General features: G+C 42.0%; 3 protein-coding genes across 13 annotated transcripts; all 3 read right to left on the bottom strand.

Moving 5' to 3' along the window:
- Positions 1-7,921: 7,921 nt before the first annotated feature.
- Positions 7,922-13,821, bottom strand: LOC110534661 (uncharacterized). 2 transcript variants are annotated; one of them, XM_090187529.1, is made up of 3 exons: positions 13,332-13,821; positions 11,352-11,482; positions 7,922-9,450 (listed from the first exon to the last, which is right to left on the bottom strand). In XM_090187529.1, exons 2-3 carry the CDS (start codon positions 11,358-11,360, stop codon positions 8,299-8,301), a joined length of 1,161 nt encoding a protein of 386 aa, XP_090043655.1. In that variant the 5' UTR covers positions 11,361-11,482; positions 13,332-13,821; the 3' UTR covers positions 7,922-8,298. The 2 variants fall into 2 exon arrangements, with proteins under 2 accessions (XP_090043655.1, XP_021475262.2); XM_021619587.3 differs by lacking the exon at positions 13,332-13,821 and adding an exon at positions 11,871-12,543.
- Positions 13,822-15,891: 2,070 nt separating this feature from the next.
- On the bottom strand, positions 15,892-61,597 carry LOC110534728 (uncharacterized). 9 transcript variants are annotated; one of them, XM_090187446.1, is made up of 8 exons: positions 57,017-57,438; positions 54,135-54,259; positions 53,820-53,954; position 53,380; positions 46,796-46,830; positions 30,878-31,042; positions 30,355-30,466; positions 22,117-26,249 (listed from the first exon to the last, which is right to left on the bottom strand). In XM_090187446.1, the coding sequence occupies exons 1-8, from the start codon at positions 57,297-57,299 to the stop codon at positions 25,285-25,287; spliced, it is 1,821 nt and encodes a 606-aa protein (XP_090043572.1). In that variant the 5' UTR covers positions 57,300-57,438; the 3' UTR covers positions 22,117-25,284. The 9 variants fall into 9 exon arrangements, with proteins under 9 accessions (XP_090043570.1, XP_090043567.1, XP_090043568.1 ...); XM_090187444.1 differs by lacking the exons at position 53,380; positions 53,820-53,954 and adding an exon at positions 15,892-20,084 and having other exon boundaries at positions 26,122-26,249; positions 30,878-31,039; positions 46,796-46,978; positions 54,135-54,265; XM_090187441.1 differs by lacking the exons at position 53,380; positions 53,820-53,954; positions 54,135-54,259; positions 57,017-57,438 and adding exons at positions 15,892-20,084; positions 47,179-47,309; positions 49,535-50,065 and having other exon boundaries at positions 26,122-26,249; positions 46,796-46,978.
- A 383-nt stretch (positions 61,598-61,980) lies between these two features.
- Positions 61,981-64,856, bottom strand: LOC110534720 (uncharacterized). Of its 2 annotated transcripts, XM_021619654.3 has the most exons (4): positions 64,173-64,854; positions 63,729-63,859; positions 63,383-63,541; positions 61,981-63,129 (listed from the first exon to the last, which is right to left on the bottom strand). In XM_021619654.3, the coding sequence occupies exons 1-4, from the start codon at positions 64,444-64,446 to the stop codon at positions 63,097-63,099; spliced, it is 597 nt and encodes a 198-aa protein (XP_021475329.2). In that variant the 5' UTR covers positions 64,447-64,854; the 3' UTR covers positions 61,981-63,096. The 2 variants fall into 2 exon arrangements, with proteins under 2 accessions (XP_021475329.2, XP_090043649.1); XM_090187523.1 differs by having other exon boundaries at positions 61,981-63,541; positions 64,173-64,856.
- Between the last annotated feature and the right edge of the window lie 7,045 nt (positions 64,857-71,901).

Raw genomic sequence — 71,901 nt, 5'->3', positions numbered from 1 at the left:
TAAATTCAATTGATTGTACATGATTTGGAAAGGCAAATACCTGTTTATATAAGCAAAAACCAAACCTTGAGGTTGAAGGAATTGTCCGTAGAGCTCCGAGACAGGGTTGTATCGAGGCACAGATCCGGGGAAGGGTACCAAAACATTTTTGCAGCATTGAAGATCCCCAAGAACACAGTGGCCTCCATCATTCTTAAATGGAAGAAGTTTGGAACCACTAAGACTCTTCCTAGAGCTGTCCGCCCGGCAAAACTGAGCATTCGGAGGATTAGGGCCATGGTCAGGGAGGTGACCAAGAATCCGATGGTCACTCTGACAGAGCTCAAGAGTTTCTCTGTGGAGATGGGAGAATCTTCCAGAAGGACAACCATCTCTGCAGCACTCCACCAATCAGGTCTTCATTGTGGCCAGGTGGCACATTAGAGCCCGCTCTGAGTTTGCGAGAAGGCACCTAAAGGACTCTCAGACCATGAGAATCAAGATTCTCCGGTATGATGAAACCAAAATTGAACTCTTTGGCCTAAATGCCAAGCTTCATGTCTGAAGGAACCCTGGCACCATCAGTGAAGCATGGTGGTGGCAGCATCACGCTGTAGGGATGTTTTTCAGCGGCAGGGACTGGAAGACTAGTCAGGATTGAGGGGAAAGATGAACGGAGCAGAGTACAGAAAGATCCGTGATGAAAACCTGCTCCAAAGCGCTCAGGACCTCAGACTGGGGTGAAAGTTCACCTTCCAACAGGACAACGACCCTAAGCACACAGCCAAGACAACGCAGGTGTGGCTTCCGGACAAGTCTCTGAATGTCTTTGAGTGGCCCAGCCAGAGCCCGGACTCGAACCCGATCGAACATCTATGGAGAGACCTGAAAATAGCTGTGCAGTGACGCTCCCCATCCAACCTGACATAGCTTGAGAGGATATGCAGAACAGAATGGGACAAACTCTCCAAATACAGGTGTTTCAAGCTTTGAACGGCATACCTAAAACAACTTGAGGCTGTAATCACTGACAAAAGTGCTTTAAAGTTATGAGTAAAGGGTCTGAATACTTATTTAAATGTGATATTTACTGTTTTTGCTTGTCATTATGGGGTATTGTGTGTAGATTGTTGAGGAAAAAAATGTATTTCATCCATGTTAGAATAAGGTTGTAACGTAACACAATTTGGAAAAAGTCAAGGGATCTGAATACTTTGCGAATGCACAGTAAATCATTTTTTTTTTGTAAATCTAGTAACCTCAACTTGATCAAATACATTTTAGAACACTTTGGAAAAGGTTCAACATTACACACATCTTCACTATTTCATGTAAAGGGACAGTTGTCACCCCTCATCAGTGAAACATTTTTACAGACACCATCACACCAACCATCACCATATCATCTACTCTGCCTCATCATACTCATTCCCTCCTCAGTTCACCTCATCCAGTTCCCTACTACATCCAAAACCAACATACAGTGCCTTGCGAAAGTATTCGGCCCCCTTGAACTTTGCGACCTTTTGCCACATTTCAGGCTTCAAACATAAAGATATAAAACTGTATTTTTTTGTGAAGAATCAACAACAAGTGGGACACAATCATAAAGTGGAACGACATTTATTGGATATTTCAAACTTTTTTAACAAATCAAAAACTGAAAAATTGGGGGTGCAAAATTATTCAGCCCCTTTACTTTCAGTGCAGCAAACTCTCTCCAGAAGTTCAGTGAGGATCTCTGAATGATCCAATGTTGACCTAAATGACTAATGATGATAAATACAATCCACCTGTGTGTAATCAAGTCTCCGTATAAATGCACCTGCACTGTGATAGTCTCAGAGGTCCATTAAAAGCGCAGAGAGCATCATGAAGAACAAGGAACACACCAGGCAGGTCCGAGATACTGTTGTGAAGAAGTTTAAAGCCGGATTTGGATACAAAAAGATTTCCCAAGCTTTAAACATCCCAAGGAGCACTGTGCAAGCGATAATATTGAAATGGAAGGAGTATCAGACCACTGCAAATCTACCAAGACCTGGCCGTCCCTCTAAACTTTCAGCTCATACAAGGAGAAGACTGATCAGAGATGCAGCCAAGAGGCCCATGATCACTCTGGATGAACTGCAGAGATCTACAGCTGAGGTGGGAGACTCTGTCCATAGGACAACAATCAGTCGTATATTGCACAAATCTGGCCTTTATGGAAGAGTGGCAAGAAGAAAGCCATTTCTTAAAGATATCCATAAAAAGTGTCGTTTAAAGTTTGCCACAAGCCACCTGGGAGACACACCAAACATGTGGAAGAAGGTGCTCTGGTCAGATGAAACCAAAATTGAACTTTTTGGCAACAATGCAAAACGTTATGTTTGGCGTAAAAGCAACACAGCTGAACACACCATCCCCACTGTCAAACATGGTGGTGGCAGCATCATGGTTTGGGCCTGCTTTTCTTCAGCAGGGACAGGGAAGATGGTTAAAATTGATGGGAAGATGGATGGAGCCAAATACAGGACCAGTCTGGAAGAAAACCTGATGGAGTCTGCAAAAGACCTGAGACTGGGACGGAGATGTGTCTTCCAACAAGACAATGATCCAAAACATAAAGCAAAATCTACAATGGAATGGTTCAAAAATAAACATATCCAGGTGTTAGAATGGCCAAGTCAAAGTCCAGACCTGAATCCAATCGAGAATCTGTGGAAAGAACTGAAAACTGCTGTTCACAAATGCTCTCCATCCAACCTCACTGAGCTCGAGCTGTTTTGCAAGGAGGAATGGGAAAAAATGTCAGTCTCTTGATGTGCAAAACTGATAGAGACATACCCCAAGCGACTTACAGCTGTAATCGCAGCAAAAGGTGGCGCTACAAAGTATTAACTTAAGGGGGCTGAATAATTTTGCACGCCCAATTTTTCAGTTTTTGATTTGTTAAAAAAGTTTGAAATATCCAATAAATGTCGTTCCACTTCATGATTGTGTCCCACTTGTTGTTGATTCTTCACAAAAAAATACAGTTTTATATCTTTATGTTTGAAGCCTGAAATGTGGCAAAAGGTCGCAAAGTTCAAGGGGGCCAAATACTTTCTCAAGGCACTGTAATTAACTACAAACAAACTAAATAGTACTATGTATCACTACACACTGAGCGTACAAAAAATGAAGAACGCCTCTTTCCATGACAGACTGACAAGGTGAAAGCTATGATCCCTTATTGATGTCACTTGTTAAATCAATTTCAAATCAGTGTAGATGAAGAGGAGGAGATGTAAAAACAACAAAAAAAATATTTTTAAGCCTTGAGACAATGTAGACATGGATTGTGTATGTGTGAATGGGCAAGACAAAATATTGAAGTGCCTTTGAACATGGTATGGTAGTAGGTGCCAGGCTCATATATTTAAGTGTGTCAAAAACTGCAAAGCTGCTGGGTTTTTCATGCTCAACAGTTTCCTGTGTGTATCAAGAATGGTCCACCACCCAAAAGACAACTTGACACAATTGTGAAAAGCATTGGAGTCCCCTCCAATACTTTTGACATCTTGTAGAGTCAATGCCCCAACGAATTGAGGCTTTTCCGGGGGCAAAAGGGGGTGCAACGCAATAATAGAAAGATGTTCCTAATGTTTTGTACATTCAGTGTACATGGCTTGTGTGCATTTTCTGCTGGAGTATTCTGAGGTAGCTCCTCTCTGAGAACCTCTTCCGGCAGTGCATACAGGCAAACAACATCTTCAGGTGCACTCTTCAACTGGTGCTGGTGGGAGAACCTCTTCTCACACTTGGAGAAGCTGTATGATTTCTTCCGTGTGGACCCTCTGGCACCTCTTCAGCTCGTACGAGTGGGAGAAATTGGCCCGGCACACGTGTACTTTCTCCCCCGTGAGCTTTCCCACAGAACGGACAAGGGAAGTGCTTTTCTTTGCCACCGGATCTACTAATATAATTATTACTCCTGCCCTTTGTCAATGGGCTTCTGTAGCCATTTAGTGTTGAGGCACAGGCGTTGTCCGAGGTCTGGTTTAACATTAGGAGAGTGTGAGGAGGACGAAGGCCAGGGAGTGTCTGTGTTGGCGCAGTGTCCAGTTGATAGATCCTATAGAAGGCAGGCTGAAGGCAGCACCTGTTAGGGGGTTAACCTGAGGTGCCATCAGTCTCTCTGAATCACAACTATAGGAGCAGGACGGAGCATTATTAGCCGAGTTGGTCTGTTCTCTCCCGCAGCATTCAGACACCTCCCTGTCCCCCGCGGACCAAATCTACGCCACACCCTGGTCTCAGTCAATCTGTTGTCATGGAGACTAAGCTTGGTTGTTTAATATTCTACTGTCTGTTTCTGGGCATGGTTAACGGTGTTGTTCCCCAGCCCAGAGTTAAGGGAGCTGTCCCATCCACAGACCTCAACTATGTCGCCTCTGGTCCTGGCTTGCTTGGTGATGTTGTCCCCTGGGCCCTTGGCTGCACCCATCTGGGTTCCAAAATGGCCACCCAGTCTCCTCTGTTAGCCTCCAGCCAACCGCCTGCAGGAAGAAGTTACAAAATAGACTTTACAAACATGGCAGTGGTAACTCTAGATATGGAGTTCTTTTGTCAATTACCTGGTCAAGTTCATACATTATGTGTGTTTTTGTATGTAAACATACAGTAAGGTGCTGTATCTTATATGTATTTATCCCTTACCTTGCTCCCCCATCTTTAGTCCACTCAGCAGATCAGTGTTCGCTGGTCTGTCTTCTCCTGTCTCCTCTTTGACCAGCAGCAGATCAGGCTTCCCATCCTCCATGTCTACTGACTGTAAGAGATACAGAGTGAGAGGATGTTGGATCAATAAATCTGATATGAGCAACCTGCTATGGAGCATCTTCTGATTGGGCAAAGAGGGATTGCTATGAGTACTATACAAACATGTTTGTTGATTTGATTACTTGCCACTCTTTAATGGTTTGATAATTCAAAGACATGGTCTAACACGTAAGACGGAATTAATCAAGACCTGGGCCCATATCCACAAAGAGTCTCAGAGTAGATGTGCTGAACGAGGTTCAGATCCCCATCTGTCTATACAGAGGTATTCATTATGATCTAAAAAGGCTAAACTGATGCTAGTTCAGCACTCCTACTCCGAGATGCATTGTGGATACAGGCCTTGACCTAATACCATATAGACAGTTCACAGTGGGCTCACCTCAGTGAGACTGTGTGTGGTCCTGTGCTGCTCAGCTGGTTCATCTGTGGTTTCAGGTGGTGGTGTAGTCTGGTTGTCCTCCATGACCATGGTCCCCTCAGGGTTCCCCAGACCCTCCTCCTTCACTAGCAGCACCTCTGGACCCTCCTCCTCCTGGAAGAGATTACACAGACATACAGGTACTTCAACATGGAGTGTTTACCCATCCCCACTACATTTGAGTCCCATACTGCAGTTACATAATGACTTCATTGTGAAATCCATCACGGTGGACATAAGTACGTTGTGGGTAAAAATAAGTTAGCTATGATCAGTCAAGTAATCACCAGACAAACCTGACTAAACTGTTTTGATGTGTACAGTAGGTGTTTGTTAGTGTGTGTGTGTAAGTATATTTATTACGTTTATATTGGTTATAAAGCGCTGTCATGTTCATGCAGAATAGGGTGAGATCAGATGTGATGTATAATTATAATAATAATAATAAATATAGCTTTGAGCAGCAATTAACAGGGTTCACAGGTAGGACACAAGATCAGTTGGATAAAAAAAAAGCAAGTACTCTATCATGTAGGAACTATCTTCCTTTATGTGATATCAGTGAAAGTATTACCATGTTAATTGCTCAAAACCACAAGTGAAGTTAAGTCTAGTGCGGTTAGTTAGTCATCTTTTTTAAATGCAGCAAGTAATCATCCTTAACATAATTACTTAATGTATGGAGTTTATATACACATTTTTGGGTCAATTTGACTAATGGTTTATGTTAAGGTATTTTCAGCGTTATTTTCACGTTATTTCACAGTCTTATTTAAATTATGCAGACAAACAAAGTCCACTCGATAAATATTTTTGTTCTAGTATCATATGGTGCCACTGGTGCCAATGACACCTACAGTGCCACCAATTAGTCTGGTGTAGCCGTCTAAAGGTGATACTATATTCACACAGCTTCTAAAGACATATACATAAAGGTTTACATATCAAATTTCACGGCCCCATGTCTGCCAGTTCAGTTCTTATAGTCCTGGTGTGATATGGTACCATCTAGTGGTGTCAAGTGTCCCGACTTTGAATGCCGCAACTAATCATTCTTAAATTCATAAGAGGCTAATTCATTGATTCGTGAGAAGATGATTGCAGATGATTTGCATTACATTTGCAAAGAACGGGTGGTTAATAGTTTCCTTGTTCTTTGAGATACCGAGTTCAGTATGGTTCATCTTAGGGACGTCCATGATGGCAATGACAAGTCAAGTTGATAGGCCACTGTGGAGTGGATTTACAGTAGTTTTTAAAATGGACATGTAAAAACTGCCACTACCTTAGTTTGAGAAAAGCTAAGTTAAGACATGTACCATGGGCCTACATTCATCATTTGGTGTCATTTGGACCTATAGTTCATGAGAAGAAATATTTGTTTGTGTGCATATTTTAAGATGTTAGCGTATGTGCCAATATGCATCTGCTGGTATAGTGTGGCCATCTTTGAATGCACTAACATTATTTTCTCAAACTCTTTAAGTACTATTGTGATGAGCCCAAAGACCAAATTTGGAGTGAATCTGATTTTTAGTCCATGAGAAGTACATTTTCTATGATTAATTTAAAGTGGCAGCGTAGCCTAGTGGTTAGAGTATTGGACTTATAACCGAAAGGTTGCAAGTTTGAATCCCTGAGCTGACAAGGTACAAATCTGTCATTCTGCTCCCTGAGCTGACAAGGCAGTTAATCCACTGTTCCTAGGCTGTCATTGAAAATAAGAATTTGTTCTTAACAGACTTGCCTAAAAAGTTAAAGGTAAAAAAAATATATAACTTTTTGGGTGACCCAACCAAATTTACATAGAAATGTGAGTTATAGGTCACTCCTTGAAAGCAAGTCTCAGAAGCAGTAGATATGTTCTGTGTGCGCTATTTCTATGCTTAAGTTGAGTTTTTGGGTAATTTACTTTTGTACAACAAATCAAGTCGTATGTCACATGCGCCGAATACAACAGGTGTAGTAGACCTTACAGTGAAATGCTTACTTACAAGCCCTTAACCAACAATGCAGCTTTTAGAAAATACCACAAAAGAGATAAGAATAACAAATAATTAAAGAACAGCAGTAGCGGGGCTATATACAGGGGGTACCGCTACAGAGTCTATGTCAATGTGCGGGGGCACCAGTGTCGAGGTAATATGTACACGTAGATAGAATTATTAAAGTGAGTAGCAGCAGCTTCAAACAGCTGAAAAACAATATTTTTGGTTATTGAAAAGATGGTGAAAATGATTCTCTACATTGCTTGTTTTTGCTCATTTTGTGAGAAACTGAAATTAGGCAAACTATTAGAATTTCAGCAACCAGTAAACGGCAGTGCAATTTCTGCATATTGCACCTTTAATTAAGCAGTTTTTAATTTATCAATAACTCAGCCATCTCTTAACCAATCCCTTAACTTAGTTTGATAAAAGCTAAAGTAAAACTCCTCAAAATCTATCATATTCGTTTCATTAGCCCACGGTTGATATAGTCCCAAAATGTTTTGCATGTCAGCAATCAAGTTTTAAAGCTGTATAACTTTCAAAAGACAGAATACAGCTGTTATGATACATCCTTTAATAAGAGACGTAATTTGTTAATAAAAGAACATAAATAAGAATTCAGAGAACAACTTTGCTGTGAACTCCTAATAATGTATTAAACATTTATAGCGCATTTCATTACAGACAGAATATGTATACTAACGCAAGACTCCATGAGAAGAAAAAAGTCCCATTTTGCGTTTATTAAAGTTTTAAAATACACCATATGAAAAAAAAAATAACAACACAGGTCTTAACTACAAATTTGCATGATAAAATGCATAGATTCTCATTAAAAGTGTTCTGGGAAAAATTAAGTCGTTTTTGAAAGGAAATGGGCATTTGAACATCATATAGCCTACACAGTACCAAACACAATATGTAACATACTGTTTTGGATTATATACCACAAAATATCTGGATGCAATATTCTACCCAGGAATATTCAATTCTGAAATGTATTACTCTCAATAGTCCAAATGCATCTGGGGATGCTTTCTGCTGACAACAATAAAAATGTATCTTTGTCTTTAATGCAGGGTTTGATTGAAAAGTCAGAAGCTATCGAGTGGAATGGTTTTTCTGCTGGTGTATCCTGAGATAGCTCCTCTCTGAGAACCTCTTCCCGCATTGTGTACATGAGAATGGCCTTTCTCCCGTGTGGACCTTCAGGTGCATCTTAAGGTGGTCCTGGCGGGAGAACCTCTTCTCACACTGGGGGCAGTTGTAGGGTTTCTCCCCTGTGTGGACCCTCTGGTGCCTCTTTAGGGTGCCAGCCTCAGTGAAGCGCATGTGACAATGGGTACAGCTGTAGGGTTTCTCCCCTGTGTGGACCCTCTGGTGGATCTCCACCTTCTGGGGGCTGCTGAAGCCTTTGTTACAGAACATGCAGAGGAACCTCTTCTCTTTACTACCGCCTGACGTGGCTCCCCCTCTCCGAGCCTGGTCTCTAGCCATGTCGTTTGAGTTCAATACCTGATCGAAAAACACGTGGCCGTGAGAATCAGAAGGCCCCATTGAAGTTGACACTGGGTCATGATCCTTGAGTGTGTATAAAGGGGAGTGGGTCACAACATTTGCATTTGTCTCTAAGCTGTCCCTGTAATTTAAGAAATCTCTGCCCTGTGAGTGTTCATCTCCTAGGTGACTATCTGCATTCCATGTGGGAGGAGCGTCGCCCTCCACTTTCACAATCACCTCGTCTACCACTATAACTTCCTCTTTCTTATCTAGGCACCCTTCAGAGTATACACTACCACTATACTGGTTCCTGTCCCCTTTAGAAAGATCAGTCTCTAAACCGAAGAGCATGTTGCCAGTGTCCATCTCTGTAGCGTAAGAACAAGACGGATCATTGCCAGTCTCTATCGGTTGACTTGGGTTGGGATGAGAATGAACCGGCCTCGAGCTCGGGTTACCGTGAAGTAAATACTCTGAGCCGGGAGCAGGTGAACAGCCCAGTCTCTCTGTGTGTAAAATCCTTTGTTTAACAGTTAAAGACTCTCTGTCTGTCTCTGACTTGAGGACAGCATTCAGCATTCCACTGACGTCCATGATGCTATGGCAGGTCCTGGGCTGCGCTGGGGCAGTGGTGTGGTCCTCCATGGCTACAGGGGACACTCCAGTCTCGATGTCTCTGCTGTGCCGTGGGTCCTCCTCTCCTCTACGCCTCTCCTGCTTGACTCCAGGACCTGCAGACTCTGCATCTGCAGACTGACACAAGAAGAGAAAGGAGGTTATTATCGGTACATGAATTGGATAACAATGTCATATGGAAGTCTCACAAGCTCCCCGATGGCAGATAAATAAGGATGTACAGTGCATTATTATCCATTCATGCTATCGCATTTCTGTCTTTCTCCCCTCCATAGCCTACTTTCCTTGCCAATTCACCATCTTATAGCCTACTTTCAGAAAGCTTACGGTAGGCCTATGTTTTTAAATACGTTTTAATGAAAGGTGAAATATTTGTTCGTGTCTAACATATGCTGGTAGCATTGATCGGCGGGTCCCTTTACAGGTGTGTTTTCACCGATCCTCAGTATAGGCCTATCTGTCCATCAGAATGTTTCCTAAAGTAGCCTGTCTGGACTTAATTTCTTTAATAAGAATCAAACCCTCCTGTAATGATTGAATCTGTAAAATATACACTACCATTCAAAAGTTTGGGGTCACTTAGAAATGTCATTGTTTTTGAAAGAAATGCTATTTTTTGTCCATTAAAATAACATCAAATTGATCAGAAACACAATGTAGACATTGTTAATGCTGTAAATAACTATTGTAGCTGGAAACAGCTGATCTTTAGTGGAGTATCTACATAGGCGTACGGAGGCCCATCATCAGCAACCATCACTCCTGTGTCCAATGGCACAGTGTGTTAGCTAAGTTTATCATTTAAAAAAAAAGCTGATTGATCATTAGAAAACGCTTTTGCAATTATGTTAGCACAGCTGTAAACTGTTTTATTGATTAAAGAAGCAATAAAACTGGCCTCCTTTAGACTAGTTGAGTATTTGGAGCATCAGCATTTGTGGGTTCAATTACAGGCTCAAAATGGCCAGAAACAAAGTACTTTCTTCTGAAACTCGTCAGTCTATTCTTGTCCTGAGAAATGAAGGCTATTCCATGCGAGAAATTGCAAAGAAACTGAAGATATTGTAAAACGCTGTGTACTACTCCCTTCACAGAACAGCGCAAACTGGCTCTAACCAGAATAGAAAGAGTGGTGGGCCCCGGTGCACAACTGAGCAAGAGGACAAGTACATTAGAGTGTCTAGTTTGAGAAACAGACGCCTTACAAGTCCTCAACTGGCAGCTTCATTAAATAGTACCCTCAAAACACTCGTTTCAATGTCAACAGTGAAGAGGCGACTCTGGGATGCTGATCTTCTAGGCAGAGTTCCTCTGTCCAGTGTTCGTGTTCTTTTGCCCATCTTAATGACTTAATCTTTTATTTTTTTGGTCAGTCTGAGATATGGCTTTTTCTTTGCAACTCCTGGAATCACCTCTTCACTGTTGACATTGAGACTGGTGTTTTACAGGTACTATTCAATGAAGCTGCCAGTCGAGGACTTGTAAGGCGTCTGTTTCTCAAACTAGACACTAATGTACTTGTCCTCTTGCTCCGTTGTGCACCGGGGCCTGCCACTCCTCTTTCTAAAATCTGCCATGTCCAGCTACAACAGTCATTTACAACATCACCAAATGTCTACACTATATTTCTGATCAACTTGACGTTATTTTAATGGACAAAAAGATGCACTTTTCTTTCAAAAACAAGGGCATTTCAAAGTGACCCCAAACTTTTGAACGGTAGTGTATATTTTCAGTAGCTTAGGCTTCATAATTTCTCTAATTACAACGTCCTCTCTGAAGAACATATTCAAATACCACTGCCATCACATGACCGACCGCAGCAGCAGGGTTTGCCACGTTATGCAAATATTTAGGCAAAACTAGACTAATCGAGGTAATAACTTGAATAACAATAATGAAATACTACTGATGATAAAGTATAATGGTAATACCCCTCCAATCACTTATGTTTTCAACCGTGTACAATGGCCTGGCTAATTAGATAACCTCAAATTCAAAGACCGTCACAGCCCTACCTCTATCATGATAATGTGCTGTGGTGAGGTTCCACTCCCCTCATTAACAGTGATTAGTTGGTCATCTCTCCATGTATTGTGTCCTACGGGCTTCACAACACTCCTGTTGCCTCCAGTGAGATGTCCTTCACCTGAGAGTGTGATTGGGGGAAAAGAGATGGTTAGGTACTGTCAATGCTCAACGCTATATTGTACACTATTAACAATTTTTTACTCTGCCTATAATTGACAAGGATGTAAGGTAACACTTCAAATAACTTGTTGATATACTATTTATAGACAGACGTTACATGCATCATGTTTTTATTAGGTAAATAGTAACTCAATAATCTGGTTAGAATATTGTGTCTGTGCGCAAGAAAGCTAAGTAAACAGGGGATTTAGTGCATACTATCCAAAACTTGACCAAGACCCAATTCTGGGTAACGCATCTTAACACATGTGCAGAAGGGAACGGGGCGACGTGTAATGACCAATATATGAACGGCGAATGACAGCGCAGCCTCCCACAAAATGTACCTCTTGCCGTTACACTGTACTGGTCAAGGATCTTGACACTACTGGGACGACTGGCGAGGACGCGGTCCCGTGCCACCTTCAGTTCCAGTAGCTGTAGTTTCCTCCGCAATGTCCTGTTTTCTTTCTGGCTTTGAGTTATTTCCAAACGAAACACTGCATAGTCGTCGTCTACGAGTTTGCAGATTTCTGCAACGAATGCATTCGATAGCACCTCAACGATGGAGGCTATTTGAGTATGAAAACCCATACAGTTAGCCATTGTTAGCTGCTAGCTAGCGTTACCTAGATAACATTAATAAAGTCCAGTCTACAACGCAAAGTAAAGACGACCTGGGGTAAGTATGCGATGCTGTCCAATTAAATGAGTCATTGAGTTAAGGGGTGTTGATAAACGTCTAAATAACAAAACGCTAACGTGGAAACTGTTTTGTTACTATTCGTTTCCTTTTACACTGAAGAGAAGGGTGTTATTCTTCTTCTACGGTATGACGTTCCACAAAGAAATGTTAGAGGTGTGTGCATTCGAGATACTTGGGAGCATTCCGCCATTCGATTGTACGTGGGTCCAATCCGAATCACATCCCTACACATACTCCGTAACCTGACGTAGTAGGCATAGAGCCACTGATTATCCATTATATTGACCGGATAGTCAAGTGGCCGCACTAACAATGTAAATGAATGACTTCAAAAATGGAAGTCAGTTTGGAGGAGGCAAGACCATGACTTGGTCATGATTCAGGAAGATGTTATTCTTGTTGTTATTCACTAGGGATGTCTTAAGATAATTCAATAAAAAATAAAAAATGTCATTTTGGTATAGAACTTTGGAATTTTTGTTTGTGTATAAAGTATTTGGCAACAAGAATTTTAAAAAATCACAATCAATTTCAATGGTCTTGTTATCTTTGCAATAGTAACATATTATATATCCTTTATGTCAAAAACATGGCTAGTGTTCATAATGGTAAATAAGTATTGTGCAAGGTTCTCTCAAAATGATGACACAAATGTACATTCAAAGACCAAGTGAGTCATACAATTGCACTAGAATTGTTTATTTTTTTAAAATTATTTTATATTTTTTTAATATTTTCTTGTTAATACCTGTGTTTTGTTTTGTTAGACATGTTTAATGTAGCAATGTAAGTTGCTGATTTTTGTATTATGAATAAAAATGTATTCAATAAAACCTGCCTATTTCCTTATGTAATGTCACGATTCCAAAGCTATACGATATTACAGAGAACAAGTTAGTATCTCACATCTTGGAAAATATTATAATGTTGTACTAATTGTTGATGAAATTCATGCTATAATGTTGGGTTCTTCTTCTGTGGATTTTATATTGCGGTTGGCAACCAACTTTAAGGTGCCTTACAAGAGACAGGGAAGCTCTAAATCCTACCCAATAGTCTTGTCTCCTTAAGGAAACGAAATACATAATGAAATACTACATACCCTGAAGATTTCCACAGCAGTTGACTTAATCTTGGCTCTTGAACCACACTGCTCCTCAAATCTAACAGTCCTCCCTTTCCCTCCCATATTTCTGGCACTGCTTCTGCTTTACTGATTGACAATGCCATTAAGAACTTGGTACCTGTCTGACCATATACAAGCACTGCAAAACCTCATACACTATATCCTGTCTGGTCCGAGACACAAATGACTAATGTTGGGTTGTGGAGCAAGCTTCCAATTGACTCCCATTCACTCGCCCAGAATGCACCACGTGGCCAATTGAAGACTCGTTGGAAACGTACACAATGGGCGCTAAAATGATTCCAATGTAGTTTCCCATCTCCTCAAAAGTATCTCTGGCGGAGTCCCCACATCTGTTTTTCAGGAGACACAGAAGTTATGTTGAAAATACTATATCCCTGAAAACCGGAAACATTCGCTTTTGTCCCAAGTATGGGAAACTGCAGCCCAATATGGCGACCGGAGTATGTGCGAGTGGGTGTGTCGAAAGCAGTGAGTGTATGGAAAATCAGCTAATTGGGCAGATTTGTTGCCACTCAAGACCGTTTGGCGTTGTTGATTGGGCTGCACAAGATAAACCGGCGCTATTATCGACATCAGACTTGAAGTGCTTTCTACTAGGTAGCACAGTCGTGTGGCCGGCGGTAGCTAATGTTACTATTTTTCTCTCACAAGATTTTATTTTTAGTAGGATAGCAGCCCACACAAGAAATAATCATCTAGATGTCACCTTGATACACACAGTGCATTCGGAAAGTATTCAGACCCCTTGACTTTTTCCACATTTTGTTACCTTATTAGCCTTATTCTAAAATATATTACATTTAAAAAAATCCTGGTCAATCTACACACAATACCCCATAATGACAAAGCAAACAGTGTTTTAGACATTTTTGCAAATCTATTAAAAACAGGTTTTGCAGTGCTTGTATATGGTCAGACAGATAGGGGTATTTGTGGTGATGTTCTGGGTACCAAGTTCTTAACTGATACCTTATTTACATACGTATTCAGACCCTTTGCTATGAGACTCAAAATTGAGCTCAGTTGCATCCTGTTTCCATTGATCCTCCTTGAGATGTTTCTACAACTTGACTTGACTTCCCCCTTTGGCAATTCAATAGATTGGACATGATTTGGAAAGGGCTACACCTGTCTATATAAGGTCCCACAGTTGACAGTGCATGTCAGAGAAAAACCATGTCATGAGGTCAAAGGAATTGTCCATAAAGCTCAGAGACAGGATTGTGTTGAGGCACAGATCTGGGGAAGGGTACCAAAACATTCCTGCAGCATTGAACGTCCCTAAGAACACAGTGGCCTCCATCATTCTTAAATGGAACAGGGTTTGGCACCACCAAGACTCTTCCTCAAGCTGGCAGCCGGCCAAACTGAGCAATCGGGGAGAAGGGCCTTGGTCAGGGAGGTGACTAAGAACCCAATGGTCACTCTGACAGAGCTCTAGAGTTGATCTGTGGCGATGGGACAACCTTCCAGAAGGACACCCTTCCAGAAGGACAACCTTCTCTGCAGCACTCCACCAATCAGGCCTTTATGGTAGAGTGGCCAGACGGAAGCCACTCCTCAGTAAAAGTCACATGACAGTCCAATTGGATTTTGCCAAAAGGCACCAAAAGGACTATGACCATGAGAAACCGGAGAATGCTTTGGCCTGAATGCCAAGCGTCACGTCTGGAGGAAACCTGGCATCATCCCTACGGTGAAGCATGGTGGTGGCAGCATCATGCTGTGGGGATGTTTTTCAGCGGCAGGGACTGGTTGTCTAGTCAGGATTGGGGGAAAGATGAACAGAGTGAAGTACAGAGAGATCCTTGACGAAAACCTGCTCCAGAGCGCTCAGGACAGACTGGGGCGAAGGTTCACCTTCCAACAGGACAACAACCCTAAGCACACAGCCAAGACAATGCAGCAGTGGCTTTGGAACAAGTCTGTGTTCTTGAGTGGCCCAGCCAGAGCCCGGACTTGAACCCCATCGAACATCTCTGGAGAGACCTGAAAATAGCTGTGCACCGATGCTCCCCAACTACTCCCTTCACAGGACAAATTGGCTCTAACCAGAATAGAAAGAGGAGTGGGAGGCTCCAGTGCACAACTGAGCAAGAGGACAAGTACATTAGTGTCTAGTTTGAGAAACAGACGCCTTATACAAGTCCTCAACTAGCAGCTTCATTAAATAGTACCCGCAAAACTCCAGTCTCAATGTCAATAGTGAAAAAAAGTGTATAAGTGTATAAATGAAGAGGCGACTGAGATGCTGGCCTTCTAGGCAGAGTTGCAAAGATAAAGCCATATCTCAGACTGGCCAATAAAAACAAAAGATTAAGATGGGCAAAATAACAGACACTGGACAGGGGAACTCTGTGTAAAGCAGAGCCCTTGACCAGTGGGCGCTACTTGACCTCTCTGTCTCCAACAGATGATGTGTGATTGGATACTTCAAACAAATAATCTGTCCCCAAGCAAATCCCATAGTGACACATTGAAACATCAAAACAGCAAGAACTTGAACATGAACTTTTCTCATTAAAAATGTATTTAGGTAAATATAAAGTAGTTGAATGAAAGTAATAAAAAGGAATTTGTGAATATCATTTAGCCTACACAGTACAAACACTGGATCCTACCCAGGAATATTCAACATCTTATTTGCAGGTGGATGGCAACAATTCCAAATGATATTTTCTGCTGACAACAATGTTCAAAAGGCACTCGCACATCTGAGCAATCTTATTTGCAGGTGCATGGCAACAATTGAACAAGATGAAGGAAAAAGGAAACCGCACACTGCTCTTGACAGTATCACTGATATTTAATAAGCTTACGTATCGGCCTCACGGCCTTCGTCAGAGCTTTTGTGATTTTTATAAATTTGCACCCTTATGTAGACCTGGCCACACCCACATCCGTTCCACACATCGAAGGGGGTTGGAAGCAAACAAATAAGTGCTACCAAATATATCAATATGCATTTCATAAATATTACAGAAGTGTATAAATAAGATGTATGAAACACATCTGTAAAACCACAATGAAGACATAGCAAGTTTTCATTAGTCATTGTACGAAAAACAGAGTAATCTTACTTATGCACATTCATGTTCAAATTCACAACATAACATACATAGGCATTTAATCATTAAGTCCTTTAGGAAATAATGTCTGGAGGGTGAAATCCAAAAACATTCTCTTTTACTCAGAGTATTATTAATATCCCCTCCCCTGTCTGATATCGTAACTTTCTCTATGCCACAAAATCTAAAAAGGTAGAAATGTCATGCTTCAAGTCATTGAAATGTACAGCGACTGGATAATCCATGTCGTTTCTCCTGATTGAACTTTAATGTTCACCAATTCTCTGTTTGAGAGAGCGGGAGGTTTTACCGAAATAGCAGAGCCCACATGTACATTAAATAATGTAAATAACATGGGTGGTGGAACACGTAATAATGTCATTTATTTGGAACCGTTTTCCTGTGTGTGGGTGGCAGAAATATTCACATAGTCACACAATATTCACACTTCATCATATTGTTGCACTGTGCGCATCCTCTGCATTTATAGCTACCATTTGGTAGAGGGCGTAAAAGAGCCTGGCTGATTTTCTTTGGGCTGGCAGTTGGCATGAACCAATTTATCGCGTAAATTGCGACCTCTCCTATACACAATAAGTGGTGGATTTTTAAATTCAGCCGGCAAAACTGGGTAAAAATATGCCAGTGTTTCTTGACCACACCTCCCACTTTTCGCGAATTCAAAGTATATGTAGTTGTGAACATTACGGAGTGTTCTTTAGCGGGTATTTTTTGTAACAGTTCATCTCGTGTTTTTTCCAATGCCAAATTATGAGCTTCATCCACACATTGTGACGAATAGCCTCCTCTTAGAAACCTAATGCGCATCTCCGCTGCTTTTTCTAGATAATCCTCTGTGGAGTGGCATATACGGCGCAGTCTAAAACATTGGCTTCTTGGAAGTCCTCTTAAAAAGAGTGGCTCAGGGTGGAATGGCTCAGGGTGGAAGCTGTCCCCCTGCAATAGAGTATTTCTGTCCGTTTCTCTTTCTATACAGAGTTGTAAACAGGGTTCCATTTGATTTCTCAATCCACATATCGAGATAATGAACACGTTGAATGTCACGTTCAATAGTGAATTTGAGATTGGGGTCAATGTCATTGAGTAGTGCCATAAAATCTGACAGCTCTTTTTCAGATCCTTCCCATAAACAAAATAAACTTGCTATGTCTTCATTGTGGTTTTACAGACGTGTTCAATACGTCTTATTTATACACTTTTGTAATATTTATGAAATGCATATTGTTATATTTGGTAGCACTTATTTGTTTTTCCTTTGCCTCCAACCCTATTCGATGTGTGGAACGGATGTGGGTGTGTCCAGGTCTACATAAGGGTGCATATTGTTTTTAAATCACAAAAGCTCTGACGAAGGCCGATACGTAAGCTTATTAAATATCAGTGATACTGTCAAGAGCAGTGTGCGGTTTCCTTTTTCCTAATGCAGGGTTTGATCTAAACATCAGAAGCTATCAAGTGGAATGGTTACTTTCTATGACAGAGTGGAATGGTTTTTCTGCTGGTGTATCTTGAGGTAGCTCCTCTCTGAGTACCTCTTCCCGCTGTGTGTACAGGTGAACAGCCTCTGCCCGTGTGGACCACGGGGGTGACAATACACGAAATACAAACATAGATCAATTAAAACCATCCCACTTATTTAGTCACTCACAGTCCAATCCAAATCAAATCCATACACAGGTTCAGGGGCCTGTGAGGGCAGTACCTTAATGTACAGGATTCCTTGTACATCCTTAGCTACAGATTGTTACACCAGATGTGATTCATCCGAATCCTTTTGGTATCCATTAATGGGTGTTACAGGATAGGTACTGTTTGGAGTAGCACAGATCATTTTCTTCGTCCTCAATTCGTGTCCCATAAAATGTCTGTGTCCAGTTGCAAGGGGTCCGTTTGAATTGAGATAAATGCTCTGTTATTAAAATAAATACTGTTTTTTTGCTCCACGAAGTATCCAACAATGTGTACGCCGCCATCTTGTCTATTTCAAGTCTTCTCTCATTGATTGAGACACATGTCATTTCTCGACACACAAAAAAAAATAAAAAATAAGCCCACATCTTGTGATCTTGTGACTTGTCACTGACGCCACTTCAAATGGATCTCCCAGGTTCCATTGGTCCAAAACCCTCACTCCGATCAAAAAACAGTCTAAGAATGTCCTATTGTCCACCACTACTTTACTTCTCTTGTTTCCTTTCTTTTTCTCCAGTGAAACCCACTCATTCTCACTGTCATCTTCACTCGCCAGCAGTTTCAAACAAAACATCAGTTTCCGCCATTGTGTCAGAGTCATCTCTTCCCCTTTCCACCTACCTCCGTTTACTCTGAAGAAAATGTATCTTATTGGTTTGCGTCATACCTCAAAGGGTATGTTAAAGGTATGCTTGCTGTTCTTTGAAATACGGTACTTCTTATGACAATACACATCAGATATCCTATGATCAGTATCTTTCAAGCTGAGAGCAGACTTGTTTAGAAAGAAGTGTTAGCTAGAACAGAATAGAAAATAATACGACTACATCACCTCCAGTAAGGTAAATATTCAACTCTTCTAGTTCTAGCCTAGGTTTACAATTTCTCTAAAAACAAGGTATTTACTAGCCTGTTTCAAATGACAAGTTAACAAAAGGGTTAATGAAGGGTAAGTGGTAATATGTCAGCTAAAGAATGGTTCCCAGATATCCCCTGTGTACATCAAGCCACAGTGCTACGATTTCTCCCCATTGTGGACACTCCTATGTCTGATCAGGTTAGTCAGGAAGGAGAAGCTCTTGTAACATAGTTTGCACTTGAAGGGCCTCTCCTTGGTGTGAACAGTCTGGTGCATCTTCACATAGTACGCTTCAGCGAAGCACTTCCCACACGTGGGACAGGCATACGGCTTGTTGGCATCAGTCCTAACGCTCGGCCCCCCACGTTGTGACCCAATGACACCAGAGAAGGTAGAAGCAAGAGTATTTGAGCTCCGTCCTTGACCTCTAGCCATTGTTTGGGTGTTGTTAGAATTTTCTGCTATGTTATAGGCTAGGTACCTCTCGTGGTGAACGCCCATCCTGACCTTGTCTGTATTTATGGGGTAACCATGAGGTAGCTGAGGAAGGCTAGACCCAGGTCCAGGCTTTCTATGAACCCAATCATCAGGAATTAGATGATATCCTGAAGGAGAAGACAGACTTGCTGATAGACTACCACCAGATGGGTCTCCCACCACTCTCTCTGAAGGCTGAAGCCCAGGGTGACCTGCTCTGTTCATCATGGATACTGTGGTGTTTGTATCATAGGAACAGGAGGGTCTATCTCCATCAGCCCCAGGCCCTGCTTCATCCCTGCACTGAGTCTGTGAAGAGAAGGGTCTGGGCTGCAGACTGGATCCTTGGTCTCTCTGATGACCACCAGGACTGAGGTTATTCAATCCACCTGTCCACTGGTTGTGTTCTGTGTGGTGGTGGAGTCTCTGTCCTTTGTGGTTCGGTCCCGGTTCTGACTCGGGAAGTAAGAGCGAAGGCTCCTGATCCAGGGTTCCGATCCGGTGCCAGAGTTTGTGACCAGCTGTTTCAGAGGTCCAGTCTCTCCCACCAGCAACACTGGATATCAGCAGGTCCTCATGGACTGCAGACTGTAAACACAACATTCAGAGAAGAGCATATAAAGATCTATATAAGAAAGTCTTTACTGTACACACGGAAACATTACATATTATAAAATGCAAACCATAGTCAAGCCCATCTCTAACACTCTGATTTAAGTAAACTACATGACCAAAAGTATTTGGACACCTGCTCATCGAACATCTCATTCCGAAATCATGGGCATTAATATGGAGTTGGTCCCCCCGTTGCTGCTATAACAGCCTCCACTCTTCTGGGAAGGCTTTCCACTAGATGTTGGAACATTGCTGCGGGGACTTGCTTCCATTCAGCCACAAGAGCATTCGTGAGGTCGGGCACTGATGTTGGGTGATTAGGCCTGGCTCAAAGTCAACGTTCCAATTCATCCCAAAGGTGCATAAGTATTTAGACCCTATACTCAGTACTTTGTTGAAGCACCTTTGATAGCTATTACAGCCTTAAGTCTTCTTGGGTATGAAGCTATAAGCTTGGCACACCGGTAACTCGGGGAGTTTCTCCCATTCTTCTCTGCAGATCCTCTCAAGCTCTGTCAGGTTGGATGGGGAGCATCACTGCACAGCTATTTTCAAGTCTCTTCAGAGATGTTCGATGGGGTTCAAGTCTGGGCTCTGGATAGGCCACTCAAGGACATTCAAAGACATGTCCCGAAGCCACTCCTGTGTTGTCTTGGCACTGTGCTTAGGGTTGTTGTCCTGTTGGATGGTGAACCTTCGCCCCAGTCTGAGGTCCTGAGCAGGTTTTCATCAAGGATCTTTCTGTACTTTGCTCCGTTCATATTTCCCTCGATCCTGACTAGTCTTCCAATCCCTGCCGCTGAAAAACATCTGCCACCAATCAACGAGTCTCCATGGTTATGGATAAACTTTACATCAACGGGCAATTGTATCGGGACTCTAGAGTAACTCCCTGGCAATTTGAATTTAATGTTCAAATCTGAGTTTGTGTTGTAGTGTATCATAACAACTTCAACTATAATGAATACATGATCTATTGATCTGCACTTGACAAGGAAACTTTTACATATAGCTCAGGTTAATGTAGCCTTCCTAACAAAATACATGAGGTTTGTAACTTGGTCAACATAAATAATATTCCTATTTTGTCTCAGACCGAAACGCATTTAGATGCATCTGTAAATGATGGGCAAATTAACATTAATTGATATAGTCTACTGAGAAGAGACAGGAATAGGAATGGTGGAGGTGTAGCACTGTACATTCAGAATCATATACCTTTTAAGAGGAGGGATGACCTTAATGTATGTCAAGTAGAGGCACTATGGGCTCAAGTACATGTGCCTCACCAGGCAGTCATATTGGAAGGATGTGTGTCCTATCTGGATGACTTATGCACTGGGTTTGACCAGGCCACAAATAGCAACAGAGATGTATTTATCTTGGGTGATTTTAATATAAATTGGAAGGATCATAATAATTCGAATATAACTAAATTGATGAGATATGCCGAGAACTGTGGTATGAAACAAATGGTTAATGATACTACTAGATCATCAACTAAGTTGGGTCATCGTTCAGACACATGCATTGATCTGATCTTCTGTAATATACCAATGCAATGCTTAAAAGCCAGATCAATGCCAGTGGGCTGGACAGACCACAATATTGTGACCATAACCATGAACACCAAGGTTCCAAAGAAACCCCCTAGGATTGTGGTCCAAGATACATTTTCAAACATTTCCTCATGGGCTATTTCAAAATGATTTGGCTGCTATACACTGGGTTCTGATTTATCTAGAGGATGATTTAAATCACGCTACAGAATGTTTTATTGATTTGCTCACTGAGGTAATGGACCATCATGCCCCAGTAAGAAAGAGTACAGTTGGGGCACGTCCATCTCCATGGAATGATGATGAACTGGGTGAGGCTTTTTCTCAAAGAAATATGGTAAAGATCTTAGCAGCCAAATCAGAACTAGAAATTGATGAACAGAATTATAGAACATTATGTAATTATGCAGTTAAATTGAATCGTAAGAAAAAAAACGTTATCTTACAAAAATGCTTTTATTGATTGTAAAAATGATTCTAAAAAAGGTATGGAATACAGTTAAGGGCCTACTTGGTACATCCATCTCATCATGCCCATCTAGTGTGGAGGTTGGCGGGAGAACAATAACAAAACCAGCTGATGTTGCCAATCATTTTGCAGATTTGTTTACAAAGAAAATGAATTTACTGAGCAATAATGTAGACATACATTCTTCCAAACAAGCTATTGTCCAATGGATTGATGATCATATTATGAGCAACAAGACCTGCTCTTTTAGTCTACAAATGGTGTCAGTAGAGGAGGTGTTAAACCTATTGAAGTCATTACCCGATGGTAAATCTACAGGTTATGATCTTATGGACAATTTTTTTACTTCGCTATGCTGCTCCCCAGATTGCAGCTCCACTGAAATATATATTTAATTGGTCACTGGAAAAGGGGATGTTTGCAAATGTATAGAAGCATGCGAAACTGTCCTATCCCGAAAGACAGTAAAGAACCCATTACTCCTGCCAATAGGACCAATTAGTCTACTCCCTATACTCAGTAAGATATTGGAGGGTATTGTGAGTAGACAAATATGGGAGTACATAAAATAATGATCTGATTACAGCCAATCAGCATGCTTATCACAAAAACCATTCCACTACCACTGCATTGGTTGACATGACTGACCAGTGGCTCAACGCTGTGGATAATGGCAGGTTTGTGGGTGTACTATTTTTAGATTTTAGTGCAGCATTTGATTTAGCGGATCATTAAATAATTGACCAAATTAATGCATTATGGTGTTAAGAAGGTAGCATTGAATTGGGTACAGTCATATCTGACAGGAAACAGTCCATCTATATCAATTGTTCATTTTCTTCCCCTCATGCTTTAAACTGTGGAATACCACAGGGCAGTTGCCTTGGGCCACTTCTTTATTTAATATATACCAACGACCTTCCTTATGCCTTATCTGTAATGCAAGCTACGATATTTGCAGATGATACTACAATTTATACAGCAAGACAATCGGTTCAACAGGTACAGCAAGCTTTACAAGGAGATTTGGAGAATATCAGAGAGTGGGTTTGCCGGAACAAACTTGTTTTAAACACCAAGGAAACCAAAGTTATGTTGGTCTGTTCCACTAAGAAAAGGCCAACACAGCATGGGATACAATTAAGTATGGGGGGAGTACAAATTGAGGAAGTGGCAGAAACCAAACTACTGGGAGTGCAGCTAGACAACTGCTTGTCATGGTTGCCTCAACTCATCTATGTAAAAAAAAAAATCTAAACAGCATGCATGATCAGAAGGATAGCTAAATATTTACCAGGAAAGATTCTTAAGAATATAACACAAGCATTAATTGAGAGTCAGGTGAACTACTGTTCTGTGGTCTGGGGAAATGCATCATAAAGTGAAATTAGGAGGCTGCAGATTGCACAGAACAAAGCAGCAAGGATTGTTTTCAGGTGGGGATATGGTTCTATTGTAGTCATGAGCAATGCTCTTGGTTGGTCATCAATCAACAAGATAATTGAAAAAAACGTGCATAATTTATTTCATAATATACACCATTTAAAACGTGCAAACTCTATTCACAACGGTATTCAGTTGTTAAGAGACAGACATTCAGTAAATACTAGGAATAGATTGTCCACCATCTATGTTATCCAGACAGAAAAGAGAAATAGGCTAAATAACATTTCAATTTAGAGCAATAAAGAAATTGAAAATTTAACTGAGCAAACCAGAAACCTCTCAATATATACAATTAAACAATACTTTAAAACCATTTAAATATAATAGAATTGTTGCATTGGACTAAAGTAGAGGAAGAATCAATATCTTTTTAGACTGAGTATTTATCGGGTAAATATGTTAGTGTATTATGTCTATTTGTAAGTGTTTAAATGTGAAAATATGTTTGTATTCTAAATTGGATTTTAATGTTTAAGGACTCTTGGAAGATTAGTCCAAATGAGGACTGAAAGAGATCAGAGGAACTCTGGAGCTCGGTCAGAGTGACCATCGAGTTCTTGGCCCTTCTCCCCGGATTGCTCAGTTTGGCCGGGCGGACAGCTCTAGGAAGAGGCTTGATGGTTCCAAACTCTTTCCATTTTAGAAAATGTTTTGGTACCCTTCCCCAGATCTGTGCCTCGACACAATCCTGTCTGAGCTCTACGGACAATTCCTTTGACCTCATGGCATGGTTTTTGCTCTGACATGCACTGTCAACTGTGGGACCTTATATAGACAGGTGTGTGCCTTTCCAAATCATGTCTAATCAATTGAATTTACCATAGGTGGACTCAAATCAAGTTGTAGAAACATCTCAAGGACGATCAATGGAAACAGGATGCAGCTGAGCTCAATTCCGAATCTCATAGCAAAGGGTCTGAGTACTTATGTAAATAAAGTATCTGTTCTTTATTTTTAATAAATTAGCAAACATTTCTAAAAACCTGTTTTTGCTTTGTCATTATGGGGTAGTGTATAGATTGAAGAGATTAAAAAAAAAATCAATTTTAGAATAAGACTAACATCACAAAAGGGAAAGTGTCTGAATACTTTCCGAATATATAGTGTACCTAACAATATGGAGCCATTGGAGTGAATTATAAAAAAATTCCATGTGTTGATTTAAGAATTAAGTATAATGTTTAGGTTCGACTGAGATAAGGGGCACTCTGTCCCCCGCAATGATTCAAAATGTCAGTCACCACCAGAGTCAGTTTTGTATTTCATTTCAACATGGGCATATACTCAAACATAAAGTACAGTACTTCTTTTATGCAAAACGATACGTGACAAGTAGAATAACTTCATTACCTTTTCCTTAAATCTGGTAGACTCGCTTTGATCAAATACATTTTAGAAGACATTGGAAAAGGTTCAACATCACATCACACATCTTTATGACAAGTAAACATGAATTAAGGCACTATCATTATTTCACTATAAAATACCAATATCAACCTAAAGGGACAAGGTTGTCCCTTTTCATCAGTGAAGCATTTTTACAGACACCACCATCACACCAACCACCACCATATCATCTACTCTGCCTCATCATACTCATTCTTTCCTCAGTTCACCTCATCCAGTTCCTTATAAATCCACAACCAAAATAATTAACTACAAACAAACTAGCTAGTACTACATTACATGTTACAATACTCTATACATGGGCCGTGTGCATTTTCTGCTGGTGTATCCTGAGGTAGCTCCTCTCTGAGAACCTCTTCCCGCAGTGTGTACAGGCAAACGGCCCCTCTCCCGTGTGGATCTTCAAGTGTATCTTCAAGCGGTGCTGGTGGGAGAACCGTTTCTGACACTGCGGGCACGGGTATGGTTTCTCCCCTGTGTGGACTCTCTGGTGCCTCTTCAGGCTAGACAAATGGGAGAAGCTGTCCCGGCACAAGTGGCAGCTGAATGGTTTCTCCCCCGTGTGCATCCTCTGGTGGATCTTCACCTGATTGGGGAAACTGAAGGCTTTCCCACAGAACGAACACATGAAGCGCTTCTCTTTGGCGATGCCACCTTTACTGATTCCGTCTCTACTACTGTCACGTGTCAATGGGCTTGTGTAGCCATTTAGTGTTGAGGCACTGGCATTGTCTGAGGTCTGGTTTAACATTAGAGGAGTGTGAGGAGGATGAAGGCCAGGAAGTGTCTGTGTTGTCACAGGGTCCATGTTCCAGTTGATAGATCCTACAGAAGGCAGGCTGAAGGCAGCACCTGTTAGGGTGTTAACCTGAGGCGTCATCAGTCTCTCTGAATAAGAACTATAGGAGCAGGACGGAGCATCGCTAGCCGAGTCGGTGTCTGTTCTCTCTAGCCGCATACGGTCACCCCTCTGCCCCTGCAGACCAAATCTACGCCTTGCCCTGGACTCAGCCAGACTGTTGTCATGGAGACTAAATTCAGATGTTTTGTGTTCGACTGTCTGTTTCTGGTTGTGGTTAACAATGTTGTTCCCCAGCCCAGAGTTGAGGACTCTGTCCCATCCACTGACCTCCACTATGTCACCTCTGGTCCTGGCCTGCTCAGTGATGTTGTCCCCTGGGCCCTTGGCTGCACCAGTCTGGGTCTGGGAATCCAAGATGGCTTCCCAGTCTCCTCTGTTAGCCTCCAGCCAACCACCTGCAGGAAGAGGATAGAAAATAGACAGAAAAAAAATGTCATAAAACTCGACATATGGAGATTTTTTGTCAATTACCTGGTCAAGTTCCTACATTATAACATGTGTGTTTTGTTTGTAAACATAAGTTGCATTGATTTAATTTTATGAATGAAGAAAAATAAGAACAAATAGCCAGGCACATCACTATTCCCATTGAAGATCTATTACTGTAAGAAATAGTGACGTGCATTCAGAGTAGGCAGTGCCTTGTCATCTTCCCAAATGTGTAGTGATCTGGTACAAAATGCCCAAGTAGGCCAGGGAGAAAGGCAGCCTCACTGTGTCCCTTTTTCCCACCCTTCAAACTCAATGCAAGGCACTGACATGACTTGCGCGTCTGTTTTTTCTGCCTTATACTGCCAGCTAACGGACCTCAAAAGGCAGGCAGAGAGCTTCGCTGCCTTTCATGTGTCAATATGTCCCATTCATTTTCATTGCACTCAAATAATAAATAAGTATTGGAATGAAAAAAGTAATGGGTTAGGCAGGAGTATAGACAGAGCTTGCTCCTGCCTGTGGACGTCACGTCATCTGCCGCCTTTTTGGCGGTTATGTTAGTTTTACTGCTAGCTAAAGTAAGCTGATCAGGATGACTAACACTTTGCATCTGAAACAGTTTTCAAAGTTGGATTTTCTTGCGAAACAAGGGATGGAAGATCAAAACCTGAGCTTAGGGACCTACATCAAAGGAAGTGACAGAAAATAAATATTTTCAATCTTAGTGGTATCAACGGAAAGACTGGCTCTGACTGTGGCAGCGAAGCTAGCAGCCGACTCTACTGCCTGCTGTTCTCCGCCAGCGACAGCATGTGGACAGAGCTGGTTACTGCGACTTCCAACAACTTGCCTTTAGCACTCAACAAGCATGACAAATCTTTCTCACATCCAAAGCCAGATACGGTAGCTCTTAAGACATTTGGCAGCTCACATATAGATCTGGCATTGAATAAACAACAGAAATGGAATATCAACATGCAAAGTTTTAGAATGGGTGGCCAGTAATAAACTGTTCCTGAACACCTCTAAAACTAAGAGCATTGTATTGGGTACAAACATTCCGTAAGATCTCAGCTGAATCGTGTAATGAATGGTGTGGCTGTTGAGCATGTTGAGGAGACTAAATAACTTGTTTTTTTCTTCGATTGTAAACTGCCATTTTTTTCAAAAGTTTGCTAAGAGCTGGCAGCAAGCTTATATGTCTGCTGTTAGAACCAGTAAAGGCAGCGTTACCACTCTTGGGTAGCGTAATTACTTTGGCTTCCCTACAGGCATGAGGACAAAGATTAAAGATGTAGCTATAGAGTCAGCTAACCATCCTCAGTGGCTTTCCATCTAAGCTGATCGAGAACAAATTTTCCACCTCTGATAGCACTGGAACAGCCGCTACAAGACTGATAGTTTCTATGAGCAATTCGAGCTGAAAGGCAATGAACTGGGCCTGGCAGATAGAGGAACTCGTAGTAAACAGACGATCAGTGTAGAGAGGGGGCAAATCTACTACATATACTGGACAATATCAATGTTCAGACGAGAGCCAGGGTTGACCACTTTAGTGAACTTCCTTTCCTTGGTTAAGTGTTATACTCTGTATTTCTCCACTCTCAATGATGAGGTCAACAGCAACTATTTTACAAAGATATTTGATATGCCTTTGAGATACAGAGCGAGGGAAATGTGCATTAGCCGTTGCGAGTGCATAGGCCTCGTCGGACGGTTGGCTACAACTGCAATGTTTTTTGGGACCTTTAATGTACTTTTAGATTCATACATGGCTACTATGAGTGGGTATTATGTTTAGAGTTAGTGATCTAGCTAATGTGTTCGGTTTCCACATACTCAGGTGGTGAATTAGCCCCAAATTAGTCTATGATATTATAGCACAGAAAATTGCTAATTAATCTCTATTGAAAAAAATATATGACAATTCTGGAGCCCTATCTTACATTTTTTTTTTGTACCTTTTCGCCCCAATTTCATGACATCCAATTGGTAATTACAGTCTTATCCCATCGCTGCAACTCCGGTACGGACTCGGAGGCGGCGAATGTTGAGAGCCATGCGTCCTCCGAAACACAACCCTGCCAAGCCACACAGCTTCTTGAACACACTGCTCGCTTAACCCGGAAGCCAGTCGCATTAATGTGTCGGAGGAAACACCCTGCAACTGGCGACAACAATAGCATAAGTGTCGACCCAAAATGCATGACAATCACTGATTGCACATTAAAATATATTTTTTTAACTTATTTAGTGAATACCATCTCAGTAGTCTATTAGACGTTTTAATAAAGCCCTCTGTGAATGACTTTATATTATAGGCCTACTCATTTTTTATATTGCGTGATGCGGCAAAAATAAATGGGTGCAACTAAATCCTGGCCTGGTGCCACCAATTGAAAAACCAGGGGGAAATGTTAGTCTGGAGCCCTGCTACAAGGGGAATGTCACCCATATGGAAGAGTTTTCATATGGACAGACCTCACCGCACGTCATTTGCACAGAGCCTTCAAAAAGTATTCACAACCCTTGACTTTTCCCACATTTTGTTGTGTTACAGCCTGGATTTACAATTTACAATTTACAACTGGCCTACACACAATACCCCATAATGTCAAAGTGGAATTATGTTTTTAGAAATGTTTACAAATTTATTTAAAAAATGAAAAGATGAGTCAATAAGTATTCAACCCCTTTGTTATGGCAAGCCTAAATAAGTTAAGGTATAAAAATGTGCTTAACAAGGCACATAATCAATTGCATGGACTCACTCTGTGTGCAATACCTGTGTTTAACAGGATTTTTGAATTACTACCTCATCTCTGTACCCCACACATACAGATAATTGTAAGGTCCCTCAGCAAAGCAGTGAATTTCAAACACCGATTCAACCACAAAGACCAGGGAGGTTTTTCAATGCCTTGCAAAGGGCACCTATTGGTAGATGGGTACAATTTTTAAAAAGCAGACATTGAATATCCCTTTGAGCATGGTGAACTTATTAATAACACTTTGGATGGTGTATCAATACACCCAGTCACACCCAGATACAGGCATCCTTCCAAACTCAGTTGCCGGAGAGGAAACCGCTCAGGGATTTCACCATGAGGCCAAATGTGACTTTAAAACAGTTAGAGTTTAATGGCTGTGATAGGAGAAAACTGAGGATGGACCAACATTGTAGTTACTTCACAATACTAACCAAAATTACAGAGCGAAAAGGAGGAACGCTGTACAGAACAGAAAATATTCAAAAACATGCATCCTGTTTGCAATAAGGCACTACAGTAAAACATGTGATAAATAAATTAAATAAATGTATGTCCTGAATACAAAGTGTTATGTTCGGGGCAAGTTGAACACATCACTGAGTACTACTCTTCATATTTCCAAGCATGGTGGTGGCTGCCACTGCATCAGGTTATGGCTATGCTTGTCATCTGCAAGGACTATGGAGTTTTTGGGGGGAGATAAAAATAAACAGAGCTAAGCACAGGCAAAATTCTAGAGGAAAACCTGATTCAATCTGCTTTCCAACAGACATTGGGAGAGAAATTCACCTTTCAGCAGGACAATAACCTAAAACACAAGGCCAAATATATACTGGAGTTACTTACCAAGACAACATTGAATGTTCCTGAGTGGCCTAGTTACAGTTGTGACTTAAATGAGCTTGACAATCTATGGCAAGACTTGAAAATGGCTGTCTAGAAATGATCAACAACCAACTTGACAGAGCTTGAAGAACTGTAAAAATAATAATGTGCAAATATTGTACAATCGAGATGTGCAAAACTTTGAGACTTACTCAGAAAGACTCACAGCTGTAATTACTACCAAAGGTGATTCTAACATGTATTGACTCAGGGGTGTGAATAAATTTGCTAAAATGTCTAAAAACATGTTTTCACTTTATCGTTAAGGGGTATTGTGTGTAGATGGGTGAAAAAAAAAATATTGAATCCATTTTGAATTCAGGCTGCAACACACACGCAATGTGGAATAAGTCAAGGGGTATGAATACTTTCTGAAGGCACTGTATGTAGGCTATTTGCATTTCTCCCTTACCTTGCTCCCCCATCTTTAGTCCACTCAGCAAGTCAATGCTCTCTGGTCCGTCTTCTATTGTCTCCTCTTTGACCAGCAGCAGATCAGGTTTCCCATCCTCCATGTCTACTGACTGTAAGATATACAGAGTGAGAGGATGTTGGATTGAAAGCTGATATGAGCACCCTGCTATGGAACATCTTCTGATTGGGCAATGAGGGATTGCTATGAGTACTATGCAAACATGTTAGTTGATGTGATACTATGCAAATGTGTTAGTTGATTTGATTACTCGACACTAATGGTTTGATAATTCAAATGCATGGTTCCACACTTAAAACAAAAGTAATCAAGACCTGGGCCCGTATCCACAAAGAGGCTGAGTAGAAGTGCTGATCTTGGATCTTTCCATATAATCTTACCTATTATGATCTAAAATGCTAAATGCTAAACTGATCCTAGATCAGCACTCCTGCTCTGAGAGGCTTTGTGTATACAGGCCCTGACCTAATATCATTCAGACAGTAGTTCACAGTGGGCTCACCTTGGTGAGACTGTATGTGGTCCTGTGCTGCTCAGCTGGTTCCTCTGTGGGTTCAGGTGGTGGTGTAGTCTGGTTGTCCTCTACGACCATGGTCCCCTCTGGGTTCCCCAGACCCTCCTCACAGCCCTCCTCCTTCACCAGCAGCACCTCTGGACCCTCCTCCTCCTGGAAGAGAGGTAATAAATATTACACACACACACAGATATTAAACTAGGGCTGGGAATTTCCAGGGATGTCACAATACGATATTATCACGATACTTAGGTGCTATGTATTGCGATATGTAACTGTATTGATTTTTACCCATCACTATAATAAACACACTTTCAACATGGAATGTTTACCCACCCCTCAGAGAAAGATTTAACAAGGAATGTCTCTCTTCTAAAAAAGATAGGTTTCAAAATTATTTCAATACTCCAGCACCCTACTCCTGCGAGGATAACGACACAGCCTTTTTCCAAAATGTTTTATGAGTTGGAGAACACATTGGGAGGCATATGAGATCATTCCTCCATGCATAATCTTTCCAGGTCCTTGATATCCTTTGTCTGTGCTTATGGACTGCCCTCTTCAATTCAAAAACAGGTTTTCAATGAGGTTCAAGACCATTGCAAAATGTACATTTTGTGGTCAATTTACCATTTCGATGTGGATTTTGATATGTGCTCGGGGTTAGCTTCAGGCAAGCAGGTTTTTGGCTAAAATGTCCTGGTAGTAAAGTGATGCCATTGACCTTAAGATCCCCAGGACCAGTGGAAGCAAAATAGTCGCATAACATTAAATATCTTTCTTGGCAGGCTTAATCAAAACCTTCCCAAGAAGGTACCCACTATCAATCGCTATGGAAAGATACCACTCTCGGGCGAGAGCGGGGGAGGATGACCGATGTACAGGACAGACGACTGTTATGACCACTCATGAAGGACAACCGACAACGGAACAGCTAAACAATTTATTTCGGGTCTACAGATGTGTAAAGATTTTCAAAAACGAGAGGGGTCTGAAGATCTATCAGGCAAGGGGTGGCAATCGGAACATCACTGATGCACCAGGGGAGACAGAGAACCAACAGGAAAGGGAAGGCACACAACATACAAGACAATATGTACAGAACAACACAGGAGAGACCAGCCTGTGAAATCAATCAATAACAAAGTCATTTTTACATCAGCAGTTATCACAAAGTGCTATACAGATACCCAGCCTAAAACCCCAATCAATGCAGAAGCACAGTAGCTAGGAAAAACTGCCTAGGAAGGCTGGAACCTACAGTGCCTTGCGAAAGTATTCGGCCCCCTTGAACTTTGCGACCTTTTGCCACATTTCAGGCTTCAAACATAAAGATATAAAACTGTATTTTTTTTGTGAAGAATCAACAACAAGTGGGACACAATCATGAAGTGGAACGGCATTTAATGGATATTTCAAACTTTTTTAACAAATCAAAAACGGAAAAATTGGGCGTGCAAAATTATTCAGCCCCTTCACTTTCAGTGCAGCAAACTCTCTCCAGAAGTTCAGTGAGGTTCTCTGAATGATCCAATGTTGACCTAAATGACTAATGATGATAAATACAATCCACCTGTGTGTAATCAAGTCTCCGTATAAATGCACCTGCACTGTGATAGTCTCAGAGGTCCATTAAAAGCGCAGAGAGCATCATGAAGAACAAGGAACACACCAGGCAGGTCCGAGATACTGTTGTGAAGAAGTTTAAAGCCGGATTTGGATACAAAAAGATTTCCCAAGCTTTAAACATCCCAAGGAGCACTGTGCAAGCGATAATATTGAAATGGAAGGAGTATCAGACCACTGCAAATCTACCAAGACCTGGCCGTCCCTCTAAACTTTCAGCTCATACAAGGAGAAGACTGATCAGAGATGCAGCCAAGAGGCCCATGATCACTCTGGATGAACTGCAGAGATCTACAGCTGAGGTGGAAGACTCTGTCCATAGGACAACAATCAGTCGTATATTGCACAAATCTGGCCTTTATGGAAGAGTGGCAAGAAGAAAGCCATTTCTTAAAGATATCCATAAAAAAGTGTTGTTTAAAGTTTGCCACAAGCCACCTGGGAGACACACCAAACATGTGGAAGAAGGTGTTCTGGTCAGATGAAACCAAAATTTAACTTTTTGGCAACAATGCAAAACGTTATGTTTGGCGTAAAAGCAACACAGCTGAACACACCATCCCCACTGTCAAACATGGTGGTGGCAGCATCATGGTTTGGGCCTGCTTTTCTTCAGCAGGGACAGGGAAGATGGTTAAAATTGATGGGAAGATGGATGGAGCCAAATACAGGACCATTCTGGACGAAAACCTGATGGAGTCTGCAAAAGACCTGAGACTGGGACGGAGATTTGTCTTCCAACAAGACAATGATCCAAAACATAAAGCAAAATCTACAATGGAATGGTTCAAAAATAAACATATCCAGGTGTTAGAATGGCCAAGTCAAAGTCCAGACCTGAATCCAATCGAGAATCTGTGGAAAGAACTGAAAACTGCTGTTCACAAATGCTCTCCATCCAACCTCACTGAGCTCGAGCTGTTTTGCAAGGAGGAATGGGAAAAAAATTCAGTCTCTCGATGTGCAAAACTGATAGAGACATACCCCAAGCGACTTACAGCTGTAATCGCATTAAAAGGTGGCCCTACAAAGTATTAACTTAAGGGGGCTGAATAATTTTGCACGCCCAATTTTTCAGTTTTTGATTTGTTAAAAAAGTTTGAAATATCCAATAAATGTCATTCCACTTCATGATTGTGTCCCACTTGTTGTTGATTCTTCACAAAAAAATACAGTTTTATATCTTTATGTTTGAAGCCCGAAATGTGGCAAAAGGTCGCAAAGTTCAAGGGGGCCGAATACTTTCGCAAGGCACTGTAGGAAGAAACCTAGAGGAACTAGGCTTCGAGGGGTAGCCAGTCCTCTTCTGGCTGTGCTGGGTGGAGATTATAAGAGCACATGATCATTAAGGCCCTATCGGTCTTAAGATGGCCTAATGTGTCAGCAAAGAAGGAATGGGACATGTTCGACCAAGACGTGGATCAAGTGCTGGAGGTAACACTCGCAGGAGATGTAGGGAATAATATCTGAGCAATGTCAAGTATCATCAAGAGCATAGGGGCTGACAGCTTTGGGAAAAAGAGGAAATTCAAGACGAACATCAAGCCAAGAGAAAACCGATGTCTGAAGAATATAACAACCCTAAGACGCGACCTGCAGAGGCTGAATGAGGCTTTTCACCAAGTAAGGGAGGGAGCGAAACCAGCACTGAAGGAGATCTGAGACAATCTGAGAGAGCGTATTAAGACCTTGTGCTGAGGTGAATACCATCGCAGGGACAGAAGGAGGCAGATGAAGGAGAGGACAGACTTTGCCCTTCCAGTATCTATCAAAACCCCTGGGGGACAAAAGTTCAGGAGAGCTCAAAGCAACAAAGGAAGAGGTGGAGGAGCACATTCGTGGAGTCAACAGCGACCCCCCCAGGCATGAAAATGAGCTGTAAGAGATGGCAAAACTCAAACCAATGAAGCCACCATCCCCTTCGAGGTGTTGGAACCCAGCTGGCAGGAGATTACTTTTTCAAGAAGGCCAGGAGAAGATCAGCACCAAGGCCTAATAGTATTCTGTACAAGGCTGCTGAAAGTGGGATGGAGGAAAAACTCTTGCAGAAAGTTGGCTAGTTGCTGAGGTCTGTTTCATTCCAAAAGAAGTTAACTCCACAAACATCAAGCAATTCCAAACCATCAAGCAATTCCAAACCATCAAGCAATTCTGAAACCATCTCACTCCTCAATGTGAAAGCTAAAATCTTCTAAAAGCTGCCTTGAACACACAAGCTTCATCTCAAAGATCAAGGACGCAAAGCGTAACCAAGGACACAAGCGTAACCTGTGGCTAGACCTAACCAATGCCTACAGAACCATACCCCACAATCTGGTGGAAACCACACTCAAGACCATCTACCTGCAAGATTCCAGAAGCTCCTCCAACGCTATTTCGACAACTTCAAGATGCGCTTCACAAGTGGAAAGGCTGGAGGTAGGTATTGTGGCCGGGTGTACTCTCAATCATTTTGTTTTCTTCAGCAATGAACCTCCTGGTTAAATCAGCAGAGAAGCTCAGACAGGGTGCAGTACCGGCAAGCGGCGTCCAGCAGGCTCCAATCAGAGCATTCGTGGATGATCTGAAAATGAAGTCTGTTCCAGAAGGCTGATGGATTTTGGAGGATCTGGAAGAGCTCATCAAATGGGCCAGAATGAAGTTCAAGTCTGCAAAGTCAAGAAGCCTAGTCCTGAAAAAGCAACAATTCAAGATCAGAGACCATTCCCAGCATCAGAGAGAAGCCTGTGAAGAACCTGGGAAAGTGGTACAGGGCCAATTTCAATGACAAATATTGTGTGATTTGTTCTTTCAAGCAGACACGTGGATGACATCTCTGGGGAAGAGCGGTCTAACAGGCAAGTTTAAGGCATAGGGCTACCAACACTGGGTACTTCCCAAACTCCTCTGGCCACTTCTTGTCTATGAAGTAGCTCTTTCAACAGTGGAGGCACTAGAAAATTAAATTAACCACTTCCTCAGGAGATGGCTGGCGGTCACAAGAATCTTCTGCTCCATCGGACTGTACAGCACAGGCAGCAAGCTGTGGCTGCCAATTACATCTGTGGTAGAGGAGTACAAGGCAACAAAAGCACGTCAGGCTATGATGCTGTGAGACAGCTAGGATGAAAGAAAGAGATAAATAGTGGTGGAATGTATAGCAGATGTTTTACGGGCTCCTGACCAATTCTGTTATTTGGTGTGATTTTTTGCACTGATAAAAATGTTTTACATAATGTTTTCGCCATCGGATTCTTTGATTTATTCACCCTGGACCAGGCTCTAATCCCCAACACTGGGAAGAGAAAGTGACCGCAATATAGAGGCCAACGTGCAGGCACCCTGATGAAACTACGGTAGCGAATAAATAAACTGCCTCTACCCTCTGTTCTATTGGTGAATGTACAATCAATATCAGCGGGACATGAAAAACTGTAATATCCTATGTTTCTCGTAAACTTGGCTGAATAAGGAAATGGATAATATACATCTAGCTGGTTTGTCTATGCATCGGCAGGACAGAACGGCAGCTCAAGGGGGGTGGTGTTTCCTTGTTAACAACAGCTGGTGCACAATCTCTAATATTAAGGAAGTCTCAAGGTTCTGCCCGCCTGAGTTAGAATACCTTATGACAAGCTGTAGATCATGCTATTTACCAAGAAAGTTGTCAATTCACCACCACAAACTGATGCTAGCACTACGGCCGCAATCAACAAGCTGTATAGGGCCATAAGAAAACAAGAAAATGTTCATCCAGAGGCAGCACTCCTAGTGGCCGGTGATTTTACTGCAGGAAAACTGAAATCTGTCTTACCTCATTTCGAGCTTACAAAGCTCTCCCTCGCCAAATCTGACTAACTATCCTCCTGAATCCTGCCTACAAGCAAAAACTCAAACAGGAAGTACCAGTGGATACTAAGCTACAGGACTGTTTTGCTAGCAAAGACTGGAATACGTTCTGGGACTCATCCGATGGCATTGAGAAGTTTACCACATCAGTCATGAGCTTCATTAATAAGTGCATCGACGACATCATCCTCACAGTGACCGTACGTATGTACGTACATATCCCCACCAGAAGCCATGGATTACAGGCAACATCTGCACCGAGTTAATGGCTAAAGTTGACGCTTTCAAGGAGCGGGACACTAACCAAGACGCTTATAAGAAATCCTGCTATGTCCGTCGAACCATCAAAAAGGCAAAGGGCTTTTTCAAATCCTACTACATTGGCTCTGACACTGATCGGATGTAGCAGGGCTTGCAAACTATCACAAATTACAAAGGGAAACCCAGCCGTGAACTGCCGAGTGACACAAGCCTACTAACCTACCAGACGAGCTAAATGCCTTCTTTGCTTGCTTTGAGGAAAGCAGCACTGAACCATGCATAAGAGCACCAGCTGTTCCGGACAAATGTGATCATGCTCTCCGTAACCGATGCGAGTAAGACCTTTAAACAGGTTGTTACGTTCCCCAGCAAGTAAACCAAATAATTTTGCTCAAACAGAAGGGGAAACTAACAAAGAGTCACTGACCACAACCAAAACAAAACAGGTGGGATTATAGGAGGGGTTCTGAAAGACACTCATGGGGGTGTCCACTGACAAGTTGACTAGCAACAACTGTAACCTGAAAGAAACCCACCATGAGAGTACACAAACTTTGCCCAAGAAGAGTCAAACAAAACAAAAACCCACACCAAACTTACAGACAGGAAGCAAAGCAAAAAGTGGTCAAAACAAAAATAGGGATTGTTTGTCTAGAACTCAAATAGGGACCGCCAACTAAAGGTGTTAACCCTCCATGTCTCTCAAGACAACTGGAGCACTGGTCCAGCCACTCTTAAATATTACCTGGGAAAGCACAGGTGAAACACCTTACAACTAACAAGATGAATAACCAGCACAGGTGTAATACATACTGACTAACGAGGTGACACCAATCAGTGTGCAAACGTGCTAATGCCCAACCTCGAAATATAAATGGCAAAGCCTGTAACAAGGTTAAAATTCACAGGGCCGCAGGACAGATTACCAGGATGCGTACTCAGAGCATGTGCTGACCAGCTGGCAAGTTTCTTCACTGACATTTTCAGTCTCTCCCTGACCCAGTCTGTAACACCTACCATCAGAACACCATAGTCCCTGTGCCCAAGAACGCCAAGGCAACCTGTCTAAATTAGTATCACCCTGTAGAGCTCACTTCTGTAGCCATGAAATGCTTTGAAAGGCTGGTCATGGCTCACATCAACACCATCATACCAGACACCCTGGACCCACTCCAATTCGCATTCCACCGCAATATATCCACAGATGATGCAATCTCTATTGCACTCCACATTGCCCTTTCCCACTTGGACAAAAGGAACACCTACGTGAGAATGCTGTTCATTGAGTATAGCTCAGTGGTCAACACCAGGTGGTGAGAATAGGCAATAACACATCCGCCACGCGACCCTCAGGGGTGCGTGGCCGTGCATGATTTCAACACCATCATTAAGAATACAGATGACACGACGTGGTAGGACTGATCACCGACAATGATCAGACAGCATAAAGGGAGTTCAGAGACCTGGCAGTCTGGTGCCAGGACAACAACCTCCCCCTCAACGTCAGCAAGGCAAAGGTGCTGATCGTGGACTACAGGAAACAGAGGGCCGAGCCCGCCCCCATTCACATCAATGGGGGCGTGCCATACCAAGCTGCATCACAGCTTGGTATGGCAATTGCTTGGCATCTGATCGCAAGGCGCTACAGAGGGTATTGCATACGGCCCAGTACATCAGAGGAAGGCCAGACATTTTTTTAAGGATTTCAGCCACCCAAGTCACAGACTGTTCTGTCTGCTACTGCACAGCAAGTGGTACCAATGCACCAAGTCTGGAACCAACAGGACCCTGAAAAGCTCCTACCCCCAAGCAATAAGACTGCTAAATAGTTAGTTAAATGGTTAACCAAATAGCTACCTTGGACTATCTGCATTGACCCTTTTTGCACTAACTTTTTTGACTCCTCACATACGCTGCTGTTACTGTTACATACAGTGCCTTGCAAAAGTATTCGGCCCCCTTGAACTTTGCAACCTTTTGCCACATTTCAGGCGTCAAACATAAAGATATAAAACTATATTTTGTTGTGAAGAATCAACAACAAGTGGGACACAATCATGAAGTGGAACGACATTTATTGGATATTTCAAACTTTTTTAACAAATCAAAAACTGAAAAATTGGGCGTGCAAAATTATTCAGCCCCCTTAAGTTAATACTTTGTAGCGCCACCTTTTGCTGCGATTACAGCTGTAAGTCGCTTGGGGTATGTCTCTATCAGTTTTGCACATCGAGAGACTGAACATTTTTCCCATTCCTCCTTGCAAAACAGCTCGAGCTCAGTGAGGTTGGATTGAGAGCATTTGTGAACAGCAGTTTTCAGTTCTTTCCACAGATTCTCGATTGGATTCAGGTCTGGACTTTGACTTGGCCATTCTAACACCTGGATATGTTTATTTTTGAACCATTCCATTGTAGATTTTGCTTTATGTTTTGGATCATTGTCTTGTTGGAACACAAATCTCTGTCCCAGTCTCAGGTCTTTTGCAGACTCCATCAGGGTTTCTTCCAGAATGGTCCTGTATTTGGCTCCATCCATCTTCCAATCAATTTTAACCATCTTCCCTGTCCCTGCTGAAGAAAAGCAGGCTCAAACCATGATGCTGCCACCACCATCTTTGACAGTGGGGATGGTGTGTTCAGCTGTGTTGCTTTTACGCCAAACATAACGTTTTGCATTGTTGACAAAAAGTTAAATTTTGGTTTCATCTGACCAGAGCACCTTCTTCCACATGTTTGGTGTGTCTCCCAGGTGGCTTGTGGCAAACTTTAAACAACACTTTTTATGGATATCTTTAAGAAATGGCTTTCTTCTTGCCACTCTTCCATAAAGGCCAGATTTGTGCAATATACGACTGATTGTTGTCCTATGGACAGAGTCTCCCACCTCAGCTGTAGATCTCTGCAGTTGATCCAGAGTGATCATGGGCCTCTTGGCTGTCTCTGATCAGTCTTCTCCTTGTATGAGCTGAAAGTTTAGAGGGACGGCCAGGTCTTGGTAGATTTGCAGTGGTCTGATACTCCTTCCATTTCAATATTATCGCTTGCACAGTGCTCCTTGGGATGTTTAAAGCTTGGGAAATCTTTTTGTATCCAAATCCGGCTTTAAACTTCTTCACAACTGTATCTCGGACCTGCCTGGTGTGTTCCTTGTTCTTCGTGATGCTCTCTGCGCTTTTAACGGACCTCTGAGACTATCACAGTGCAGGTGCATTTATAAGGAGACTTGATTACACACAGGTGGATTGTATTTATCATCATTAGTCATTTAGGTCAACATTGGATCATTCAGAGATCCTCACTGAACTTCTGGAGAGAGTTTGCTGCACTGAAAGTAAAGGGGCTGAATAATTTTGCACGCCCAATTTTTCAGTTTTTGATTTGTTAAAAAAGTTTGAAATATCCAATAAATGTCGTTCCACTTCATGATTGTGTCCCACTTGTTGTTGATTCTTCACAAAACAATACAGTTTTATATCTTTATGTTTGAAGCCTGAAATGTGGCAAAAGGTCGCAAAGTTCAAGGGGGCGAATACTTTCGCAAGGCACTGTTTCTACCTTAATTACCTTGTACCCCTGCACATCAACTCGGTACTGGTACCCCTTGTATATATAGACAAGTTATCATTACTCGTTATGTATCTATTATTATGTGTTTTCACTTTTCTATTATTTCTCTATTTTCTTTCCCTCTGGATTGTTGGTAAGGTTCCGTTCGTAAGCATAGTCCACACCTATTGTTTACAAAGCATGTAACAAATAACATTTGATTTGGGAGGTCTGAACGGAGGTTAGAGATCGAGGTCAGAACGGGTCACAAGTGGTCAGCCAGCAGAGCGCTCATAGAGCTGGAGGAACGGCTGCAACACGCTGACATTGTTTGGTCGGTAAACCAATGGCAGGCTGGATCAGGGATGCAGAACCACATCAAGTTGGAAGAAAGCAGAGTGCTGAGGCATGGTGCAGAGGGAGGTCACAATGGCTGAGGAAGAAAGCAGGCATGTCAGAGCTGTAGCCATGAAAAAACAAGGCAGCTGGACACGCAGAGAGAGCGTGCGAGACAGGGTACTCACCCGGCAACACATCTGGAACATGAAAGGGGAGCAGATTAAGTTTCTGGCTTGCTCTGTGTACAATGTTTTGCCCACACCAACAAACCTCCAGACGTGGCAGTTGACAAAAAGCCCAGCAGCACAATATGTGGACGACCGAGCATGTGCTCTCCTCCTGCCAAGCAGGTCTGACCAATGGTTATCGTTCTTTGGTCTAGAAGCACCAAGCAGGTGGTCCTCATCACGCTCACAGTGCCCTGGGAGGAGAGAATGGAGTTGTCGCATGAGTGGAAGCTCAAATACCAGTCCCTCATCCTTGAGAGTCAGCAGAATGGATGGAGAACCTGGAAACTACCAGTTGTGGTCGGCTGCAGGGGCTTTGCAGGCCAATCACTCTGGAGAGCTCTGGGGCTACTTGGCATTGAAGGACTGGCAAGGAAGAAGCTAGTGGCTGATGTACAGTAAGCAAGCAGGCAGAAGTGGACATCCTGTTGAGTCTGCCTGAAGTGGAATGAGCGGTGTCAGAGCCAAGTAGGAAGTAAGGAGGCAAGGCTGAGTTGAGTGGTGGATCGAGGGGGTAGTTCCAGGATGCTGGTTCTGCCCTGTCGAGCCCCACTGAGGTGTCCTGGCATATAGTGTAGTCTGTAGTTTAGACTGATGTTTATAGTGTAGTCTGTAGTTTAGACTGATGTTTATAGTGTAGTCTGTAGTTTAGACTGATGTTTATAGTGTAGTCTGTATTTTCTTTTTGCCTGGTATGTACATACTGTATGTGGATTGTGTCATTTCTGTGTCTATACAGTGCCTTCAGAAAGTACAAAAAGTACAGTGCCTTCAGAAAGTATTCACACTCCCTTAAGTTTGTTCAAAACATTTTGTAATACAGACTGAATTTAAAATGTATTAAATGTAGATGTTTTTGTCACTGGCCTACACACAATACCCCATAATGTCAAAGTGGAATTTTGTTTTTCAAAAATGTTACAAATTAATTTAAAATGAAAAGCTGAAATGTCTTTAGTCAATAATTATTCAACCCCTTTGCTATGGCAAGCATAAATAAGGAGTAAACATTTGCTGAACAAGTCACATAATAGTGTTTAACATGATTTTTGAATGACTACCTCATCTATGTACCCCACACGTACAATTATCTGTAAGGTCCCTCAGTCGAGTAGTGAATTTCAAACACAGATTCAACCACAAAGACCAAGGAGCTGTTCAAATGCCTCACAAAGAAGGTCACTTATTCATAGATTAGTAAAAAAATAAAAATAAAAGGCAGACATTGGAATATCCCTTTGGGCATTTTGAAGTTATTAATTACACTTTGGATGGTGTATCAATACACCAAGTCATTACAAAGATAAAGGCATCCTTCCAAACTTAGTTGCCACAGAGGAAGAAAACCGCTCAGGGATTTCAACATGAGGCCAATGGTGACTTTAAAACAATCAAGGACGCATGGCAAACAAATGGCGAAAATGAGGACGTACGAAGGGAAAGTAAAGGCCAAAATTCAGCACTATTTAGTGGACAGCGCCGCTACATACGTTTACATTTTAGTCATTTAGCAGATGCTCTGGGACTTACAGGAGTTTTGGGGTTAAGTGCCTTGCTCAAGGGCACATCAACAGAGCCTTGTCTGGCTAGGGGATTCAAACCAGCAACCTTTCCGTTACTTGGCCCAACGCTCTAACCACTAGGCTACCTTACATGGTTTAAATCATGACAAAGAGGTGGGGGTGTTAGTTTCATTTGGAAGCTTTTATTTTAATATTTACCACTGTAAAACATATTTACTATTACATTTTTAACTAACAGAAGAATGGTTCAATGAGCATTATTTAGAGACCCCCTCAAGTTTGACTTTTGTTGCATTTAGGGGAGCTAACGTCTCATTCAGGGGAGCTAAGCCCCCCCCCCCCCCCCCCCCCCCCGTAACTTGCACCTTGTCGTTCAATGCATGGCTGAGCGCGTATAGCGTAGAGTAGGCCTAGGTTAGCCTATATCAGAAACATTTCTTCTTTCGTTGCACAGTAAAAACATTTCATGCAATTCTACTACACTTTATATCACTTTATATAAGCAGAATCGTTTTAATACCGCTGACACTGACAAACAGATCAATAAAAACGACGTTATCCATATAATAGACCTACGAGAAGGGGAGACACAAATAGAATATGACGTCCATCTAAACTGGAAGGGGAAATTATTGTCCAAAAACAAATTTAAGTGGCACTGACCCAACAATGATAAAGTGTGAATCTGCGCAGTAAACCGGGATATGGCCGATGCTCTCCGCTGATGCCAATAAGATAGGCTATACGGTTGTTCGCTCAATTAAATTTAGAATTTTGCTAACTAAAAGCAGGGGGAAAACTTTTGGTTTTTGAAGTGGGAGAGACATAACTTTTTTAATTTTATTTTCCAGTCAGATAAACACTCCAAACAGCCTACCCGACCGCTCGGAGTCGTCCACATTGTCCTAAAGCACCCCATTGCCTCGTTTTGTATCACATTCCAATTATAAAACTGGGGGGGGGGGGGGGGGGACAAAAATGCACAGTGAAGGTTGCACCCCGGACTAAAAGACAGATGAGAGTATTTTCATTGCATTCTCTTTACAGCAATAGGGCATTTGCTTTCCACATTTTTTCCCCCGCATTTATTTTATATTGCCGGGCCATTACTTTTCACCGACAGTCGCAACTCAACAATCATCTACTTAGTATTTGCTGTGAGAGCTGCCCAAATTGCTCGCGCTGCCTTTCCTTCTGACTGTAGGCAATAAGATTTAAAACATCTACAACTAATATTTTTGAAAGAAGCTAATGATCCTCTGTGGCCAAATCATGCTTTAGCTGCCTATTTTTTTAATGATTTTATTGATGTATTTCTGTATAGACAGGAGTAGGGTAATTATATAATTTAATCAAATAGCCTTATGGACGCGCCACCTATGTGTAAGGAGGTAACATGATATCTATCATAAGGGAATTACTAGTTATCTCGCGGGCTCTGGCAGAGAAGTAGCCTATGTGAGCGCTTTAACAGTAGTCTAAACAAACAGTTAAAGTATCCATCACTAATAAATTAATGAACATTCGAGATAATAGGCGGGTTTATGCTGTGAACAACATGCTTTTATTAGCCTACCAGAATCGCCTACAAAAAAAGGTTTGTGATAGGCCTTCAATTAAAAAGGTTATAGTTCACAATAACAGGGAAAAAAATACATTTAATCACCAAAATAAAATGAAGAGATAGTAAAATTTCATGATGAAACTTTGTTTAATCGTTGAAGTGTTGGCTAATGGTTTACTAAAACATAAGGAAGCTATCTGATTTTCAATAGCACCGATGACAAATACCTATTAATTTGATGGATGATATGCGAGAACCTTGCTTAATGGATGGATTTGTTGGACGGGTTGCAAAATAAATCCTCCCATTGCAGGGATCAACTTCCCGTGGCACGCAGTTTTATAGCCTCATGCAGTCGAGGCAGTTTATTATTGTTATTATAATAAACTATTATTACCTTACTATTCAGCTATTTCAAATACTTCAAGGTATAGTCAACCACCTACTATGAGAGAAAAAAAATTATTTGGACAATAATATTGAGTGGAGTCGTTTTTATTAGCGGGAAGACGTTTTAACAAATGTCTAACTGTGTCTTTGGTAAACAAAAGTGTCACATTACATAGCGGCATATTTATCAATCAGGGCATTTGAAGCTGAACAGAGATCTTCATGCCTTCTGCCAAACCAGGTCTGATATCGCAAAGAATATTCGTCCTGTCCTTTTGGGGATTTAGATAATCAAACACTATTTTAGTGACTGCAGATTACCAGTGTGGAGCTGTTTTTACGCACCAATAATCTGTGTTCTATTCACCATTGTGCATGCCCTTGGTGACAGTCTGTTCATTACAGATAAAAGCAGTTATGTGGGGTTTGTAGTGAGTCTCTTATAGAATGTCTGATCAATCAGTTGCCTGAGTACATCAGTCTTATAGACAGTGTAGTCGTGTACAGTTACAGCGCTTACAATTTATTTTTTATTTTTTTAAATCAGCTCAATTATGCTCTGCTCCTTGCTCGCCCACATACATGATCTGGCATTCAAAAGCAGCCATGCTTTAGGCTATCAAATAACTTGTCAATCATATCAATTAATAGAAACAGTCAATGAATGGTTGAAGCAACCATTACATGGTCTGACAAACTGCATAACAATTTAAGCGACTTCATATCTCCTTGAAATGACTTAGTATCTCATTTGAATGACTTAGCATCTCTTTTATGTGACTTTAACTACGTCATTCAAACATTATACTAAGTCATTAGAATGAGACACTAAGTTGTTTGAACAAAATACTAAGTCGTTCAAATGAGATAATTCCAAGAGTCAAATTTTAATATATTTTTTTCAGCTTGGGTTTCAGGGCTTCCATAATTCCTGTACATGCAAATGTATTTGGCGAATAAAGGTGATTCTGATTCGGAGTGCCTTGAAGGAGGAAGGACTAGCGATTGTGGTGACTGGAAGGTGAGCCGGCAGCAATGACCCCATCACATTGGTTTTAAAGCGCTGGGGGTGTATGCAGAATAGGGTAAGATCAGATGTAATATATACTAAAGACAGTCTCAATGAAAGTCTTAGAATTAAAAGTCCCATTTTGTGTACATTTTTCCCCCAGTTTATCACATTATCATGCTGATTGAGATGTGTCTGTGGTTTTCATATGGTGTATTTAAAACTTATTTGTTAAAATAATAAAGTAGTTAAATGTAAGTAATGAAATAGACATTTGTGAACATCATATTGCCTACAGAGTACAAACACAATTTGTAACAGACTTTTTAGGCTTCTATATGCCTTATAAATCACACAATGCCTGGATGCAATATTCTACGCAGGAACATTCTACACTGAAATCTGTTACTCTCGTTATTCCTAATGCATCTCTGGATATTTGTATGCTGACAACAATGAAAATTCATCTTTCTCTTTAAATTGTATCTAAACATCAGAAGCTATAGAGTGGAATGGTTACTTTCTATGTTACAGAGTGGAATGTTTTTTCTGCTGGTGTATCCTAAGGTAGTTACTCTCTGAATGGCCTCTCTCCCGTATGGACATTCAGGTGCATCTTCAGATGGTGCTGGTGGGAGAACCTCTTCTCACACTGGGGGCAGCTGTAGGGTTTCTCCCCTGTGTGGACCCTCTGGTGCCGCTTCAAGTGGCCAGCCTGGGCAAAGCGCATTTGACATTGGGTACAGCTGAAGGGTTTCTCCCCTGTGTGGACCCTCTGGTGCCTCTTCAGGTTGCCGCACTGGGCAAAGCGCATATGACACTGGGTACAGCTGAAGGATTTCACCCCTGTGTGGACCCTCTTGTGGATCTCCGCCTTCTGGGGGCAGCTGAAGCCTTTGTTACAGAACATGCAGAGGAACTGTTTCTCTTTACTATTGCCTGATGTGGCTCCCCCTCCCTGAACCTGGGCTCTAGCACTGTCGATTGAGTTCAATACCTGATCGAAAAGGACACCGCTGTGTGAATCGGAATGCCTCATCGACATGGACACTGTGTTGCGATTTCTGACCGCCTGTAAAGGGGAGTGGGTCACGACATTTGGATTTGTCTCTAAGCTTTCCCTGTAATCTAATAAATATCTGCCTTGTGAGTGTTGTTCTCCTAAGTGAGTCTTGTCTACATTCCATGTCAGAGGAGCATCGCCCTCCACTTTCACAGTCACCTCATCTATAACCTCCCCTTGCTTATCTAGGCAACCTTCAGAGTGTACACTACTACTGTACCGGTTCCAGTCCCCTCTAGACAGATCAGTTTGTCTCTCTAAACCCATCTCTGTAGGGTAAGAAGAAGACAGATCATTGCCAGTCTCTAACGAGTCATCTGAGTCCCGATAGGAATTAACCTTCCTCAAACTCGGAATACGGTAAAGTAAATACTCTGAGCCGGGAGCAGTAGGACAGCCCAGCCTTTCCTGCCCCAGTCTCTCTGGATCTGACCTGTTATCAGATCCTGTGTGTAAGAGCCTTTGTGTTACAGTTAAAGTCTCCATGTCTGTCTCTGACTTGAGGACGGCGTTCAGCGTTCCACTGACCTCCGTGATGCTGCGTCCGGTCCTGGTCTGGGGCGCTGCAGCGGTGGCGAGGTCCTCAGTGACTACAGGGTGTGCCTCTCCAGCCATTGCTCCAGCCTGGATGTCTCTGCTGTGCTGTGGGTCCACTTCTCCTTCAGACCTCTCCAGCTTGACCCCAGGACCTGCAGCCTCTGCATCTGCAGACTAAAACAAGAAGAGAGGAGGTTATTACCGGTACATGAGTTGAATTGGATAACAATAACATAGGGAAGTCTCACAAGCTCCACTATGGCAGATAAATACGGATGTACATGTAAGCAAATTAATAGCTGAAGGGAGCCTTTCTGAAATAAACTGGCCACATTTGATGTACTGTAATTTTGATGTAATACCATTACACTAACCTCTATCACAATAATGTGCTGGGTTGAGGTTCCACTCCCCTCATCAACAGTGATGGGTTGGTCATCTCTCCATGTGTTGTGTCCCGCTGGCTTCACAAGGCTCCTGTGGCCTCCAGTGAGAGGTCCTTCACCTGAGAGAGTGATTGGGGATGGTTAAGTTATATTGTACACTATTGACACTGTCTACAATTGGCAAGGATGTAAGGTAACACTTCTCATAATTTCTTGATATACTATTTATTGTTCCATGCATCACATTATTTTAGTTGAGTATGAACATAGGGAATTTGGATAGAATATGATAGTTCCTTTGTGCAAGAAGTTGTTCTTAACTGACCTGCCTGGTAAAATAAAGAACACATATATTGTGCAAGATAGCTAAGTAATCAGGGGAAGTATTGTTGCATCCTGTAGCTACCCTGGATTTATAAGCGTGGCCACTTGAGCATGCTTTTAGGGCAGTCAATTTCCGTGGGACTACAGGTCAGAAGGCTGATGGTTTACTATTTCTACATTGTAGAATAATAGTGAAGACATCAAAACTATGAAATAACATATGGAATCATCTAGTAACCAAAAAAAAAGTATTAAACAAATCGAAATATATTTTAGATTCTTCAAAGTAGCCACCCTTTGCCTTGATGACCGCTTTGCACACTCTTTGCATTCTCTCAACCAGCTTCATGAGGTAGTTACCTGAAATCCATTTAAATTAACAGGTGTGCCTTCTTAAAAGTGAATTTCTTCAAGTGCAGTCACAAAAACCATCAAACGCCATGATGAAACTGGCTCTCATAGGACCTCCACAGGAAAGGAAGACCCAGAGTTACCTCTGCTGCAGAGGATAAGTTCATAGAGTTATCAGCCTCAGAAATTGCAGCCAAAATAAATGCTTCACAGAATTCAAGTAACAGACACATCTCAACATCAACTGTTCAGAGGAGACTGCGTGAATCAAGCCTTCATGGTCGAATTGCTGCAAAGAAACCACTACTAAAGGACATCAATAAGAAGAAGGGACTTGCTTGGGCCAAGAAACACGAGCAATGGACATTCGACCGGTGGAAATCTGTCCTTTGGTCTGATGAGTCCAAATTTTTGATTTTTGGTTCCAAATGCCACGTCTTTGTAAGACGCAGAGTAGGTGAACGGATTATCTCTGCATGTGTGGTTCCCACTGTGAAGCATGGAGGAGGAGGTGTGATGGTGCTTTGCTGTTGACACTGTCAGTGATTTATTTAGAATTCAAGGCACACTTAACCAGTATGGCTACCACAGCATTCTGCAGCGATATGCCATCCCATCTGGTTTATGCTTTGTGGGACTATCATTTGTCTTTCACCAGGACAATGACCCAACACACTTCCAGACTGTGTAAGGGCTATTTGACCAAGGACAGTGATGGAGTGCTGCATCAGATGACCTGGCCTCCACAATCACCTGATCTCAACCCAATTGAGATGGTTTGGGAGGAATTGGACCGCAGAGTGAAGCCAACAAGTGCTCAGCATATATGGGAACACTTTCAAGACTTTTGGAAAACCATTCCAGGTGAAGCTGGTTGAGAGAATACCAAGTGTGTGCAAAGCTGTCTAAGGCAAAGGGTGGCTACTTTAACACTTTTTTGGTTACTACATGATTCCATGTGTTATTTCATAGTTTGATGAAAAACCATTGAATGAGTAGGTTTGTCCAAACTTTTGACTGGCACTGTACATGACACCACACCCTCTCATTGCCCACGCCGCAGACACTGACAGTTCAGATTAAGGAAGACATCCCATATAATAACCAGCGGGACCCAGGTGTCATGTCATCAATGCACAGCATCAAGCCCATGCCCTTCACGGATACGTTCCATGACAGGGCAGATTAAACCACAGAGCAGTGGGGGTGGCAGAGAGAAACACGGAGATTGAAGGTGTGTGTCTGTGTATCATGGCAAAGTTCACAGTCATTTCACGCTGTCGATATTAAAACCAGTTAAATGTAACTAAAAGTAATCCAAAATGTATTCTACATAATCCCCAAAAGTAAGTATTTATCATGAGAGGGCCATCAACAATAACTAGCAATGCTGCATACTCATAGAAAGGTATCCTGTGAGGGAGTTGTGTGGCAGACCCTGGTTTAAAAGAGCAGATATCTACTCTGCCACTTGATCATGTTTTTGTTTTTAGCACTATCGATTTCTGCGGGGCTTGAAGGTTGAGGGTTCGAGCTGCACTCTCTGCCTGTTTCATTACAATACTATCCAAAAACTGACCAATACCCAATTCTGGGTACACATCTTAACACATGCGCAGATGTGAAAGGGGCGACACTCCCCACAGCCTCAGCCTAATGCAAAATGTACCTCTTGCCATTCCTCTGCATCGGTCAAGGATCTTGACACTACTGGGACGACTGGTGAGGACGCGCTCTCGTATTGTCCTCTCTGCGCGCTCCCGTGCCACCTTCAATTCTAATTGTTGTAGTTTCCTCCGCAATCCCCTGTTTTCTTTCTGGCTTTGAGTTATTTCCAAACGAAACACTGCATAGTCGTCGTCTACGAGTTTACAGATCTCTGCCACGGCTGTATTCGCTAGCATCTCCATGATGGAGGCAATTTGAGTGTGAAAAATCATACAGTCAGCCATTGTTGTTAGCGAACGTTAGCAGCTAGCTAGATAACATCATCAACCAAGTTCCGTCTCCAACGCGAATTAAAGACTACCTGGGGTAAGTATGTGCAGCGCGGTTACATGTCATATTTTGAGTTCAACGGTGCCAATAAACGTCTAAATAACAAAAACGCTAACGTGGAACTTGTTCTTGCTCACTACACTTCCTTTCACTAAGCCTGGTTACGTTAACTTCGCACTAAAGAGAAGGCATCTTATTGGTTGGCGTCATAGCTAAAATGCTGAGGTTAAATGGAAAAGGAATAGGAATTCGCGCTGTTCGTTTAATTACGGTACTGCTTATAACATTATACAAACTCTCCTATTCATGATCACTATCTTCAAAGCTCAGACTAATTTAGCAAGAATAGAGTATAATTACTTTTTTCCATCCTCCGTAAGGTAAATATTACACTGTCCTTGTTCTAGCCTAGGTTTACGGGCTCTAAAAACAGGTATTCAGACAAGCCTGTTTCAAATGAAAAGTTAAATGGTTTATGAGGGGTATCTGACCAAGACACTATACATGATATGTAGAGCCCTATGAAAACGGACGTAATCACAGATTCCAGACTTTCAAACTTAATTCACCAATATTTTTTAAAAAATGTATCAAATTAATGATAAGACATGAAAAAAAGGCATCAGTGATTTGTATTTTCCTGCAACTTCCTGAAACAGGAATGCCCGTATGTGTGCCTAGGTATACACTTTGTGTAGCCGTTAGCAATGATGCTAATGATAACCTTCTAATAGAGATGGAAAGCCTTAACATTTTAAATTAGGTTTTTGGTTAACTACAATGTAGCCTAAACCAACCTGGCTTGATTATTTGCATCAATCCAGTGGCCATTTGTTTAGAAGACTCTGCAATCACATGAGCACTACAGAAACATCACAACCAAAAGATAGTCTCTTGCTGGTGCACACTTGCATTAAAAGGGTAACTCCACCCCAAAAATCAAAATATCAAATATTTTTCCCGAACCTCAGGTGGACTTATCAAATGTTGTTTTTCTATTTAAAAAAGTGATTTTGAGAGAGAACCTGAAAAGGACACCTGGAGAAATTAAACTGAGAAAATGATTTTATTGGATTAAATATGTCAGAATGGTTCCCAGATAGGCCCTGTGCACATCTCAAGCCACACGGCTCCTATTTTGCCCTGTTGTGGACACTCCTATGTCTGATAAGGTTAGTCAGGAAGGTGAAGCTCTTGTAACAGTTTGCACTTGAAGAGCCTCTCCTTATTGTGAACGGTCTGGTGTTCCTTCAAATACTTTCCCCTAACAAACCGCTTCCCACATGTGCAGCAGGTGCACGACTTGTCGGCGTCCGTCCTAATCCTCGGCCTCCCACATCGTGACCCAATAGCACCAGAGGAGGTAGAAGCAGGAGCCACCACCCTCAGGTTAGTTTTTGAGCTCCCTTCTTGACCTCTAGCCCTGGTTTGGGTGTTGTTGGGATTGTGTGCTGGGGGGGGTGTCTCCCACCTCTCTGTGAAGGCTGAAGCCCAGGGTGACCTGCTCTGTTCATCATGGATACTATGGTGTTTGTATCATAGGAAGGGTCTATCTATCAGCCCCAGGCTCTGCTCCATCCCTGCACTGAGACTGTGAAGAGAAGGGTCTGGGCTGCAGACTGGATCACTGGAACCTCTGTCTCTCTGATGACCACCAGGACTGAGGTTGTTCAGTCCACCTGTCCACTGGTTGTGTTCTGTGTGGTGGTGGAGTCTCTGTCCCTTGTGGTTCGGTCCTGGTTCCGACTCGGGAAGGAAGAGCGACGGCTCCTGATCCAGGGTTCTGATCCAGGGCCATGGCTTATGACCAGCCACCTCAGAGGTCCACTCTCTCCCGCCAACAAGACTGGATATCAACAAGTCCTCATGGCCTGCAGACTGTAAACACAAATTGTACAGAAGATCATATACACTGAGTACTAATTGACAGACTGACCAGGTGAATCCAGGTGAAAGCTATGATCCCTTATTAATGTCACTTGTTAAATCAGTGTAGATAAAGGGGCGGAGACTGGTTAAAGAAGGATTTTTAAGCCTTGAGACAATTGAGACATGGATTGTGCATGTGTGCCATTTAGAGGGTGAATGGGCAAGACAAAATATTTGAGTTCCTTTGAATTGGGTATGGTAGTAGGTGCCAGACGCACCGGTTTGTGTCAAGAACTGCAACACTACTGGGTTTTTCATGTTTAACAGTTTCCAGTGTGTATCAAGAATGGTCCACCACCCAAAGGCCATCCAGCCAACTTGACATAACTGTGGGAAGCATTGGAGTCAACATGGGCCAACAGGGAAAGTCTTAGAATGAAAGTCCTATTTTCTGTTTATTAAACAAACACGTTTTAAATACACCATATGAAAACCACACATACACATCTCAACTACAAATCTGCATTAACTTAATGAACTGCATAAATGTTCTCATTAAAAGTGTTTATTGATGGCCTCCCGAGTGGAATCAGTGGTCCAAGGCACTGCATCACAGTTGTGTCATCAGAGATCCTGGTTCGAGTCCAGGCTCTGTTGCAGCCGGCCACAACCGGGAGATCCATGGGGTGGCACAAAATTGGCTCAGCATCACCCGGGTTAGGGGAGGGTTTGGCCGGCAGGGATGTTCTTGACCCATCGCGCTCTAGCAACTCCTGTGGCGGGCCGGGCCCAATGCACGCTGACATGGTCGCCAGGTGTACGGTGTTTTCTCCGACACATTGGTGTGGCTGGCTTCTGGGTTAAGCGGCATTGTGTCAAGAAGCGGCTCGGCTGGGTTGTGTTTCGGAGAACGCACATGACTCGACCTTGTCCATACAGGAGTTGCAGCAATGGGACAAGACTGTAATTGGACACCAGGAAATTGGGGAGAAAAAGTGGTCAAAAAATAAATAATAAAAGTGATTATTGAAATTTGTGAACAAGAGTGTCTTTAGTGTAGGCTAAATTATGTTAAGACTTTTTAGGCGCATTTATCCCAAAATGCTCTTTGATGTTGTGGAAATTGATCTACGTCATCTCGCTGAGTCTATCTTTAGGGCAGGGTTTGATCTAAACTTCAGAAGCCATTGAATGGAATGGTTACTTTCTATGTTATAGAGTGGAATCCTGAGGAAGCTCCTCTGAGAACCTCTTCCGACAGTGCTTACAGGCTATTCCGTGTGGACCTTCAAGTGCCTCTTCAGATGGTGCTGGTGGGAGAACCTCTTCTCACACTGGGGGCAGCTGTAGGGTTTCTCCCCTGTGTGGACCCTCTGGTGCCTCTTCAGGCTGCCAGCCTCAGCAAAGCGCATGTGACATTGGGTACAGCTGAAAGGTTTCTCCCCTGTGTGGACCCTCTGGTGGATCTCCACCTTCTGGGGGCAGCTGAAGCCTTTGTTGCAGAACATGCAGAGAAACCGTTTCTCTTTACTATTGCCTGATGTGGCTCCCCCTCCCTGAGCCTGGGCTCTAGCCATGTCGTTTGCATTCAATACCTGATTGAAAAGGACGTGGGCGTGTGACTCAGAAGGCCCCATCGACGTGGACACTGGGTCGCAATCCCTGAGAATGTGTACAGGGGAGTGGATCGCAACATTTGGATTTGTCTCTAAGCTTTCCCTGTAATCTAAGAAATCTCTGCCCTGTGAATGTCCGTCACCTAGGTGACGATCTGGATTCCATGTGAGAGAAGCGTTGCCCTCCACTTTCACAATTACCTCATCTACAACCAGACATTCCCCTTTCTTATCTAGGCACCCTTCAGAGTATATACTACTGCTGTACCGGTTCCATTCCCCTTTAGACAGATCAGTCTGTGTCTCTAAACCCAAGGGCATGTTGCCAGGGTCCATCTCTGTACTGTAAGAACATGATGGATCATCAACGCCAGTGACTAGTGCGTCACCATCTCCACGGGAATGAACCGTCCTCTGGATCTGGTGAAATACCGGTAAATACTCTGAGCCGGCTCCGGGCTGCGCTGGGGCGGTGGTGGAGTCCTCCGTTGCTATAGGGGGCGCTCCAGCCGTTCCAGTCTGGATGTTTATGCTATGCTGTAGGTCCTCCTTTCTTTCAGACCTCTCCTGCTTCACCCCAGGACCTGCAGCCTCTGTATCTGCAGACTGACACAATAAGATAGGATGTTATTACCAGTACATGATTAGAATTTAATAACAATATCATATGGAAGTCTTACAAGAAAATGTAAGCAAGTGAATAGCTGAGGGGAGCCATTCTGAAATAAACAGCCCACATTTGATTTACAAAGTAACTCATATTTTATGCAACACTATTACACTAACCTCCATCACGATAATGTGCTGGGTTGAGGTTCCATTGCCCTCATCAACAGTGATTGGTTGGTCATCTCTCCATGTATTGTGTCCTGCTGGCTTCACAAAGCTCCTGTGGCCTCCAGTGAGATGTCCTTCACCTGAGAGGGTGATTGGGGGAAAATAGATGGTTAGGTACCGTCAATGCTCAACACTATTGTACACTATTGACAGTTTTGACACTGTCTAGAATTGGCAAGGATGTAAGGTAACACTTCTCATAACTTATTGATATACTATTTATTGATTGTAGAGATCGACCGATTTATGATTTTTCAAAGGCGATACCGATTATTGGAGGACCAAAAAAGCAATTACAGATTAATTGGCAGATTTTTCTTATTTATATATATATATATATATATATAGGTGGCAACCCTAAGTCTAAATATTGCTGTTACAATGCACACCCTTCAAATGTTATGTCATAATTATGTAAAATTCTGGTAAATTAATTAGTCTTTGTTAGGAAGAAACACAGTTCGCAACGAGCCAGGTGGCCCAAACTGTTGCATATACCCTGACTCTGCTTGCACTGAATGCAAGAGAAATTACACAATTTTCCTAGTTAATATTGCCTGCTAACATGCATTTATTTTGACTAAATATGCAGGTTTAAAAATATATACTTCTGTGTATTGATTTTAAGAAAGGAATTGATGTTTATGGTTAGGTACATTCATGCAACGATTGTGCTTTTTTCGCAAATGCGCTTTTGTTAAATCATCAGCTGTTTGGCGAAGTTGAAGTAGGCTGTGATTCGATGATAAATTAACCTCTCTTGAGTAGGGGGGCAGTATTTTCACATCCGGATTAAAAGCGTGCCCAAAGTAAACTGCCTGTTACTCAGGCTCAGAAGCTAGGATGTGCATATAAGTTTCAAACTGTTAAAATTCTATCTGTGAGTATAACAGAACTGATATGGCAGGCGAAACCCCAAGGACAAACCATCATCAGCCATGTGTAGTTAACTAGTGATTATATGAAGATTGATTGTTTTCTATAAGATCAATTTAATGCTAGCTAGCAACTTACCTTGGCTCCATGCAGACACAAGGTCCTTTTGACGCTGCACTCCCGTAACAGGTGGTCAGCCTGCCACACAGTTTCCTCGTGGATTGCAATGTAATCGGCCATAATCGGCATCCAAAAAGGCTGATTACCGATTGTTATGAAAACTTGAAATCGGCCCTAATTAATCGTCCATGCCGATTATGTTCCATGTATCACATTGTTTTAATTGAGTATATAATAGGAAATGCAGTAAATCAAGAATCTGGATAGAATATGGTGTCTTTGCCCAAGATGGCTAAGTCATCAGGGGAATTATTAGTTACAGATAATGTGATTTAACCCAAACATTTTGGTATCCATTGTACTGGGAGTTACAGGTCTGGCTATACAAAACGTCTGCAGAGATGTTGTAACAAAGCTGGTATTGGCAATACCATCTTCGTTCTCGATTTGTGGAAATAGTGTCATAAAATGTCAGTGTCCAGTGGCAGGGGGTCCGTTTGAATTTATAAAATGTGTCAAAGACTCCATGACGTACTCCATGAACTAATCCAAGAATGTGTACTCCGACAACTTGTGTATTTCAAATCTTCTCTCCTTGATCGAGACAGGTGGGGGTCCACCTCAAAGTGCTGCATGACAGACACCTGTCTCATCAATGAGAGAAGAATTGAAATAGACAAGATGGTGGCGCACACATTGTTGGATTACAAAATGGAGCAAAACATTGATTTATTTTTAATAATGGAGCATTTTCTACATTCAAACGGAGCCTCTGCCACTGGACACAAACATTTTAGGAGACTCCTGTTTCCACCAGTTGAGAATGAAGATAGTATTGCCAATACCAGGTTAGCTGGAAAATCTCTGGCTATGCTTTGTATAGGCAAACATGTAACTCCCAGTATAATGCCTGCATACCATCATTTTTGTTGTTGCTTAAATCACATCTGGTGTTACAACCTACATCTGAACACATGGGCAGAGGGAAACGGTGGCAGTATCTTTACTTTACTATTTTTATTTTTGACAACTTGTACTTTTTACTTCACTACATTCCTAAAGAAGATTATGTACTTTTTACTCCATACATTTTCCCTGACACCCAAAAGTACTCCTTACATTTTCAGTGCTTAGCAGGACAGGAAAATGGTCCAATTCAAGCACTTATCAAGAGAACTTATCTGGTCATCTTACTGCCTCTGATCTGGTGGACTCATTAAACACACATGCTTCGTTTGTAAATTATGTTGGAGTGTGCCACAGGGCTATCTCTACATTAAAATAACAAGAACACGTGCAGTCTGGTTTGCTTAATATAAGGAATTTGAAATTATTTATACTTTTACTTTTTTATACTTTAGTATATTTTGGAAATTATATTTACTTTTGATACTTAAGTATATTTAAAACCAAAGACTTTAAGACTTTTACTCAAGTAGTATTGTATCGACCCTGGGTTTATAAGCGCGGAAATCGACTCTGCCGCACGAGCATGCTTTTGCGGCACAGTCGATAGCGCGCCGGACTTCGGGGTCGAGACCTGCTCCCTGCTGTTTCATTACATTAGTGTCAGAAGTGGGATCGGACCTTGCATCCACGACAGTGCGTGTGCTTGGCCGGTGAGCGCGTTCCTGTAAGACGTAGAGTCGCAAGCTAGCGCGAGGACGCACTCTTTGAAAGGAGGGAGTAGTGTGACGACCCTGGATTTATAAGTTACTGGTTGACTTTTAACTTGAGTCATTTTCTAATAAAGGTATTTTGACTTTTGCTCCAGTGGAGCTACTGTACATATGAACGCCTAAGGCCGCGCAGCATCGGCCTTCTGCGAAACGTACCTCTTGCCATTCCTCTGTATCGGTCGAGGATCTTGACACTACTGGTACGACTGGCGAGGACGCGCTCTCGCGTTGTCCTCTCTGCGCGCTCCCGTGACACCTTCAGTTCCAGTAGCTGTAGTTTCCTCCGCAATGCCCTGTTTTCTTTCTGGCTTTGAGTTATTTCCAAACGAAACACTGCATAGTCGTCGTCTACGAGTTTACAGATGTCGGCCACAGCTGCATTTGCTAGCACCTCCATGATGGAGGCTATTTGAGTGTGAAAAACCATACAGTTAGCCATTGTTAGCAGCTCGCTCGTGTTACCTAGTTAACATCTATGAACCAAGTCCAGTCTCCAACACGAATTAAAGACTGCATGTGATGCTGTGCTGGTAAATACGCGTCTAAATAACAACAATAAAAACGATAACGTGGAAAATGTTATTCGGTACTGTTCAATTCACTTCCGTTTACACTGACGAGAAAGGATGTTACATAGAATTAGAATACCGGTACTAGAAAGGACATAAACCTTCTTATGGGGTCGTTACCACAGCCACAAAGTCATAAGCCCCGCCCATTTCTACAATGTTTTTTTTAATTAAAATGTGATTTCAAACTTAACCACACTGCTAACCTTATGTCTAACCTTTAATTAAAACCCAATTTTTGTTTTCATGAATTTTTACAATATAGCCAATTTTGACTTTGCCTGTGATGGGATAAAGGTCAGGGAGTTGGTCACCCATGCTTTGCCAGTGCTGTCCTAAAATATTTGTTCAAATAATACATTTTAAGAATGTATCTGCACTGAATGTTTGTTAGCTAACTAGCCAGTCTGTTTTAGAAGAATAATTCTATGAATTTTTCAAATTAACTGCCAACATACCATACACTGGCTGAAATCAGTTGATGATAGACAAGTTGTAAATGCAATAAGTACTGATATACTATCGTATAATAGCACTCACCCCTTTCCAAGAAAACACAACTTTAGAGGCTATTTATACAGAAAATGTTCATAAAACTCATATAAACTGTACTTATAATTATGACAATATTTTAGGTTGACGAGAATTCTATTATACAATTTTTGATATCACATGCCTTACTTTTATTTACCTGTCTAAGTAAAATCAGGATTACGCCCCTACTGCCAATCATTCCAATTAGACTGGTTTGGATTTCTCCCTGACCAACATGGCTGCCATTATCGCACCTTTACATAACTTTTAGGGTTGATGACAAAGCCCCTCTAGTAATTTATTGGGATCTCTATACAATGTTATTGATTGGCATCATTGCTCATATGGTGTCGCTAAATGATGTTAACATGCGCGCTGTCTTTTAAATACGGTACTGCTTATTACATATCAAATCTCCTATTCATGATAAATATCTTTCAAGCGCAGAGCAGACTTGTTTAGAAAGAACAGTGTGTTAACAAGACTAGAGTAGAAAGTAATGTTTATTCCATCTACATTACCTCAGTAAGGTAAATATTAAACTGTCCTTGTTCTAGCCTAGGTTTACTGTCTCTAAAAACAGGTATTTACTCAAGCCTGTTTCAAATGACAAGTTAACAAAGGGTTAATGAGGGGTATGTGGTTAATTACACTCCTAAACAGAAGTATACTCTGACCCAGTTTGTATAGACAAGTCAGTCTGGAACAACAAGTACATGTGCACTTTAGTTCATAATATTTCACCTCAGTCATCACATGGCTTATAGGCCATTTACTGCAAACAGCTTGAGGTCAAGGACTGTAGACTAAAAGGTGCTGTATGGTCTAACCGACATCTGCATTGACCGCACAGCATTCACAGTGATATGGCCTCTGCAGAAGTCAGGGCATTCATACTTCTTGCACTTCGCCGAGCAGCACAGAGCTGTTGTCAAGGAAGTGAGTGTGTGTTTATACTAGACCTCCCACTCTCACCTACCGTCAACCATTCATGTCAATGCGGAGCTATATGGAGCCCTCCACATTGGTACACAATTTGAGAGGCCCACGTCGATGTGGTACGGAGCCCAATTTGGCTTCTGGAGGCTCCCCAATTGCGCCACACCATCCATACGTCACCTCCGACCACATTTTCAGACCAAGCATAAATTGGCTCTGATCACAGTGACATGGTGACGTACACTCCCCTATGTATTTATTTGGACAGTGAAGCTAAAATGTTATTTCTCTATAGCCTACTCCAGCATTTTGGATTTGAGATCAAATGTTTCATATGAGGCAACACAGATTAAGTTGTGCACAATAGAAATTAATGGTATATCATGTATTGTATCATTTTGGAGTTAGTTTTATTGTAAGTAAGAATAGTATATGTTTATGAACACTGCTACATTAATGTGGATGCTACCATGATTACAGATAGTCCTGCATGAATCATGAATGATGATGAGTCAGAAATTTACAAAGGCACAAAGATTATACCCACAAGACATGCAACCTCTTAGCATTACCAATAACAGGGGAGGTTAGCAGCTATTTATTTTATTGAGAGGGGGGGTGATATTTATGCCTCAAACTTTCTCACACATCCACATTAATGTAGCAGTGTTATTATTATTTTATTACCTACATTATGTTATTTCAAGTTATCCTTTTGGAGCGCAATATCACGTTATTAAAAAATATATACTTAAATTGGGCATGCCCATAAATTGGGCAATTGAAGGCATCTCGGCCTTATGTTAACTTTGGTTGTGTTTCATTAAAATAATAGACCTTTAAAATGTTGTAGGCAACATTGTATACAACATTATCAGCAAGTGACTTGATTCCTACTGTGACAAAGCAATTTAAAATTGTTAAACAGGAGCGACAAGTGTGTTGATAATGGTAATTGTAAAAAAAAAATGTTTAAAGGTTATGCATGCCAACATATTAGGCGATAATTAAGAGAAAGTGATCTTGTCAGGTGAAAATGATATCAAACGTTTACCATGGCAACATTTGAGGTACAGTCACATTCACCGTGGTTGTCTAAAGCGTGCTATAGAGTTCACAGTTGCCGATGCCTCATTGTGATTGGTTATTCCCCATCCTTTACAACAATTTCAATTATCATCATCACATTCCTTTGCGGTAACTCAAACTGACGTAATTATCAGCTGAGAAAATTTTATGAGTCGATTTTAGTCCTGGCTCAAGAGTTTGTATGGGCAGTGTCTTAGGGCTGCAATCCCGTTAATGGGATTGATATGACAACAGCCAGTGAAAGTGCAGAGAGCCAAATTCAAACAACAGAAATCTCATAATTAAAATTCCTCAAACATACATGTATTTTATACCATTTTAAAGGTAATCTTGTTGTTAATCCCACCAATGTGTCCGATTTTAAATAGGCTTTACAGCGAAAGCACCACAAACGATTGTTAGGTCACCGCCAAGTCACAAAAAAATTCAGCCATTTTTCCAAGTCACAAAAAGCACAAATAGAGATAAAATTAATCACTAACCTTTGATGATCTTCATCAGATAACACTCATAGGACTTCATATTACACAATACATGTATGTTTTGTTCGATAAAGTTCATATTTATATTTAAAAAACTCAGTATACATTGGTGCGTTATGTTCACTAGTTCCAAAAACATCCGGTGATATTGCAGAGAGCCACATCATTTTACAGAAATACTCATTATAAATGTCAATGAAAATACAAGTGTTAGACATGTAAATATAGATACACTTCTCCTTAATGCAACCGCTGTGTCAGATTTCAAAAAAGCTTTACGGAAAAAGCAAACCATGCAATAATCTGAGAACGGCGCTCAGAAAACAGAGATATCCGCCATGTTGAAGTCAACAGAAATCAGAAATAACATTATAAATATTCACTTACCTTTGATGATCTTCATCAGAATGCCCTCCCAGGAATCCCAGTGCCACATTAAACGTTTGATTTGTTCGATAATGTCCATTTATGTCCAAAGAGCTACTTTTGTTAGCACGTTTGGTAAACAAATCCAAAGTCATGAAGCGCATTCCCTAGTTGCAGACGAAATGTCAAAAAGTTCCGTTACTGTCCGTAGAAACATGTCAAACGATGTATGGAATCCATCTTTAGGATGTTTTTAACATAAAACTTCCATGATATTCCAACCGGAGAATTCCTTTGTCTTCAGAAAAGCAAAGGAGCGCGAGCTACCTCTCATGTGAAATGCGCGTGACCAGAGCGCGACTGCTGCCAGACCTCTGACTCAATCTCCTCTCATTCAGCCCCCCTTCACAGTAGAATCCTCAAACAAGTTTCTAAAGACGGTTGGCATCTAGTGGAAGCCTTAGGAAGTGCAACATAACCAATATCCCACTGTGTATTCAATAGGGGCTGCGTTGAAAATCGACCAACCTCAGATTTCCCACTTCCTGTTTGGATTTCTTCTCAGGTTTTTACCGTTCAGACAGTAGTTCAGTGGGCTCACCTCAGTGCGACTGTGTGGTCCTGTGCTGCTCAGCTGGGTCCTCTGTGGGTTCAGGAGGTGTTGTCTGGTTGTCCTCCATGACCATGGTCCCCTCAGGGTTCCCCAGACCCTCCACACACCCTTCCTCCTTCACCTGCAGCACCTCTGGACCCTCCTCCTGGAAGAGAGAGGTGATACAGATAACACAGACATACACTCCCTCCAGTACATACACACATACACAGAAATAATAAACACACTTTCAACATGGAGTGTTTACCAATCACAACTACATTTGAGTCCGATACTGTAGTTATAGAATGACTTCATTGTTGTTAAACCCATCATGGTGGACATAAATAAGATGTGGGGAAAATATAAGTCAGCTATGATAAGTCAAAAGTCATCATTAGAGAAACCTGACTAAACTATTTAGAAGTCTACCGTAGCTATTCGTAAGGGTGTGGGAATATTTAGTAAGTATATGGTTATAAAGCACTGTCAGGTGTATACAGATACGTGTATACAGTATACTAAAGAGCCTCAATGAAAGTCTTAGAATGAAAAGTCTCATTTTGTGTTTATTAAACAAAACTTAAATACACCATATGAAAACCAAACATATACAAAAATTAGGCATGAACTTGATAAACTGCATTCATTTTCTCATTAAGTGTCTTGGGGAAAAATGTAAGTAGTTGAATGGAAGTAATGAAATAGGCATTTGTGAACATCATATAGCCAACACAGTACAAACACAATATGTAATAGATTTGTAGGCTTAAATATGCCAAAGTCTATATGCAACACTCTACCCAGGAATATTCAACACCGAAATCTGTTACTCTTGTCATTCCAAATGCATCTGTGGAGCTTTTCTGCTGAAATCCAGGGTTTGATCTAAATGTCAGAAGCTATCAAGTGATATTGTTACTTTCTATATTATCAGAGTGAAGTGTTTTTTCTGCTGGTGTATCCTGAGGTAGCTCCTCTCTGAGAACCTCTTCCCACAGTGCGTACAAGTGAACGGCCTCTCTCCTGTGTGGACCTTCAGGTGCATCTTCAGGTGACCAGCCTGGGCGAAGCACATGTGGCACTGGGTACAGCTGTAGGGTTTCTCCCCAGTGTGCACCCTCTGGTGTCTTTTCAGGTTGCCAGCCTGGGTGAAGCGCATGTGACACTGAGCACAGCTGTAGGGTTTCTCCCCTGTGTGGACCCTCTGGTGGATCTCCACCTTCTGGGGGCAGCTGAAGCCTTTGTTACAGAACATGCAGGGGAACCGTTTAGCTTTACTATTGCCTGATGTAGCTTCCCCTCTCTGAGCCCTAGTCCTGTCGTTTGAGTTCAATACCTGATTGAAAAGGATGCTGCCATGTGAATCGGAAGGCCCCATCGACGTGGATAATGGGTCGCGATCCTTGAGCGTATGTAAAGGGTAGTGGGCAGCGACATTTGGATTGGTCTCCAAGCTTTCCCTGTAATCTAAGAAATCTCTGCCCTGTGAGTGTCCATCTCCTAGGTGACTATCTGCATTCCATGTGGGAGGAATGTCACCCTCCACTTTCACAGTCACGTCATCTATGGCCATACCCTCCCCTGCCTCATATAGGCACCCTTCAGAGTATACACTTCTACTGCACTGGTTCCAGTCCCGTCTAGACAGATCAGTCTGTGCCTCTAAACCCAAGGGCATGTTGCTAGGGTCCATCTCTGAAATATAAGAACAAGAAGGATCATTACCAGTCTCTGACGCGTCACCTGAGTCCGGATGGGAATGAACCGTCCTCGGGCTCGGGTTTCCATAAAGTACGTACGCTGACGCGGGAGCAGGAGGACAGCCCAGTCTCCCCAGCCCCATTCTCTCTGGGTCTGACATTTGGTCAGATCCTGTGTGTAAAAGCCTTTGTGTTACAGTTGAAGTGTCTGTCTCTGACTTGAGGATGGCGTTCAGCGTTCCACTGACCTCCGTGATGCTGCATTGGGTCTTGGGCTGCGCTGGGGCGGTGGTGGGTTTGTCCGTGGCTACAGGAGGCGCTCCCACTGCTCCAGTTTGGCGGTCTCTGCTGTACAGTGGGTTCTCCTCTCCTTCAGATGTCTCCTGCTTGACCCCAGGACCTGCAGACTGACACAAGAAGAGAGATGGTTATTACCAGTACATGAGTTGAATTGTATAACAATGTTGTACGGAAGTCTCACAAGTCCCCTTTGATGAGAATGTACATGTAAGCAAGTAAATAGCTGAGGGGAGACTTTCTGAAATAAAGGGGCCACAAAGTAACTAATGCTTTATGCAACACTATTACACTAACCTCTATCACAATAATGTGCTGGGTTGAGGTTCCACTCCCCTCATCAACAGTGATTGGTTGGTCATCTCTCAATGTATTGTGTCCTGCTGGCTTCACAAAGCTCCTGTGGCCTCCAGTGAGATGTCCTTCACCTGAGAGAGTGATTGGAGGAAGAGAGGCAATTAGTTTAGCTACTATTAGTTTAGCTACTGTCAACACTGTATTGTACACTATCGACAGTTGTTGGTATGTTGTACACTATTGACACTGTCTAGAATTGGCAAGGATGTAAGCTAACACTTTGCATAACTTCTTCATATACTATTTATTGATTGATGTATTATGTTCCATGCATCACATTGTTTTCATTGAGTAAATAATAGGAAATGCAGTAAATCAAGAACATTATATTTTGTCTTTGCGTAATCAGGGCAATTATTACATACTATCCAATAATTGACCTACCTCTTGCTATTCCTCTGTATCGGTCGAGGATCTTAATACTTGGGCGACTGGCGAGGACGCGCTCTCGCATTGTCCTTTCTGCGCGCTCCCGTGCCACCTTCAGTTCCAGTAGTTTCCTCCGCAATCCCCTGTTTTCTTTCTGGCTTTGAGTTATTTCCAAACGAAACACTGCATAGTCGTCATCTACGAGTTTACAGATCTCTGCCACGGCTGCATTCGCTAGTACCTCTATGATGGAGGCTATTTGAGTGTGAAAAACCATACAGTTAGCCATTGTTAACAGCTAGCTAGCGTTACCTAGATAACATATATCAACCAAGTCCAGTCTCCAATGCGAATTAAGTATGTGACGCTATGCAGTTAAATTAGTAATATTTTTAGTTGGGTGTTAATACACGCCTAAATAAAAATAGAAACGCTAACGTGGAAATTGTTATTGGACACTTCATTTCCGTAAAGATTATTTACAACTAAATCGTTTTTCTCAGTTGCTTGAATTCCACGTGCGTCCACTTATATCAGTACATTTAGAACAGGCTAAATATTACGTAACTTATATTCAATTGAATAAGCCTCACGTAATTCGACACTTCTAAATCTTATCTCACGAGGACCGATTTTGGGCGGTTTAAATCCTCTCGCTTCGCCTCTTCCTCTCTGCTTCCGTTTACTTCATTTTCCTGTGAGTTTCCTGCAGATTAGACGCAGTGTTGCTGACTTTTAGGGGTCGGAGTGCGAATTGCACAATATGTCACAGAAAAGGAAGGGGAAAAATAAATCTCACCACTATCTAACCCTACACATATGCAACAATCTAACAATACTTTAGCCCTACAAGATTCTACTGCAGGCCAACAGCTGATGCCACTACCACCTCTATTTTCTGGGATTTATGCTCCATCAGTGCAGATAATTAATAACCATGGCAATAAAAGCAGGCAATCCCACCTTACTAAAACTCATCCTCTCTGGATCTCTCTCTTCAGACCTGCTCACTGGGGGGCTCACAGTGAAATCACTCACCCTTGGGAAGTGGCTATTTTATCATGTAAATCTTGGTGTGGCAAACAAAGCAGAACAAAAATCTGGCAGCGAAACAGTTCATTCAGCCTCATTTACTGCCTTTTAAAGAAACATAGCTGACTTGCTTAAACAAATGTGGTTTCTACTGACAATTGAGATGTACAAACTATGAAATAAGGGGATGACAAGCGGGTAAGAGGCAATCCGTAATTTCGATTAAGACATTAATGAGTTAGCGACGACGGATGTAGTCAAACAATTTGTTCAGCACTTTTGAAATGTACAGAGACAGAATTCAGAACATGGGCCGTTCTTACAGTGTACTCCCTGTACAACAAGTCAGAACCGTAGGATAAATAAAGGGGGCATACAGACAATGAAAGCTCTTACAATAGTCAACGATTACATTTCTCTAAAACAGGTTATAGGCTACATGTGCACCACCAAGTTAGAATAGAAGGTGAAATTAAGAGGTGAAAATAGACCAAATTATTAGGATGAGGCACATTGAATGTCGTTTCGGTTTTTGCGTGTCAAAAAAGATACACGTCATACAACACTATTTGGCACGTTAAATAAGCTTTTCATTTGACACGTCAAATAACACAATTCTATTCTAGAGTGTTGTCAGTGCTGAATTTGCACGTGCAAGCTAAGCACCACCACTACTATCAGTAGCACAGTCAAAGCTGTACAAAACAAGCACACACAGGCCATGAACAATGTGTGTACAATACAGCGTTGGTTGAAAATAGACCAAATTATTAGGGTGAGGCACATGGGCTACTAACAGCTTACTACACAACATACACTTAGTATTAGTTTCTTAGCTACAATATACATACAGTGGGGGAAAAAAGTATTTAGTCAGCCACCAATTGTGCAAGTTCTCCCACTTAAAAAGATGAGAGGCCTGTAATTTTCATCATAGGTACACTTCAACTATGACAGACAAAATGAGAAAAAAAAATCCAGAAAATCACATTGTAGGATTTTTTATGAATTTATCTGCAAATTATGGTGGAAAATAAGTATTTGGTCACCTACAAACAAGCAAGATTTCTGGCTCTCACAGACCTGTAACTTCTTTAAGAGGCTCCTCTGTCCTCCACTCGTTACCTGTATTAATGGCACCTGTTTGAACTTGTTATCAGTATAAAAGACACCTGTCCACAACCTCAAACAGTCACAGTCCAAACTCCACTATGGCCAAGACTCCACTATGGCCAAGACCACACAAAAAAGTTAGCCCTATCAAGGCCTGTAGTAAGTTATTAGGATTAGTGTTCCCTCACGTCCATATCTCTGTGTCTACAGAAGACAGAGGGACCACCTGTGCTAATTAGCTATCTAGCATGCTCCGAACACCTGTGGGTAGTGGAAGAAGGCTGCCAGAAACTTGTAACTGAAAAATACTGTCAGCGGAAACTGTCAGTCATTTAAAACAGTGTACAGTAAGTGTATATTTTGCATTTGTGAAATTATTTTGATGTGATATGAAGTAAAGGGCTTTGTTTCTAGAACTGATAATCAATTTAGACTTTTTAAGAGTAACGTTACATCTTGGGCTAGGGCGCCCCCAAAGTTGACACACTGTGCTTTCTCTATCATAGTCACTAAATTATGTAGACAACACCACGCACATTTACATATTCCTTATCTGTCACAAATTAAATAAAATTATATTTAAACTTACTCTGCCGGTTGACCACAGGAAAGTATTATTAAACCAACTTCAAAAAGTGGGTCTGTGTGTGGAAATCAATATGTTTTGCTTATGACCGAAGGCAGGTATACAAGATGGTACACACACGCGAACCATGCATACTAATAGAAGTCTTGCAGGTGTTTACATAGTTTTGCGCAGGTGATAAAAATGTCTACTTCAGTACTGGTTCTCTAACAAGTCAGGTAAACAATACTTTCCTGTGGATATTTTATCTTGAAGGACCAAAACTACGGGAAAATTGGCAGAGTAAGTTCAAATATAATTTTAATCAACATTCCAGCTTGTAGAGGACCATTTCCAGAATCTAACACTGTCATGTTCCAGATGGTCACCAAACGGAGGGCGTCACAAACACCAGAAATATTATTTTTTAATTTGATCCACTTCTACACTCAATGGAACCCCATTGATCACTCCTTTGAGCGCCGCCCTGCTCCAGAGAGCAAAGCACAACACAGGTCGATCGTAGAGGGGCATGATGCGGAGCAATCCGTGCCTCTGGGTGGAGGATGCACAAAAAAAATCCACTTCTTGAAACTTTGACATGTGTAACAGTTCTGTTAGTCATTTACCCAGCTTGAAACAACTTATGGGTCAGCCAAAAAGCAGGGATCCACTTTTCTACCAAAATCTAACTCCTACCTATCCAAAAATCACCTCTGGTAGGATTCTCAGGGAAAATGTTGGAAGTCTCTACCACACCTGTCACCGCATGTACTTCAAATAAAGAAAAACCCTTGAATGAGTAGGTGTGTCCAAACTTTTGACTGGTACTGTACATCAATATAAATACAGACAACAGTGTGTGACTTGTAAGTCAATTATTGAGTGGCAATGTTTGCTAAAGCCATGGGAGATTTGTAACTATACACATAATCAGATATATTAAGAACAACTCCTATCAACTACCCAGTTTTTTATTATATTTTATTTATTTCACCTTTATTTAACCAGGTAGACCAGTTGAGAACAAGTTCTCATTTACAACTGCGACCTGGCCAAGATAAAGCAAAGCAGTGCGACAAAAACAACAACACAGAGTTACACATGGGATAAACAAACATACAGTCAATAACACAATATTAAAATATATGTACAGTGTGTGCAAATGTAGAAGAGTAGGGTGGTAAGGCAATAAATAGGCCATAGAGGCAAAATAATTACAATTTAGCATTAACACTGGAGTGATAGATGTGCAGATGATGTACAAGTAGAGATACCGGGGTGCAAAAAGATAAATAACAATATGGGGAGGAGGTAGTTGGGTGTGCTATTTACAGATTGGCTGTGTACAGGTACAGTGATCGGTAAGCTGCTCTGACAGCTGATGCTTAAAATTATAGAGGGAGATATAAGTCTCCAGCTTCAGTGATTTTTACAATTCGTTCCAGTCATTGGCAGCAAAGAACTGGAAGGAAAGGTGGCCAAAGGAAGTGTTGGCTTTGGGAATGACCGGTGAAATATACCTGCTGGAGCGCGTGCTATGAGTGAGATAAGGTGGGGCTTTATCTAGCAAAGACTTATAGATGACCTGGAGCCAGTGGGTTTGGCTGCAAATATGTAGCGAGGGCCAGCCAACGAGAGCATAGGTCGCAGTGGTGGGTAGTATATGGGGCTTTGGTGACAAAACGGATGGCACTGTGATGGACTACATCCAGTTTGCTGAGTAGACAACGCTGAAGTTAAGGATCGGTAGGATAGACAGTTTTACGAGGGTATGTTTTGCGAAATAGGAAGCCGATTCTAGATGTAATTTTGGATTGGAGATGCTTAATGTGAGTCTGGAAGGAGAGTTTACAGTCTAACCAGACACCTAGGTATTTGTAGTTGTCCACATATTCTAAGTCAGAACCGTCCACAGTAGTGATGTTAGTCGGCCAGGGGGTTTTACTAGCATTTAAAAGTAGTTGGAGGCCACAAAATTAGTCTTGTATTGCATTGAAGCTCGTTTGGAGGTTTGTTAACACAATGTCGGAAGAAGGGCCAGATGTATACAGAATGGTGTCGTATGTGTACAGGTGGATCAGAGAATCAACAGCAGCAAGAGCGGCATCATTGATATATGCTGAGAAAAGAGTCGGCCCGAGAATAGAGCCCTGTGGCACCCCCATAGAGACTGCCAGAGGTTTGGATAACAGAGTGGGATGACCGCAGCAGCTTTCCAATCTTTGGGGATCTTAGACGATATGAAAGAGAGGTTGAACAGGCTAGTAATAGGGGTTGCAACAGTGCCATGGGAGTGCTATAGGGGAAAGGGCCACAGTAAAGAGTTGTTTTTCTTCCCCAATGAAAGCATGACCTCAGTGTCATCTCCGCAGAATTAGTTTGTTATAAGGTGTTACAAAAAAAGAGGGTGTATTTTATGAATATAACATAAGACAAAACAAATTCAGAGGGTATAGATTAGGGTTATATAGAGGTCTTCAAGGATCCACATGTACCCAAATACTCGAGACCTGATCAGGTATCAGAATGATTTTTTATTTTTTACCCCCTTTTTTCTCCCCAATTTCATGGTATCCAATTGGTAGTAGTTACAGTCTTATCTCATCGCTGCAACTCCCATATGGACTCGGGAGAGGAAGGTCGAGAGCCATGCGTCTTCCGAAACAAAACCCAACCAAGCCGCACTGCTTCTTGACACAATGCACATCCAACCCGGAAGCCAGCCGCACCAATGTGTTGGAGGAAACGCTGTACACCTGGCGGGCCCAGGCGCAGTGCACGCTGACCAGGTCGCGCTAGTGCGCGATGAGACAAGGATATCCCTGAGCCAAACCCGGATGACGCTGGGCCAATTGCACGCCGCCGGCTGCTACAGAGCCTGGGCTCGAACCCAGAATCTCTGGTGGCACAGATACCACTGCGCCACCTGGGAAGCCCCAGGTATCCAGAATTCTAAATAATGTAAGGGGTCTGGCATGGATCTGATATGAACTTAAGGGGTCTGGGCATTCTGCACAAGTGGAACTCTCAGAAAGCTCTTGATAGCATGAGTGAGTGGGGGAAATATAATATGCTGTTTATTACTTGTATGTGGTGATAGTATAATTATTTAGTGATGTAATTGTGATGTTATGCTAGTAACTTTACAACGCCAATTAACATGAGTGCCATGCCATTGTTCGCCACCAGGTGGGAACAGAGCTATTAAATGAGGGCGTTTCTTGTTACTTTTCTGTGTCGATTCAGTGTCGACAGGTGCTACTACTACTGAACTTATTTTGAGTGCATTATGTTTAACCTGATTTTATAAAAGTATTCATATTGATTTTTATTTACAAACACACAAAAAAGTTTAAAATGGAGAATAGCTATTTCTCCACTTACCAGGTCAACTCCACAGGCAAGTGTGCGCCTTCCACATGATTTAGAGCTACCTCAACTCAGTGCATTTGAGCCAGTTTCACCTAGTCCTAGGAATGAGGATGTGTCTATGGATTTATTGCGGGCATTGTTAAGCAGATAGGTCACTCCATAGGTGAAAATATTGCCTCTTGTTTGGAATCAAAGGCTATGGGAGATGGGGTGGGACTTCAGAAGGATGATCATGTTGGTGGTACCAAGGTTGGGGACAGCTTTAGTCTAAATGTACAGTCCTGGCCAAAAGTTTTGAGAATGACACAAATATGAATTTTCACGAAGTCTGCTGCCTCAGTGTCTTTAGATATTTTTGTCAGATGTTACTATGGAACACTGAAGTATAATTACACACATTTCAAGTGTAAAAGGCTTTTATTGACAATTACATGAAGTTGATGCAAAGAGTCAATATTTGCAGTGTTGACCCTTCTTTTTCAAGACCGCTGCAATCCGCCCTGGCATGCTGTCAATTAACTTCTGGGCCACATCCTGACTGATGGCAGCCCATTCTTGCATATTCAATGCTTGGAGTTTGTGTCAGAATTTGTGGGTTTTTGTTTGTCCACCCGCCTCTTGACAATTGAACCGCTCTCCTTGAAGTTTTTGATGATCCGATAAATGGTTGATTTAGGTGCAATCTTACTGGCAGCAACATCCTTGCCTGTGAAGCCCTTTTTGTGCAAAGCAATGATGACGCCATGTGTTTCCTTGCAGGTAACCATGATTGACAGAGGAACAACAATGATTCCAAGCACCACCCTCCTTTTGAAGCTTCCAGTCTGTCATTCGAACTCAATCAGCATGACAGAGTGATCTCCAGCCTTGTCCTCGTCAACACTCACACCTTTGTTAACAAAAGAATCACTGACATGATGTCAGCTGGTCCTTTTGTGGCAGGGCTGAAATGCAGTGGAAATGTTTTTTGGGGATTCTGTTCATTTGCATGGCAAAAAGGGACTTTGCAATTAATTGCAATTCACCTGATCACTCTTCACAACATTCCGGAGTATATGCAAATTGCCATCATACAAACTGAGGCAGCACACTGTGAAAATGTAATATTTGTGTCATTCTCAAAACTTTTGGCCACGACTGTAGTGGTGAAAAATGTCAGGGAACCAGTGTGTTTCACGGGGGATGGTTCAGAGGAATGCACAGTGCATGAGTGTGAGGAGATCATGTTAGTGTACATGCAGAAGAAGGGCTATTGTGGGCAGGAGAGGTCAGATGAAGTTTTGGGCAAGCTGACGGGGCGGGCACGGGACGTGGTAAGGGTAAGCCTGCGCAATAACCCAGTTGACTTAAGCCAGGGCCCAAGACCGTTTTTTGACATTCTGAAGCGACACAATCAACTCTGACATGCCCCTAGCTGATGTTTATTCTATGTTGCCAATGGAAGGGGAGACTCCATTTGACTACTGGATTAGACTGAACAGGGCCATAGAGGGGGGAGAGGACTGTTAGAAGATGCAGAACAAGGAGCTAGACAATCCAATCACGTGTTCTGACCCCATATTCATCAAGCACTGTCCAAACCCAGAGCTGTCATTGATATTCATGCGCAAACCATATTCATGGAGGTCCATGGCAGGCTGGAGGAGTACCAGAGGAAGT

This window comes from Oncorhynchus mykiss, chromosome 10, assembly GCF_057628025.1.
Source record: "Oncorhynchus mykiss isolate SJ-2025 chromosome 10, ASM5762802v1, whole genome shotgun sequence".
Classification (NCBI taxonomy): domain Eukaryota; kingdom Metazoa; phylum Chordata; class Actinopteri; order Salmoniformes; family Salmonidae; genus Oncorhynchus; species Oncorhynchus mykiss.
Note: the sequence above shows the minus strand (reverse complement) of the source record. Positions and strands in the feature narration are given on the sequence as shown.

Bases quoted from the DNA above. Each gene is read 5' to 3' on its own strand.
- LOC110534728 (XM_090187442.1), bottom strand. From the start codon at position 49,817: ATGGCTGACTGTATGATTTTTCACACTCAAATTGCCTCCATCATGGAG. The intron at 47,310-49,534 runs GTACATTTTGCA...TCACTCTCTCAG, and splicing joins ATGCAGAGGAATGGCAAGAG to GTGAAGGACCTCTCACTGGA. The intron at 30,467-30,877 runs GTGAGCCCACTG...TATATCTTACAG, and splicing joins CCACATACAGTCTCACCAAG to TCAGTAGACATGGAGGATGG.
- LOC110534720 (XM_090187523.1), bottom strand. From the start codon at position 64,446: ATGGCTAACTGTATGGTTTTTCACACTCAAATAGCCTCCATCATAGAG. The intron at 63,860-64,172 runs GTAGGTCAATTA...TCACTCTCTCAG, and splicing joins ATACAGAGGAATAGCAAGAG to GTGAAGGACATCTCACTGGA. The intron at 63,542-63,728 runs GTTAGTGTAATA...TTCTTGTGTCAG, and splicing joins AGCACATTATTGTGATAGAG to TCTGCAGGTCCTGGGGTCAA.
- LOC110534661 (XM_021619587.3), bottom strand. From the start codon at position 12,129: ATGGCTAACTGTATGGGTTTTCATACTCAAATAGCCTCCATCGTTGAG. The intron at 11,483-11,870 runs GTACATTTTGTG...TCACACTCTCAG, and splicing joins GTACAGTGTAACGGCAAGAG to GTGAAGGACATCTCACTGGA. The intron at 9,451-11,351 runs GTAGGGCTGTGA...TTCTTGTGTCAG, and splicing joins AGCACATTATCATGATAGAG to TCTGCAGATGCAGAGTCTGC.